The sequence below is a fragment of the Phaethon lepturus genome, unplaced genomic scaffold (assembly GCF_000687285.1).
Source record: "Phaethon lepturus isolate BGI_N335 unplaced genomic scaffold, ASM68728v1 scaffold10278, whole genome shotgun sequence".
Classification (NCBI taxonomy): domain Eukaryota; kingdom Metazoa; phylum Chordata; class Aves; order Phaethontiformes; family Phaethontidae; genus Phaethon; species Phaethon lepturus.
The window spans coordinates 3838-75926 of NW_010556902.1; the positions used below are offsets into that span (position 1 = coordinate 3838).

General features: G+C 39.4%; 2 protein-coding genes across 2 annotated transcripts; one reads left to right on the forward strand and one right to left on the reverse strand.

Moving 5' to 3' along the window:
* Positions 1–16576: 16576 nt before the first annotated feature.
* Positions 16577–43883, forward strand: LOC104625060 (chromosome unknown open reading frame, human C14orf159). Its single transcript, XM_010292593.1, has 12 exons — positions 16577–16681; positions 19580–19733; positions 20432–20630; positions 22801–22951; positions 24498–24620; positions 26873–27070; positions 29138–29398; positions 29866–29965; positions 32134–32282; positions 37158–37268; positions 38918–39069; positions 43645–43883. The coding sequence occupies exons 1-12, from the start codon at positions 16579–16581 to the stop codon at positions 43786–43788; spliced, it is 1845 nt and encodes a 614-aa protein (XP_010290895.1). The 5' UTR covers positions 16577–16578; the 3' UTR covers positions 43789–43883.
* Positions 43884–48292: 4409 nt separating this feature from the next.
* Positions 48293–49357, reverse strand: GPR68 (G protein-coupled receptor 68). The gene has a single exon (XM_010292594.1). The coding sequence runs from the start codon at positions 49355–49357 to the stop codon at positions 48293–48295; it is 1065 nt and encodes a 354-aa protein (XP_010290896.1).
* Between the last annotated feature and the right edge of the window lie 22732 nt (positions 49358–72089).

The window sequence follows — 72089 nt, forward strand, 5'->3', positions numbered from 1 at the left end:
TTGATAACTGTCAGAAAAGTAGACTGGGTAGGTAAATTTGCTGTTTAAAGCATTTTTGTATGAAACTGCTCTGGCCAATAGTTTTATCTCTCTAAAACCACTTAAGGTCTTACCATGAAAGGAGAAGTTATGCTAAGCATCCAAGCCTAATAATTCTCTTAACGGAAGTGGTACAACTCTGTCAGGAAATGGATCGTTTCTTGAAAGAGTGCCTGTAAGTAAAGATGTGTTACTGATTCTAGGGTTACATCTTAGACTAAACTTAAGTCCTGTTTCAGTTAGTGTTCATTTCTTCACTGAAAATTCATTTGTTTATTTTTTCTTCCATTGTAGTACAGTTACAACTACTATTCCAGGCAACACTTTCAAAAGTTTAATTGTTAAAAATCTCGATGGCTGTATTTGTTACATAACTCTGTTTCTGATGAGGAAAAGGAAAATGAATGAACACTGTCCAGAGGGGAAAGGAAGCAGCACTATCTATTAAAACAGAAATAGGCATTTAGTTTAGTTTCTGATCTGCTTAAATGCTTAAGCTAGGCAGAGATGGAATTTCTAGTTAATACAAAGAGATTCTACTCCTCACTCACTCACAATGATTTGAAATTATTTTCAAATTTGTTGAAAGAAACACAGAGGATTGTTCTACATAATGGTATCATTAAACCTCTGAGTAATACTGAGTGCAGTTGCGTGATTAAACTCAAAATCCTTTTGAAAAGATTCACATGTGAATTCTCACTATTCTGAAAATTGACTGTAAACTTTGGAGAAGTGGACTTTTTTAGAAAGGAGAAGCTAATCAAGATGATCTGAAAGCTAGAGATGAGGAAATTAAAACTTTTAACTCAGCATGGAGACCATGAGTACGTCTTGACAGTTGCAGAAGCCATGCATCTGCTTTCCACCCCCAAAGTGGGAAGCCAAAACATGAGAAAAAAACTGATTAAATGGCAGAGCTTAAAGGTAGGCACTGTAGTTCTTAAAGAGAGTCTACCAAAAAGGAGGTAAGTAAAAAGAAGTGCCACAAAAATGAAGGGGGAAAGGCAGTTTTTAAAAAGCATATATGAAAATTAATAAGTTCATTTCCACAACTTTTTTTGCTACTGACATATTTAAAGATACTGCATCTGTTAAATTACCATCGAGCAAAAAAGACATTTAATGAAATGAACAATATTGCAGAGATTCCTTTTTTCCTTTTCCCTTTACCTTGGCAAAAGTTGATTTTGAACCTACTCGTTTAGATTTAAAAACATAAGATACTCCCTTGAATTGAAATAATAGAAGAGGAAATCCTGAAACAGATGGATAAATTAAGAGAAATATATTCCAGACTCAGGTGGTGTATCTTCTGGAGTTTGGAAGGAACTTGAAGCTCCTCAGAAAAAATACGAAAACTCCCATTAGATTCAAGTACTATATCAGGTGACTGGAAGTCACCTCTTAACATAGTATAATAGAATATTATCTTAATTATATATTAATATATATTAATACAATATTATTTAATGTAAGCAGCATTAAAACGTAATACTTCTTTAAAAAGACCAGGAAAATGTTCTGATGAAAGATTTCAAAGATTACCCTTAGTTTTAAAGAAATTAAAAAAGATCAAAATGGATTATAAAAACAGTACATAAACATGATTCCATGAACACACACCAGATATAAAATACTGCTGTGAAAAATGAGGTAGCAAAACCAGTAACTATAATGATAAATTACAAATTTTCAATCTGTCTAAAAAAATGGGGATTTTTAACTGAAGTTACATAATTGACACTGGCACTGTAAACTCTATGACTTGGGACTAGAACTAACCAGTAACTGGTACTCAGCAATTCTATCGTTTCATTACTGGTTTTCTTTAAATTTTCATCCCATACTGATTTATTGAGATATAGGGTAGAAACTAGGGTATGTCTAGCTCAGCATCCCGTCCCCAGCACCGGCCAACAGCAGCTGCGTAGTATCACGACAAACTGTGGCAAGAAACTTCCAAGGTTTAGTCTTCCGGGCTATGAATAAAGGCCTCCATTTGTTTGCTCTGACTTTGCCATTTGCTAGTTTCATCTGCTGACCCATAATAATTTAGTTAAAAAAGAGAGTGAAGGCTTGATTATCTCCTCCATGCTTTTGTAGGATCTGCCCCTATTTCTTGGGCAAACCCAGAACATGAAGCACTGTCCCCCTGCCTCAAAGTGTCCAGTAAAGTATTTGCTGGAGGTACTGGGTATGCACCAGGCACTAGCAGTTCTTTGAGCTTGCAGTAACCCATGTACAGCCTCATTTCTTTCATTTTTCTTAGATAAAGGGCTTATAGGGGAAACCTAGGTTACTTAGATGTCAGAACCCTCAGTTTCAATACACCTCTCTTCTGCTGTAAAGCATTTGCTGTGACAGTCTTTCAAGAAGATATCAAACCCCCAGTCGGTCAGAAGGCATTTTACCCTGCTTTTGTAAATTCCTCAGGATTTGCATTTTCTCTGAAGTGTTAGACTCTTATGCAAAGAAACATCCCATTAAGCAATTTTCCTTTGGCTGTCATTTATTAAGTCTGGCCAAGAGTGAAGTTTGGCATTCTCCTCCTTACAACGTGTCGCATTCAAAGTTACTTTTCTGTTGTGACTGCTTGTTAGCATTTTGATGGGGAATGTTACAGCAGTGCAGGTTATTGGCATTGTCAATAACTCCATTAACACTGAGCTACTTCAGCCCCCACACCTCCCAGCGTTTTCTGGGATTTAATGAAGATTTAAACAATACCCCATCTCTCTCCAGCTTCAAAAGAGCACATTCCTATTCAACCAGATTTTATTACACCAAATCCACCATATCGTTACAGAAACTCTGTAGTAGGTGATTTCCTTCCTATTGGACTCAGTGTTGCCTTCCTATGACTCGTGAGATGCATCTTCAAGATGGGAAGTCAAATGAGGCAAACCCCACAGATTCTTAGAATTACTTGCAATATGCAGAGAAGTTAGGGTATGACTTCAACTTATTCACTCATTCTCTGTGACCTTACAATGTCTTCCCACCAAAACATTTGTTTTTGGGTGGTAGTGAGTTGTTGTGGGGTGCTTTCCATTATTTTCCTAAGTGTTTAGGTAATAAATTGGTTAAACTGTTCCACTGTGTGACAATTTTTTTTTATTGAGAAAGCGATGTGATTGAAGACAGTGGACAAGCGTGAGGTACTGGTTTGGTTTATACATAAGACAAAATAATTGCTTTTGGATAGCAAGTACCAAAGCAACAGAATTCGAAATCTTTTGGGCTTGGACATGAACCCACTGCAGCCCAAGTGATATCCTTTGATGGATATATAGGAAGGAGATGAAAGGGATTTCTGCAAAAATCATGAGTCTCCCTGCTTTTGACAAACAGAGAGTGAGTGTTAATCCCTTATTTAATCCTGTGTTTCAAGCCAAACCAGGGCCATGCTTTCTGTATCCTTTTATTACCCTTTCTGACTTCAGATACCCCATGAAAAAGTACTCATTCCTCCTCTAACGCAACAGTTGCCTAATATTCCCAGTACCTCTCTTTCTCTGCAGAAGTAAATGCCTTCCCCCCACTCCCTGCCTCTGCTACAGTAGCAACAGCATTCGTTTGTCTTCAATTACAGAGTCAAGGATGTTGCTGTCATAGTTGCAGGTGATGCTGCGCATCTGCACATCATCACTCGTCTCTTCCTTTTAATGCTTTTAGCTCTCTGGATTGAAGCTTCACAGTGCATCCTCTTACCCTATTGATATCAGTCCCTATTGATTTGGCTGTTCTGTTTGGTTTTGGAAACTTTATTCCTGTTGAGATTCTTAAAAGTGACAAATACAGAAATGATACAGTCTTGTTAAAACAGAGCATTGTCTAGAATAACAGTAAAACCAAAACATTTAACGAAAGCCTGCCTATCCATCTTATTAATAATCTCACTGTCTCCTGTTCATAGAATGTTCATTGCTACCCTTTAGCTGTTTACTTTGGAGAGGTTTATCTCTTCTCTTTCCTGGTTGTTTGCCTGTCTTGCATCTACCTATTAAGTCCACATTAAGTCCACAGCAAATATCCCAGCAGTCAAGTTATCTGCAATATTCATAAGCTGTTTGACTGAAAGAAGCCACAAATGCATTCTGATTTATTATGAAAAGATGTAATGAATTAGTTGTAAATGTTATTTTATAAGTGGTATTGAGGTTATTTTCAGCAGAAGTTTAAATCTATAGTTGAACACATATGCTTATGGTTTTAGTCCCAGGACAAGTGTTCGGTGCAGGTCGGGGTTTACATCACACCGCAGTAATGCTGAAGAGCCCTTGCTACAGATTTGCACTCCTTTGTCCTGGGCAATATGCAGGCCCAGAACAAAAAGGTGCCCCCCCAATTTCTCATTAATGTGCTATGACAACAGCCCTTAGAGCACAACTGAAAACTGGGAAAAATTTGACTTTTTCACTGAAGCCGATAATTACTATATAAAGGTCAGAAATTAGTTGTCCATCAAAAGTAGGTGTCTACTGGGAATAAAATGGGCCATCTATAAGCATGGTATGCTCTCTATCCTTGTTTGTTTTTAATACAGATATTTGAGTTGTGTGACTTCTGCAGGGCTCATGAACCCAAGGTCACTGAAGTTAGATGCACTTCTGTTAATATCCTTAGCTATTTTTAATGTACATAGATTATATCCTAAACAATGCCTGCTTAATACATTTTGTTTTGCATATTTTCTTTTGTATACTTAGTAACCATGGAAAAGTCACATACAGATCATTCTATTCTTTGAACTATGAGATATTAGTTTTGGACCGTCTTTTATTCTGTTAAATTTATGCAGTCTTGAAATAACTTACTTTAATTGAGAATGGTTTGCTTTATGTGATCAACCATGGAATGAATACATATATATTATACATATATGCACACACTTTTTTTTGCCTAGAGTTTGAAACAAAGTACTGATCGCAGTTTCCTTCTTCAAAAGGAGTGGAAAATATTGTGTAATATTTTCCAAACCGAATCTGGATCTACTCTGAATGCTTAGTTTTTAAACTTTCCAGTAAACGGGGGAAAAAAAGCATGTTTATTGTTTGATCAGGAGGACACAGATTTGCTAATTTTTATGTATGGTTTCATATATTTTTATATGCCTTCCGGTAAACTATATTTTCAATGTCAAGCAAGAAAGTCTCACTTCTTTCCAGTATTGCATTTTCATGCTCCAGTGAACTTGCATTATTTCTGACAATTTTCCCATGGACACAATGATTGTGTATGTCATATATCTGCAGTCTGAAGTGCTTAACAGATTCAAAATTAGCCTTGTATACCAAACTTTGTATGTCAAAGTCAGTTAATTTACAAAGACAAGTATTATGAGCATAGAGAAGATATTTCCATTAGGGAAATCTCTAATCTCTCTCAGTAGAGAATGGAGTTTGAAAGTCATTAGCTACCATCATCTCTTCAAATAGTAGAAACTATTTTTTTTAATAGCAGTCTTCTACTGCTCCAGAAGTCTGACTGGAAATCATAGCAGGTTCTAGTAACTGATGCCTGTTCATCTTCCTTTTAGCTGATTAAAATCCTCTCTCTTCTTTCTGTAGCGAGAAATACCTTCAGCCTACGTTCAAATAATAATGTTCTTCCATCTCTGTATATTATTAAAAATACTCCCTGATAGGTACGATATAGCAATATATCATATAATGTACCCTTCTCTATATGATTTTTGTTTACTTGTTTTTATTTCCAAGTAGCTGAGCAATTATCCGTTTTGTAGATTTATCTTTTTCTGTCCAGAAATGCTGATCCCAAATAGTCACTCCATTTTCAAAATTCTAGGTGGGCCAAAAATGTGTCTTTGTACTAATTATACTAAAAGAGAGGTTATCTCAATAGGCCTGGGTCTGAACCGAACTCACTGCTCCCTTTCCCCCGCAGTCAAAACCCCACATATTTGACCAATCTTTTGGAGAGAAAACCCATTGATTTGCACAGCTCAGTTTTTGCAAATGTGAACACTGTATTTTAATTGTGCATTTAGACTTGGAGCCCATTAATGCAAGGTGTTGAGCGCGCTTAATTTCTCTTGTCTTCTTTTCACTGCATACATTGTGTGGTCTGACCCTTTTTTGGGGAGAAGATACTGCCAGTAATAGATAATTAATTGTATTTGGAACACTCTTCTAAGATGTTTGTCTCAAGAGGACATATATTTATGGAATTAGGATTAAAGGAATGTCTGTGTTTGTAGATTGCATTCTAATATGAAGATAGTTTAGTTACTTTTAAATATATTAACTTTGGAACTGGAGTCCTAATAAAACAATCCATACAAAATTCTTGGCTTGTTGACAGTTGCCCAAGTAAATTAATTTAGGACGTAGCTACTGGAATCCATATGACATGCTGCAAACTGCAGTTATATGGGATAAAGTCCACTTGACTATCAGTTTTTACGTTAACCTCTACAAACAAAGAAATCACCCTTAGCTCCAGAGTTCCTGAACCACAGGTCATGGAATGCTGGAAGGATATATCAGCTAAGTTTTGTCAGTCTTTGCTCTGATTTTAAACTCTTCCTTAGGTATGCGTTATTGACCTCTATCAAAGTCAGGATACTGGGCTTGATGTAACTTTAATCCTATCTTCTGAAGAATACTGTTGTAATAACATTTTGAATTATTTGGACTTTCTTCATGCATTAATCCACACCATGAAACTCTTAAGGCGCTATGATGTAATGGAAAATGAAAATCCATTTCACAGGAGAAGGAGAATTCAGCCAGATCAAAACCTAATGCTCAAACAAGCCTTTTCCTATTTGAAAACAAAATAAAACAAAACTTAGCGCACTCTCCGTACCTAGGATATATAATAAGTTATGTGAAAAAAATCCAAGAACAAAAAATGATTGTTCAAAACTTAATATCTTAAAGCACCTCCTAAATAGAAGCTATGGAATTTTAAGGTACGTTATTGCAATTGCCTACCTGGCATGTATACAGAAAACAGAAAAAAGGATCAATAGTTGCTAAGCAGACAAAAAAAGAGCTCAACCTTATTTCTGAACTGTATAGTTCCTCAATACTAATTATAACTTACTTTATATCAAGGGTGTTATTTTGTTCCATACACATGTGTTTTTGAAAAGCATGTGCATTGTTTATGTGAATTGCTTATATCTTTATCTGTCTTTACTTTAAACTACCATTTCTCTTCTGTCACATCTTTCTTTACTCAGATCTGTGCATAGTATATGGCTTGTATGCAAACACTTACACAGATGAAGTACAATACAACAAACATTTGAGCCCTTCATCTGTCCTTGAACTCAGTAGGACTACTTAACTACTTATCTCTGTTACTTATATTCAGCGAAGTACTACAGGTTTGAGTCCTTAGCTCTAAGATGAGGTTTTATGCATATTACCTCAACCATATCTGGGAATAAAGCCATAAATAAATAAATAAGCAAAAAATACGAATAGCTTAAATTTTGTTCTGTGTTGCTTCTATACAAAATACGGGCTAAAATCTGCATTAAAATGGAATTTTGGAAGTAGAGAACACTGAGATACACCAACCTCTGTAGCTTATTTTTATTTTTAAAATATAAAATGAGGTGATAGATGTGTAAGACATTTTCAGCCCTTACCTTCTTATTGTTTGGTAATGAAAATCAAACTGATGACATTAACATCTCTTTCAAGTCAGATAACTGATGCTGCAGCATTATGAGTCATCTCTTTAATACTGAGCTGCTTTTAAAAAGATATATTTTAATGGTGATAAAAGGAGTGAGGGTGATAGGCCTACAGGTCTTACTCTATTTACCCACGGAACATAGGGAAAAGCAGTAAAAGTTCAGGAGTAATTCTGTGAGCTGGAAAGGTGAGCCGTGTATTTTAGTCTATAACTCACTAATTCTGCAAGTTCTTGTTCACAAGTTCAAGGATGGTGAACATTGTCATTGGTGATTTATGGGTTCTGTGATGCAGGCTGCCAAATTAGTTTGTAACATCTGCGGTTCCTAGAGCTTGGGCATCTTCACCAGGGACAAAGCAGCATTCTCTTCTCCACAGGGACTGTGACCATTGGCAGCCTCGGAGCCTATGTCTGGTTATTGGCGTTTCTGCTCGTCCCTATTCCTTTTCATCATGCTGCTCTACTCGGTGTTGGTCGGTCAGGCCCTGAGCTCTTGCAGGCAGAGGGCCAGTGTGTCTGCAGGTGCCTGGCTGCACCAAACAGGCCATCGAGGGCAGTTCCCAGATCATCATGGCAGCTATGGTTGCCACATAGAACCATAGTTGTCAGGTATGCAGTAATGAAAACATAGTAATGCAGCCCTAACTCGCCTGAAACTTCATGGAGCCTTTCCAGCTGGAACGGGTGCTGCAGAACAAAGCTGTCCAGGAATCCTTGATGCAGTGGGACAGTGAAGGTTAGCGTCTCTCCATCAAAGGTATCTGGGGAGGCAAAGATGTTTGTTCTTGGTGTTGTTTGGAGAGGTACAATTCGCTGGAGGTTCCCCAGACACAGCCTGCTGAGACATTTTCAAGGGCATTACCTTTGTGTAAATACACAGGCTGCAATCATTCCTTTAGTGACCATATCTGAGGAGAATTGCTTGGTGAGGAGCAATGGATGCAGTGTCTTAGCACCTGCTGGCAGACATGTGAACCCCAAAGAAATGGCATAATCCTGGGGGTAGCCTGAATGATCTGATGGCAGGAGCATAGCACGTGTTTTTGGGAGCACGCTACTGTTTTTATGGTGTGTAGGGAGCAGAACATCACTCACCAGCTTACCGCCAGATTGAACTCCATGGGAGGAACGGGCACCCCATCAGCCCTGTGACCATGCGTGACGTGACTGGGTGTGACCTAGGCGGTGACACACTTTCTTATCAAAATAAGCCCCTGTGGCTGCTGCCTTGCAGTACAAGTCACTGTACTTTGTCCTATGGACTTCCACTTTAATTCTGCATGAATAAGACTGGAAAGAAAAAATTTTTCTCACTTTAGGAATTTTTATCCAGCCAATACTCATTGCCTTGGCTCCAGTGCGCAGTACTCGGCTAGCTGGCCAGTGCTGCCTCGGGGAGCCTGGCATTGGTGGTCTGCAGGCAAGGTCCTCCCGCATCCTTGGGCTGTCTCAGTGCCAGAAGAGGCCAAGACAGAGAACTGGTGGCTGGATCCAGCCCAGAGAATTGTGGAGCAATTCTAAAGATCTTCTGTAGCTCAGTGTAGATTGGGAAACTATATTTAAATACCACTCTCATGGTTTTTTTGGGTTTTTTTCCGATTTCTTGCAGTTGAATAAGCACTATCTTGTCATCACAACCTCTGGTAGATCATTTGCTGTGTCTTCTTACTGCAGCTGGTGAGTATTCCTGTTAGCAAAGTCAAAGGCATGAAAGTGGCATTTTTAAATCTCCATAAAAGTCCTCGTCTCTTATGTGTGTACTCTATCTTGCCAAAGGTGCACATAAATGAGGTGGCTGTCCTAAAGCTTGTTGGTCATGTGTTTTTGTAAGGTGATGGGGCAGGGTATGCAGGTATTAGGACATAGGTCATAACCCAAGGAGTTGGAAAGGTGCGTGAAGTAATGAGGCCTCATCCTTTGCAGGATAAAAAAGCCTAAACGACCGAGGTCTTGCATAGACTGTGCCCATGTGAGGGCAGGGCCCCCGTGTGAACTATTCTCTAGTCTCTGCCCATATTTCTCCACCTGAGAAACTCTTTATTTTTTGTCCCAGAGCAGAAGCTGAGTGTAAAATAACACAAATGCAGTGGTGGAAATTCAGGGAGCCCGTGCAAGACACGTCATACTAAGACGCAGCGCTGTCTGAAATGGCTGCTTTGGAACTGGTAATTGCTTTCTGTTATTTGTTCTTAATGTACTGGGAGAAACTAAATGTTGTGTGTCTTTTTTGCAAGTAAACAAGATTGCATCAAAGATACATGGATTCTATCATCAGTTTCTCATCCTTACACAATCTGCAGGATCTCGAGTATAGGCTAGATGCTTTAAGCAGCAGAGAGAACACTGATGGAAACTAATTTAAATTTCTTTTTGCAGCCCTCATCTAAAGGTGCATAAACTTCAAAGGCAAATACCCTGTATTTCAAATGTAAAGTTAAATCTTAATTTGCTGGATGAGCCGCTGTCTGAAAATACACAAAGCACTTCCTCTTTGGAATGATACACAAAGCACTTCTGTGCTTTGAAGTGATTCATAGCAGATGGGGAGAAAAAGGATCATTAATTGATTCTTCAAATAAAACATCACAAGTATGACTGAGAGACCCGGTTGGAAAATCAAATGGAGTAAGTTTTCAGAGAAGTTTGTGCTTTTCACAGAAGTCTCTTGGCAGAACTTCAAATCAGCCTGATGATTAAGCAGCAGGGCATTTTAAACCATGTTTACATTAACAAACCTCTGTAACCATATTCATACTAGGGCAAGGCATAGTACACAAAGGGTTTGTTAGATTATAATGAGTCTAGATTACTTTCCATTATGTATCAGTAAAGGCAGCCCATGGGCTGGCTCATATTTCAAGTTACCCTGCTGTTCCTGCTAGGGCAGCAGTAGCTTTGGGTAAGCTATCTGTGTGGCAATATCTAAAAAAACCTGCCCAGCAGTATTAAGTAGTGACCCCTGCACGTTTTTGGCCAAGGAACCTGTACATGCCACCACCCATTCTTTTTGTCAAACTTCAAACTGAAAATAGGACAAAAGTTATATAAACAATGCAAGACTGTATTTCGTAAGAGTCTCTGGGCTCCTGACAAGCAAGTCTCTAGATTACACTTTGAAAAGTCACTGCATTAAACCATGTTCTTATTAGCGTATCAATACCACCAGAGAAACAGACCTGTAATCTGTGGCATCAGCAACCGGTGTTCACTGCTTTGCAGTCTTCAAACCGGCTTGTTTGTGACTCTTATCAGCAGTACTTTTTACAGGCTGTTTATTCTCAGGTCATCCATTTTTAAAACCACAGAAATACTACATGGTTTTAGTTTTATTTCATGAATTTGCTTGACACGTGTAAAGGCAAAGCAGTCACACTGCCGCTTCTGAAGGATGTTTTAATCCTTTTGTATTATTATATAATTTTTTGATTCATTTTTATGTGGTGTGGTTTAGCACAGTGGTATGGACACACCCACTGCATCTCAAAGTGTAATCTTTCTGACACTTAAATGACATTTTTCCATTTTCTTGGGTAATGAATAATTTACAGTGTGGGCCTGGAAAGAATCTATGCTCATATTTAAATACCTGCAAAATTTCCAGATTCACTTTTTCATTTTGAAAGCTCTAAGGTAATACAAAATGTTTCACTTACTGCACTTTTGTCTTTTTCTCTGAAGAGACTATGCTCTGCAGATTGTAAAAATGCTTTATAAACTATAGCTCAATCAACAATTTAATGTAAAGATACGTAACTTTGCAAGGCTAGTTGGTGGTTCCACTATCAAAAATTAAGGAGGAAGTAATTAGAAAAACTATGCTTAATCCAAGCCTATCTGTAACATTAAAAGGAGATATATATATCTATATATCTCTCTATATAGGTACATGTAGGTATAGATACCGAGGTTCAGAGGAGTCTGCATCTTGCAAGTCTAGGAAACCATTTGTGCATTTATTGTGTTTTATGATTTCTGAAGTTAGATTATTTTGTCTCAGACTGAGAATGGGAAAAGCTCATTTATTGTTGAAAATTGAGAGAGAGTTTAAGGTACAATTGAGAGATACAGCAAGTACCTAAACTAAGAAGAGTTGGTGAGAGGAGAGAAGGTATCTGAAGTCCCATATTGCCAGAGGATGCAGTCAGACAAACCAAGGAAGCAAGGCCTATGAAGGTCAGTCCAAGGAAGCAAGCCCTACAAAGGTCAGTCGAGCTTGGAGTTACGGAGGTCTGAGCTCAGGGAGGAAGGCGGCAGAGACAGAGACATGCTGCAGACAAGAGAAAGAGGGAGGAAACAAGAAACAGCTGAGGACATGCAAATAATAGGGTGGTGCAAAGAGGCTACTCTGTCCATCATACAAGTCATCTGAAAGACAAGGCAACCTCTTTATTAAATCTTGGTTGGACCTGCATTTTCCTCGCTTCATGTTGGGTTGCAGTTTATTTGGCAAAGGTGGATGGTATTGGTCACTTTTTCCAAGCATTACTGTTGAATATTTAACTCTTACCTTGATATACAGTAACTAACTTTGTTACCAGGCAAGGCTTAAAGACAGAAACGAGTGAAGCTCTAAGCGATATGACAGGCAACCATACACCTCTTGAGAGTGGCAGAGTTTTTTTAACGGGATAACGTAACATTCCTCTCAACATGCCTTTTTCCTAGCATGAGTTGTGGGATTCAGGGGAAATAGAGCGTATTCTTTACAATCAGTTATGAAGACGAGGCTTAAAACCAGTCCCGTTCCAATCACCTCAGCAAAGGTCAACACTTCACCGCACACAGTCACCCACACTCAACTAGTGCACCGAGAGCCGCGAGTAGAAATGGTTAATGACTTAGAGCTTTGCATGGCAACAATTGATCACAAGTTCTGAATACAAAGATATTCACTTTACAAATCTGGCCTTCCTGAAAATTGTTGTTGGCTAGGTAATGAGATATTTTGCAAATCATCTGGGCCAAATTAAGCAGGTAGTATATATCTGCTTAACTCTACTGGCGTGGTGCTACACAGATATATACTAAATGAAGATGTCACCTAACAATTTTATGCTACTTATTAAAACCTGACCTAAGATCCATTTAGAACTTTTACCAAAGCTGGTACATATCTGTACTTCCTGACTACCACTTTGATGCAAAGAAAAGTTTTCTCCTGAAAACATACATATATATATATATATATCTTTTTAATATAATGTCATTTCAATGCAATATTGTTTCTGAAAGGTTGATTCATTATTCTGAACTACTGCTATGGCATATGCTATACCACCATCGTTGTCTGATCACACAGCTCCTTACATCATTCTTACACATCATTCTTGTACATTGTCATCTCTTTCCAGCTTTGAAGTTCCATTATCCTTGTCAAGATCTGGAAGTGCTGCTTAGGAAATGGTAGTGCCCACAAATAAATAGTGGGTAAGTGCCATTTTAATGTGTCAGACAGCAATATATGTTAATATTTATTCATTTAAGTTCAGCATGTAAAACTCAAAATACACATGAAATATGTTGAATCTTCATGTAAACCTCTAAAAAGAAAAGTGTTTGTTTGTGCTTCTAATGTGGAACCAAATGTTTAAGAAAAGGTTCTTCAGGAGTGATCTTGACACCTCAGTGCTACAAAGCTTTAAAACAGAGGTCACTGGTATTGTAAATCAGGGAGTCTGGTGTGAGCAACAGGACTTAGAACAATTTCCTTTTTTCAGACTGAGTGCTTTAAGTATGAAGTTTACTATTACGCAGCCAGTAAATAACCTGATTTTCAAATGCTGGTTACCCAGGACTATATCTAGTGTGCTTTAGAGGTTCATTCCATTAAAGGCAATCCAGACTGAAAAGCCAGATCTTAGGGTCCCTTAGCAGGGGGACTAGATATAGGATGCCCTCACGCACAACAGCCACCTCACAAGCCCTGTCAGCATCTTCTCTTAAGGGCTTTTAAACACTTATCCTGCGCCCTTATCTGTGTATCGTGATCCAACACACCCCCATGACATAACCGATACTTACCGTTACCTGAAACTATCTCAGAACAAAATGAGAGGAGTTGAAGAACCTGCACCAGGGGACAGATCCTGATACCTGATGAAGAGCTGTACCCAGCGGTTTAGGTAGAGTGCTGCTTGAGGGCCCCATGAAGCTAGTCTGTACACTTCATTAGCTATCCTGATGGGACAAAGTGGAGAAGACCTGAGCTATCTTGGTGCTTATCCCCTGCTATTCCAAACAGGCCACGGTCATGATGGCTCCAATGATTTTCCAGGAGGTCCAAAGATGTTTGGGGAATCTAAACCTGATGATGCTCCCTAGCATAGGGAAATAACATACTGCATAGAAACTAGCCATTCCCGAGGAAGTCAAATAGCAAAAGCTAAGTTTTACTATGAGCCCCTAAGAGTTTTTATCATCTATCCAAATTTCACAACTAATAAAGAAAAATAGCAGCATAATCAGTTACTGATATTGTACAGCAAGTACGGTGGTCTAAAGTTAAAACTCAGAACGTTAATCCCATTGGATTGTCCCTATAGTTTTATAAAATCACCACAGGAACTTCAGCGATAGCAAATGGTCATGAGGTGAGTTTTATCTCCCGTTTGAAAGAGATGAATCAGTCTTGTTTTACACAAAATTAATGTTTAAATTATTCACTTCCTAACCAGTCATCAACAACATACGTTGCTTTGCAGCTAGGGGCTAGGTTCACAATTAGGAACTACAAGCCCAAGTGTTTCTGTAAGGTGCTTGCAGCCAACGTTTCAGCACTACTGATATTCACGGTCCCGTAGCTTGTTAGCCACTTGCTGTCATATGAACCTACAAGTTTAGGGCCCTACATGTTTGCTGATAAAATCCCATAGGTACTTCCATTTGTGATACCGGGCACACAATTTATGAGGGGAGAATCAGGCTTGCCCAACATCAAACCAGGGCATTTGTAATAAAATACCTAGCTGAAGACAGCTTTTGTCCCAAACTAGTTTCCTGAACTTCAGACTGTCTTTCAAATCCAAGTAAGCTAGTAGTTCTTATGGCCATCAATCCTATAGATGATTTAGATGGTTTCAGAGATGCTCAGAAATAAAGAAAAACAATCTGAAAGAATCTAATGACACACCTGGAATTTTTTATTAGAATGACTGTATTTAATTTGAAACCTCTTGAATGAATAATTCTAGATGGTGTTAGAAATTCTCTTTGCAGTAAGAATAATGTCTCTTTAAATTGACACTTATAGGCCTGGATTAGTGCTCAGCTACATTTCTAAATCAAATTTCTTGTTATCTTTAAAGTGCATGTTTGTAATTGTTCATGACTTTGTAATCAAGACTATTTTTTGTGCAGCATACGGAGTGATAACATAAAAGCAGAAAATATGAGAAGAGTTAGAAAGTAGTAAGTTTGAGTTCACAAAAAAAAATGCAGACTGATTTCTTTTGGCTGACAATGTTAAATGAGGATTTCAGAATTAAGAATAGATGCAAAACTACAAACAGATACAAAGCTCTGTATTTCAGTGCACCCAACATAAGCTCTCAGAATTCTGCAAGCTTTGGGAAACGTTTTGGACAGACAGACAACCTATGCTGAGAGTCTGTCTATAATTTCAGTCAAAACATATCACTGCGCTTACTTCAAGTTAATTAAGGAATGAGTTGCTCAGATCTATAGATTTTCACAATAAAGTGTTTTCATTTATATACCACGCCACTGTGAGAGTGAAACTTTGTACTGTCATAGTTGTAGTACAAAAACTGTGGACGTTTAACAGAAAAGTTAACTTTTGCTAGAAGGTTGTAACACCTCATTGTACTTTAATTTACTGGCATCTTTTAAGAAAAGCAGCACAGCTTCTATCATATTTACCACTTCTTATGAATGACATGAAAGAATGGCTTCTTCTGAATTAGAGAAAAACTTGGAGGTTGGTAATTTGATTACTTGGAGGGTAGTTTAGTTTCTTTACTTTCTTTAAAAGTGACCAAGGTTAAAATCATAAGCAGCCAAGTTATTATTTTACCCTGAGCTACCTTTTACATTTTCCTGATACTGATGTAATAAACCCTTTTTAGTTATTAGGTAGGGGTTGAGTTATTAGGTATAGGGTTGAGGGAAAAAACTTGGTGTGAACTTTGACTAGATTGCAGAAAAAAAGATACCTTAAATCTCCAAAAGATGTAAAAAGAGTCAGATATTGATTGTAATTAGGGTACTTATCTCTGTTCCTAGTCCATATTGTATAAATGATTTAAACATCTATATGTCTGCTCTCCCAGTAGAAGAGCAGCCACGGGAGTATTTACATCTACATAATTAATATTTGAAGCGTATAGTATGCGTGGAATGTATTAAAATGACATTTTCTGAATGTAGCTCCCTCTCTATTGCCAGGTTGCATTGCTAATTGTCTAAAAGCATTTTGTATTTATATTTGTAGAAGTAGAAGTAGTATTACAGATTATAGCTTGGTAGGTTAATCCATTTGTGCTTTTACAATTTTGAAGTTACTATGAGTTTTGGAAAAGTGAATACTCTAGGAAATTAATATTTACCAGGGAGGAAATAAATCTGTTTCTTCCATTACAAGCCAGCAATGTTAAAGTGCCGGTCTCTGGCTAATTTATTGAAAGATTCAGTTTGCATTTAGTCATAAAATACCAGTGAAATAACCTTTTGACTTTGATCTGCCTTTTGGGTTATAACTTAGAATTTCCCAGTGATAACAACTTTTGTAGATCACGAGGAGGAAACTTAAGCTAAATTCTCCAGCAAATCAGAATTTAAAATGTCAAAAAAATAAATGTGCTTTGTGATTAAATTTATAATTATCTTTCTGTTAAGGCTGAAGAGATGGTTTTGACAGGAGGCTTGAAATCTCTCCTTCCCCATGTGCTAAGAAGGATAATTCGATACAACAGACTCAGTATTAGTAATACTTCTGGAATGGCGGAGGGTAAGTAATCCTAACAGCTCTAAGTGCAAAAGTGACTCCATTTTAGATTCATAGCTATGTGTTTTCTTTTTTTGTCTGTGAAGAAATGTAGGAATATCAAAAGCACTGAAGAAAATGTTAAGTTGATTTAGTTCTTAGGTCACTTAGGTTGTTTTTTTTAAAATCACATGGTAAGCACCTGACACTGTTCTTAAATCATAAAGCTACATAATAAAAAAAAATATATCGCCCTCCCTGTGTAAAGTACATGGACTTTGTTTTCAAAGTTTGCAGTACCTCCCTCAGGGCCCAGTTACGTCATTGAGAAATTATGGATGCAGAAAATATTTGAAAAATCTTTAACCAAACCTGGCTTTTCTTGTGTCCCTTATCATCACATTTGTAGGATGGCATGCTGTGTTCCTCACAGAGACCTTGCTTTACTTAGTGCGTCGGGCACGCTTCAGGGAAGGATTAGAGACTCATAGTTACAGAAGTGGTTCTCTGCTTCGTTTGTTGAAGAAGTTATTTTACTTTTAAATTTACAGAAATTACTGACTCCGCAAGACTGGGAATTATAAGGGGGAGAGGAAAAAATAGTTTTATACTCTGATAACTGAGTGCATTTTGGAAAATTGACTTCAGTCTTGCCTCTCATAGCTGAGCTTTTACAGAAGCAGAGAGTTCTATGTAATTGTTCTGATCAACTTTAAAATGTAACTTAATTAAAAATACTGCGACAAGTAGCTGGTTAACAAAGCTGTGTGTAGTAGCATTACTATAAAATAAGAACATTAAGGATCATTTTATAGAAGCATAGTGAATCTTGAAATTGTGCTGTTGTTCTCCACCAATACATAAGTTGAAAAATGCTAATGGAAAACATGTTATAATGCTAATAATCTGCAGTTTGCCCCAACCGTAGTTTTAAGTGCATGTGTTGCTGCAGTAGTTTTAAATGTGTTGGTTTTAACATTCGAAAAAAGTATTGTTTACATACAAAACAAGTTTGTACTTCCAGCCATGAGCATACAGCTCCATCACACAAAGACTAAAAAAACTAGGATAAGTGGAATTTCTCAGAATCCTTAGAATTGTCGTAGATTGTTGGGTGATATACTACTCAAATAGTTATTTCTTACTGCCCTCATTGTCATTCACCAAAGAAATTAAAAACTCTTTCTAAACTTCTCTAAACTGGGACATGAGTGTATTGAATTAATGCATGGGTTGATCAGCACGTCCAGCTTCACTAACATTGCTTGTGAATATATTCATAACGATGGATACATAATGCTGCAAGTATATACGTAAGCTGATATGGAAAGGGAAAAATATCTTTCAATCTATAAAGAAAGTAAGGATCGTTATCAGGAGGAGCAATAAAGTTGTCAAAGAGTTATAACGAAGCTTCCCGAGTTTACAGAATGCCTGAAAGTTGCCTGCGGGTTTGGTCTGTCAGCTGTGACCAATACTTTAAATTAGTGTTGTCCAAGTTGAATGCACTGACTAAACCTGTAATTTTAAGAATTCTTGAATATCACCAGCAAAGTAGAAAGTGTCTGTGGATTTCACGTGGATGGCAGGGAATGAAATTGAGGGGTAACTGAATGTAGTATTTTGTTCAGTGGTAAAATTAGTATGTTTATTTAACAAAAATATATTACTGTATTTAGCAAGAAACTGCTTCTGTATTTAGTAACTTCTGCTGTAATAAAATGAATTTTTGTGCCGAGTACTCTCAAGAGAGCAGTTTGTGGGCACATTGAGTATGCAAATACATGCTTACCTCAGCCTGTGCTTTGCATTTTTCCATCAGGAATATAATTTTGTCTTTTGGCTTCTTTGTTGGCTTTGGTCAAGAGTAAGATCTGTCCGATTACTTACAGCCTTTTAAGGCAGATCATTGATTTCAACTAGATGATTGCCTCTTAGATGACAGACTACCACAGTATTTATGGAAGTGAAAACTTCTATGCAGCCTCTTACTCACCTGTCTGATACCGGACACGGTAATAACTTCTCAAAACAGTATCAATGCGGGGGTTCGGGACTACTAATTAGCGGTTTTATACACCACAGACTAGCTGTACTCCAAATTTCCTCTCTGTATTTGAAAAGCTGGTATTTACATGCAGGAAAATCAAAGTGGGATTGATATTAACTACTACTGTTTAGAAAATAATTTTTTGCTAAATAAATGAATGTGAGCTTTCTTCATTGATACTCACTGCAAAAATGTTAGTGTTGTTAGAAGCTATTGCATGATGGTAGTCAACAACCTTGTAAATTAAAGTTGATTGCAAGTGAAGAAAATGTAGTAGTTCTGTTCATTTTAGTTTTTAAAATTAGAAATAGTAGAAACGACTGAGATTCAGTGTGACAGACAAAAGTTTACTCCTGAGCTGTAATTAGGTCTGTTATGAATGGGCTACGTAATGTCAAGATACTGGAAGTTTACTGTTGGACTGGACATGATTTATAGCTTGGTATTAAATGGGAAAAAAAAAAAGATAAAAGGGTGGTACACAATAGCTTTTCTTTGGCTCTGTGCTAACATTTGTGAAGTAAAGCATTTTCCTACAGAATACTAATTTCTCAGGTTAGGTAATAAATTATGTTTATATATAAATTCATAGAAGTGTTTATTAAAGTAATTATGCCGCCTTCATATTCTAGTACCACACGTGTCTGCCAATTATTGTAGCTGTGAACAACTTCACACACAGAGTACATCTAGCTCTGATTTTAAAAACATTCCCAAAAAGTTGTTTAATTTAACTATGGAGTTCAGAATTCAAAAGTTTCCATCAGGTAACTTTTTATAGACCGTCTAAAGAAATCTATCCAGAAAAGTTACTGTTGCACAAACAAAAAGATGAATTAATAACAAGTCATTCCTACCTTCCACAATTTCAGGCTATAAACAGGCCAATGTCGTGATTTTGCACAAGTCCCTGGCTGATGACTTTGAGAAGTTTTGCCATGCAAATGAGGGACCCCTGCCGCTGCTGTACAGAAGTAAACCAGGTGATTGGAAATGTCCTTCTCTGAGTATTGATGCTGATATCAGGTAACTATGGACCAGCTCTGCTTCCCAAAGTTCTGCAGTGAATGCTGGTGGTGATTAGGAGGGTTTCCGGGAACAGCCTGCTCACAACTGTTGTACATTTTGAATAAGTTTCTTTTCTTGGAGTTGTATCTTTGAGTGAAAGCTATGCATGAGTACGATAGCCTAATGCCTTGTTCTTCAGAAACTTGTTATGATAATTGTAAGTATTACAAGTATTTCTCTAATGCAAAAGTGAAATTGTGTAATTTCTAAATATTTCACAGTCTGAGCCAGCAGAATTAAATAACAGTGTTTTACCTGTGTTTAATTTAGTAGTAACGCAGGCATGGTGACTGCATGATATTTGTAGGGTCTCTGAAATTTAAAAAACTGTACTGCTGCAGTAAACGCTAAAAGCAAGACTTAAAACAACTCCCTAATTTTCAAAGCCCTGAGACAAGAAACAATAAGGTTGCATCTACCTACAAAATCTAAAAAGTACCGAACTGTAACATGTTCTGTTTCCTGGCTTGTTTTTGTGCAGAATAAGGTGTCTGAGGGTTTTTGCATGTGATTGTTTCATTGTTACTCAGGAAGAAAAGAAATGGATGAAGTAGTCTGTATCTTGTGGTTTGATACTGAGTTCATGTCAGTTCAAACAATTCACATTGTTTTCAAAAAAAATATGATAAAGCTGTGATAACTTCTTATTTCGCTAGAACTGACTGCCTACAGTACAGAATATATGAGCATGGAGTTTGTACCGGATCACTGAAAAGCCTAAAGGAGTATTCTGAACAACTTCAGGACATGGTGACTTTTTATTTAGGCTGCAGCTTCTCTTTTGAAAAAGCAGTCCAAAATGCTGGCATTCCCATAAGAAACGTTGAGCAAAAGTGTAATGTAAGCATGTATAAGGTAAGTGTACACAGTCTTTGTCGTAACTTTGCCTTTGAGTATTTGTCCATATTCATGTTATGTGCATATACCTTGCTCAAAATCAGAACTTTTTTTTTCTTACCTGCATAGTAACTTTAGGCACGTCCTAGTGCTGAGTGCATAAAGACACAGGGTAAAATATGCTCAGCCTCAGTTCAGTGCTTTTCTCAACTTCCTGCAAGGCCAATCTGCTTTTTTTTTTCATGTATGGTAACAAAGTTTTTCCTTGTTTGCCATGGCAGCCATTTCATTTGGATTCTGTTCTGGCTTACCTTCTCCATTTCAACTGATGACCCATGCACTGCTCTGACCATGCCTTTATACATGCCCCGCTCTCCTTGCCAGCTCTGGCTTGCAGTAGGAATATTCCTTTTATGAGCCATGACAGTGGCAGTTTCTTCTGCACAAATGACAGCCACATTTTGTTTTTTTTCCTGTGACAGCAAATAGGCAGCTTAGAGGCTCTACTATGAACCCAGACCTGTGGGACAGGTGTTCCCAAAAACTTGAGGTATCTACCATAGCACTGAAAATTGTAACTGTGCTCAGAAAGTTTCTAGTGCAGATTTTAATGTTGGCAGAAGTCGTAGAATAATTATGGCTCCACTATTAGAATGGGTTGGAAGGGACATTAAAGTTCATCTCGTTCCAACCCCTCTGCCACGGGCAGGGACACCTTCCACTAGACCAGGTTGCTCAAAGCTCTGTCCAGCCTGGCCTTGAACACTTCTAAGGATGGGGCATGCACAGCTTCCCTGGGCAACCTGTTCCAGTGTCTCACCACCCTCATAGAAGAGAATTTCTTCCTTGTATCTCATCTAAATCTACCTTCTTTCAGTTTAAAGCCATTACCCCTTGTCCTGTCACTACAGGCCTTTCTAAAAAGTCCCTCTCCAGCTTTCTTGTAGGCCCCCTCCAGGTACTGGCAGGCTGCAGTAAGGTCTCCCTGGAGCCTTCTCTTCTCCAGGCTGAACAACCCCAACTGTCCCAGCCTGTCCTCACAGGAGAGGTGTTCCATCCCTCTGATCATTTTTGTGGCCTCCTCTGGACCCTCTCCAACAGGTCCATGCCCTTCTGATGTTGGGGGCCCCAGCGCTGGATGCAGTACTGCAGGTGGGGTCTCGCCAGAGTGGAGAAGAGAGGAGAAAAACAAACAAACAAACAAACAAACCGCGTCTTTGACCTGCTGGTCGTGCTGCTTTTGATGCAGCCCAGGATACAGGGCATTTGCTATACTCCTGGTCAAAATGAAGGCACAAATACATCTCATACATGAGTCCTTCTACCAAGCTTAAAGAAATAAAAATACAACTATGTATCTGCTTATAACATTTCAGAATTAGGAAAATTTCATAGTTTATAGCACGAATACTGTGAAAAACTGTACAGTGTGTTTCTTCAGTGACAGGTATAATGATTTTTATTATAAAGATTGTTAATGAACGTTTTCTATTCAGCTCCAGCTGTCTACAGATCTTGTTTATGTTCCAATGCAACCTAGATATCAGACATTTTGTTCCAAAAAGCTGAGCTGCTTTATTTCTGAACAGAAAAGGTGCTTCAGCAACCCAGTAAGTGAGGATGATGAATTCCGTAGAACCTTTCTAGAGGTACAAAAGGCTTTGTATGTGTGGAACCAGCATGCTGCTTCTGTAGAAGCCGGCACTGCCAGCAGCAGGAGTTGCTGCCCCTTGCATGTTACAGAGCACTGCAGCTCCCCGAATTCAAATACAGAGCCTAAATTCAGACCAAATAGATCTGTCACCGTATGATACTTTTTATTAGCTTTTCCCCTTTCTGTACAGGGAGCATGTCGTTGATTTCTGAGAATATTCAGAATATACTGTGCTCACCACACTGTATGCTGCATGTACCAAAACAAGAAATGCATAATATTGAAAATTTTAATGATCTATATGAAGATGCTCAAGGATGGAATTTTTCATTCATGCACTGCTGGATCTTACAAAAAAAGTAATTATGGGATGCTAGGAAAAAAAAATTTCTTTTAAAAGGATTTAAAATGAATGTTAGTATGTGGCCTTTCTAAACTCAAGTACAGCACAAAGTTTTCGACTTATTTCTTCTAACACTTTAAAAGTATTATTCAATATTCCTGCTAACACCTTGGATTCTTTTAAACTCCCAGACAGCCGTGCCTTGCTACAGCATTTCCACTTTTTGCTGCAACTTAGTAGTCACAATGAGACCTATCCCCGAAAGCAAGCTGGAAGCAGCTGTGCGAGCAACATCTGAATTAAAAGCAGCCCATGGGGCACCGATTCACCTGGGTGGCCCTGGTCAGTGCTCTTCACGTTTCACTCTGCATGCACTTTCCTGTGTATAAAAATGAAGGCGGGGGGAACCATGGGAAGTGGTAGGGCTAAAATACCTACACAAGTAAATTTATGATGTTTTGATCCTTTCTAATGATCACAAACCTGATTTGGGGGAAAAAAAAAAAAAGAAAAAAGTAGGTTTTGAATGAGCTGAATATTTTATCCAAGACATTTCTTGGAGAAAAGATAGATGTCTGATGTTGATAAATTAAGTTATATAGAAGTGGTGGTTTTGTAAAAGTGTAATCACATTTTTCTAAAATACATGCAGTTTCATTTATATATGAATACTTTCTTGCTGTCAGAGATTCCAGTGACAGGGTATCAACGTTTGACAGCACGGGGGGAAGTATGTGTGGATGGATTTTGTGTCTTAGTGGATGACTGTGAAAGTAAATACTGCGTTATTTTTAGAAATACTGAAATAGGATACATTGAGCACAATGCTTAAGACAGAATAAATAGAAATATGACAAGAATATATTTATTTTTTTAAATCCTTAGACAAGTATAGGCCTATTCTCTGCAAGGGAAAACTGAAAAAAAAAATTATAAAGCAGGAGGCTGTTGGGAAAAAAACAAAACCAAACCCATTGATGAAGATAGATCACAATAAAAAAAAATTCCCCTCTGCTGAAAGAAATTTGTCAGTCAGTAGACTTATGGGCTGCATACAGAGAAGGATCACATTGCAGAGTGTGGAAGGAGATGTCATTGGTAACCGTACACCCCAGTAATATATTTGGTCCGAGTGCTTAAATCTGAGGAACTAGTAATAAGCCATTACTTTAAGTCGAGCAACAAGATGATTAGGCAAGTGAGAGACTCCACTATTTGTTTAACAATTATTTATTAATTTAATAATTACTATTTAATATTAATTAAATATTAATTTAATAATATATTAATTCCATAAAAGACAGTGGTATACTAAAATGTCTGAAGAATTTAAAATGAAGGGAAGAGAGCAAGTGCTTAGAATGACCCAGAACATTACAAGTAGGTGTTAGAATAAAGCAATTTAGTGAAAACTGGGTAAGAGTGAGATGTAGTTATCTAACCCAGAGGGGTAAAAGTGGTTGCTTGTTTCTCTAGCTAAAGATCGTAGGAAGCTAAAGCAGGAGAAAACATGTTCTAGGAAGAACCCATTTTGCATTGCAGTCATTTATTCTTGTTTGCCAGTGTTATGAATATAGTTCTTCTGTTGATAGAGAAGATTTATAATATCTTGGAAACCCAGCGTACACATCTAGCTTGTGTTTTGCTGCAGAAATAAAGTGAATATATTTTTACTGAGGTCACTGAGTACAAAAAGGGAAAACAAGTCAGCTCAGGTTCTGGGGACATGCACTCAAAGGCAAACTAAATATGCCACTTCGGTGGCACTTGCCACTGTTGCAGTTCTAGCTTAGCATCACTGATGTTTGGGGCCCACCTCCCGCCCCGGCTTTGCAGTATTTCTGCCTAATTGGAAGTCTCCCATAATTGCGTTTTTCATCAATTCCAGGTCTGCTGGGAATACAAGATCTTTCCAAACCAGATTATGGAGATCCAGTTCACCTTCACCCTGGTGACATTCCGGTGTTTTGGGCCTGTGGAGTAACAGGAGTAGAAGCAGTCATCAACTGCAGTATGTACTATACTTGGAGACCCTCTTTAAATCAGCCTTCAATCTCTTTTTCTCTCTCTCACTTTTTCAACCAAAAAAAAAAAAAATTGTGGACTGAGTTGGCTGATTAGCCGGCTTGATTTGAGAGGGAGCTAAAACACACCCCAACCAAACAGCAGAAAAAGCCTTTGGCGGGACTATTTTCTATTGTGAAATATAGGTCTGCCTTCAAGGAAGTTCTTACTGAAATTCCATCACTTTTGTTTGAGTATTTTAAAGGCAGAAATCTAATGTTCTGGCAGCATCAAAACGTCTTTTTTAGGCATTATTAAAAACTAGAAATTTAAGGGCATTCTTTTCTAAGCTTCCCCCTTTTAAAATATTATTTTGTATTACCCTGCAGTAAAACAGTAATAAAGGGAAAAAAGAAATAGACAAAACAGCCAGTTGTCAAGAGCTAGCAGATTGATTGACCTGGAGAAGAATTTTGAGCTTTTAGCTTTTGTTTTAAAATGAAGAAAATGTGACAGACTTTACATAAATGAAGCTTTGTCCTCCACACAGAGCTGTCCTGCACTTTATCCAGTCATTTATAACAGGTATGAGCACACAGGGCAAGAACATGCAACTAAACCGTAGTGATAGTATTATGTACTGCTCTAAATCAGCAGCATGGAATGAAATCTCATATTTTAGATCTTACTGAAAAAGAAGCTTAATAATCATAGGCAGTATAACTGGGAGAGCCTTGGGAAGTCATCTGCTTTGTCCTCCTCGCAAAATCTGCTATGTCCTTGTGGTTCCTTAACGATGTTAATCTAACCTGCTCTCAACACCTGCTGTAAATATGCTCAGCACTAGGAGCAGAGTCGTCTTTTTCCTTCTTACATACAACCCCTTTTCTCCAGTCCCAAATCCAAAACGAAAATCCTGCTCTTTCCCATGTTCTCCAGCATTTTTATTCACCTTCCTCATGCGTTCTTGTTGCACAGAAAGGAGAGAGAAAGTTTGCCAACCTCTCTACAATCTGTTGCTGAAAGCAGCTGTCTATCCCAACTTTGCCTGGAGCTGGCTTTTACTTTGACTTATTCCTCCATTTTCTGTATTAAAACCAGTTGTCATGAATTCATTTCAGGAATTTTTTGGCAGTTCATATCTTTCTGTGCTCCTTTCTCATCTAGGTAGTTAAAATTCAGCCATACCACCAGTACCCATACTTTAGATGGATCTCCTAGTTTCTCACAAAAAATATTGTCTATTCACGTGGTTTGGTGAGGTATATTAAACTTCAACAACCATGTTCCCCAGCTGCTTTTAAATTAACTAGCTGTAGACTCCCAACAGATCTAGCACAGACCAAGCACATATGTACTTGTTAAAGAAATATCTCCTTCCTTTTCACCATGCTAACAAAGTAAGATTTTGCTTGTACCAGTTGTGATTTATCCAACTACATACTGATGTTGCCAAATCAAGTATAACCTAGATCAAGACTTCTTGAATTAGTATAAGGACGGCAAATATTTTCAGCTTTAGGGAGCTACTATGCTGTCAAGTCTAAACAAGATTATTGTTCACCAGGGTTTTACTCAGATTCCCTTAGCTAAGGTTTACTGGTTGCCTTTTGTCATTACTCCTTGCTAGTTTAGAGGTCTCCTAGCTAGATCAGCAAGGCACTGCACAGAGATGCTATTTCCCATTTTCTTAATCCAATAAAGGACTACTCCTAACCAGCAGGTGGTAGTTGACATAGTCGTACCACTATTACAAGGATATTCGAAGGTACAAGAGAGACACTATAGCTTCCAGCAGCACTCTAGAACCTAGAAAATTAATTTATTCTTATGGAAACAATATCACCAATATGCTGTGCAAACTTAAGCATTAACTTGTTCTTATGTCAATGCACTAGTTTCTTCTTGCATGTCAAACACAATATTCAGACTTGCAAATTCCTGACAGACTTCTGTGGAGGGTACCAGTGTTCAGATCCTAAGTTACCTCAAGTTGCTACTAAGGAGGATATTGTAGAAAAACCTGATCTCAACTACCTTTTTAAAAGTGAAAAAGTGTCCAGATGTATAATGCATACATTTCTTTGACAAAGTGTATTACTTTAAGTTACATTACAGCAAGTATCATGTTTTTATAAGTGTCATCAGGCAGGGACTCTGTGTTGTTAAATTAAATAGATTTTTGCGATTTTATGACTCTGATATTTGAAGATATTGCAATAACAGCATGTTCAACTGAATTTTTTTCATCCACTTTAGGAGCTCCATTAGCCTTTACTCATTCTCCGGGCTGTATGTTCATTACCGACCTAAAGAATGACAACATCACAGTCAGATCCTCAAGAGAAGTCCCACAAGTCCACTGCGTTTCTCGAGATCCTCTGCATTATAGTATTGTGTCAACAGAAGCAGCCCAGAAGATAAAGACTTTAGAGACCCTAATTGGAATAGACCCAGGTAAAACCAAAAACTCTCTTCCTTTAGTGGATTTGTTACAAGGTAGGTATGCCCTATCCTGCTTTTTTAGATATTCGTAAAGTTCAAGAGCACAGCAAGAATCTAAAGGCAATTTTGAGATTTTAAAAATTCTTTGTGGAATACAGTGAGTTAATATAACTAGGCCCTACAATTTCTGTTACCGTACTTAATATCAGAGTCTGGCCAAAACCATTCAACCTTATGGGTAATGGAATATCTGATCTTGATGACTGTATACTCCCAAAGTACACAGAAGCATCGATGTTTACAGCAGGCTGGAGAGTCCACAGAGAATAACTGTTACTAAGACTAAAACTGGTATTAATTTACTTCAGCATGCTAGTAACAGCTACATGGGTATTCATGTTGAGCAAATAGCACATTTCTTTACATATACTCATGACTACTGTGTTCCTACAAGAAAATTCTAGTAGTTGCATGCGCTTTTCATACATCACTCTCTGATGGGTGGAATTACGTCAAGCTCTGCCGACACATTCATCACTGCGGTGGTGTGTGATGGACCAAAGCGACCTGATCGCCACAGAAGGTTGAGAGGTAGGGCTGCATGTGTGCGCAAGGAAGATGAGAGGGAAATAAAGGCAAACCGAATAGCGCAACCCTTCCCAAAATACACACTGAATTAGTCCCCTCTCCTGTAAATTCTGATCGCGGTTTCCCATAATTTTTCTGAAATCCTCTGTAGGCAGTAGTGGAAAGCAGCTTACGCCCAGCTCTCCCAAGCTCCGGGTTTGGGCTGCGTGCATATGTTTGGGGCTGTTTATTTTTACTCACAAGGCCTCTCCTTTTCCCACTCTCTGGAGTTCAGCTTGGCACAGTGCCATCCTCTGCAGAAATGCAGGACCTAACTTAAGAGTTAGCTCATTTTATTGCTAAAGGAGAGTACAGTATTTTATCTCCGTTAATATACCCCACTTCTCAGAGACCAACATTCCCTGCTTCTGTTACTTAAGCTTTGTTCAGAACTTTCTTCTGTGTCCCTTATCTGTACATTGTCTGTATATTATTTAGGAGGAACAGAGGGAGAAATGGCAAAGGGGAAATTTAGGACAAAGAGGAAAGTGTGGGGGAGGAGAGGAAGGTGAGAAAGATGAAGATCGAATAGGCTAGAAAGCAATAGCAGGGACTTACCCCTCCCTGTCAGCCCACGAATATCGGCACGTGCCTTCAGGAGTGCCAGCAGACCGAAAGGGCTGCGCTGTGAACTTGTGTTTCCGAGTGCCAGGGAAGGGAGAGGGGATGGGAGGTGTTTGAACGGTGAAAGGCATACACAGATGACACCGTGTTGCCTCTTTAGGACTGACCCATGAGAAGAGATATCTGTTACTACTCACCTGCTTCTCAAAGTCAGGTAACACGGTTCTCTACTACAGGAAGAGTTACAAGATCTTTTAGCGGTCACCCAGATACCACTGTAGTAACTGAATTTATAAAGTCCCCTGGTAACGTACAGCATCTCTGAAACCTCATTTCTGTGGATGAACATTTAATTAAGGGGCATTTGTTTGGGAATTAACTCTATCCGCTTAGGGAAGAGCTAAAAAGAGACAAAGGACCAGCTTACTCATCTGAAGTCAGTGTCAAAACTTCTGTAAGATCTGAGATGCTCGAGTTGTGATCTAGCTTCAGTAGCTAGACACGATCTAGCGTGGCTGTCACCAGAGAGCAAAGGAAAGCAGAGGGCCAAAGGAAAGGAAACAATATGCAAAAAGCTCTCAGAAAAAGAAACACCTATTTACACAAATACCTCGAACTGCTAGGGATAGTAATTTTCAAGTTCCAGTTAACTGAAATTCTTAACCTGGAAGCACAGCCCATTATCTTCATTACTCATATCCTATCCTTTCCTAGGTTTCCGGAGGAAATTACCCCAATTCCTGCCTTAACCAGAGGTTTTTCTTTCTTTTTTTTTTTTTTTTTAACCCCATTTTATGTCATTAAAGCATGCAGGTTCACCCACACAGAAACTTCAAAAGGAGAATGATATATTGAAGTGTACCGCTCTCTTTAAAAACACTTTTATAGGAGACCGGGGTATAATTCATCTACGCCGCCAGGACGAGCTGCTGAAGGCTTGCCTGTCCATCTCCCATGCCCGGTCGGTGCTGATAACAACTGGATTTCCTACCCACTTCACTCACGAGCCGCCAGAGGAGAACGACGGGCCCCCGGGAGCCCTCGCTATTGCGGCTCTATTGCAGGCCTTGGAGAAAGAGGTTGCCATAGTAACAGATCAGAGAGCCGTGAATCTGAATAAAAAGATTATTGAAGAGGCTGTTCAACTAGGTAAGACACATGTTTTTTCAGCCTTCATCTTGCCCATTTGAGCCAAGGCTTGCTTCAGTTAATCTCGCTATCGCTTAGTACAGCTTCCCCCCCGCCCCAAGAATGAACCAGAGTTCATCCTCGTAAGCTCTGATCAGCATCGCTACAACAGCATTTTGTTAAATCTAGCTGGCATCAAAGTAATGCTTACGTGTCTGGGTACCGATTCTGGATTAGCTGTTTGTGACAAATTCTGGATGTCTGTTCTTACTCTTGTAGACCTGTTTTCTATCTCAAGGTCCTATTTACTAGCACTAGCATCCAAACAAGTTTAATTTAAAGTAAGGATGTAGGGATTTTATCAGCAGCTGTGTAAAGACATTGAGTCTTTACCATTCTAACTGTTCAGCTTTTTTTTAAGTTACTCAAACACATGTCAAAAAAAAAAAAATTACATAGTATCTGAATTGTATTTTGTTTTCCTGTAGGAATCCTGAAGAGACCTGTTCCTCTACTGAGTTATCAAAGGGAAAGTGCTGATTCAGCTTTAATGTTTTTGTGTGAGAATGGGAATCCTGGAAGACCTAGGTATGTGTATACAGTTTTTGAGAATGGGTCACACCTCTACTGTGTAAAGTTATAAAAAAAATAATGACCATGATCTAAGAAGGTATAATGGTTACAAGTAAATCTTAAGATCTGGAATGAACAGAACAAACTTTGAAGCTAAACATTGCTATTGGAGCACACACAGAGTACAGAATTCCACGTTATTCTGCAGTTATGCATTTATGAAGTACAAAAAAACGGAAACAATACTTCATATATTAATAGTTCTTTTCTTCGAAGAATTTCTAAAAGCTTTTCAGTTACTGTATATTCCATAGATATGTACACACACACACGATATTATTTTACCAGCTTTTAAATCAGTGAGAAAATCAGAAAGGGCAAGTTCCATGTCAGAGTCAGTGAAAGAGGTGGGAAAAGAGTTGCGGAGTGTGTTCACCTTCTAGAGCTTTTTCTCAAGTCTGACAACTGGGGAATCCAATCTAATAAAATGTCATGTATTTTTTGTAGCACGAAAGTGATTGTCCTGTTGTCTTTAGGCAGCCAAAGCCAAATTTATAGATGTATGCAAGCACTTCTCAATATTGGTTGGAACTGTTTGCATACGCATTGCTGAATATGCAATGTTGGGCAAAAATTCAGCTTTGTATAAAGTGCATGATTAGGGTTCATACACTGGAGAACTGCTAGGTAGCTGTACACACATTTCATTACTTAGCAGGCAACTTATATTGCTTTTTAGTAGGCATACATTGCTCATTTTTATTGATCTTTGCTTGTAAAGCATTTTCACAGAATCATTAAGGTTGGAAAAGACCTGTAAGATCATCAAGTCCAACCACCAACCCACCACCCCCATGCCCACTAAACCGTGTCCTGAAGTGCCACCTCTACATGTTTTTTAAACACTTCCAGGGATGGTGACTCCACCACCTCCCTGGGCAGCCTGTTCCAATGCTTGACCACTTTTTCCGTAAAGAAATTTTTCCTAATGTCCAATCTAAACCTCCCCTGGTGCAACTTCAGGCCATTTCCTCTCATTCTGTCACTAGTTAGTTGGGAGAAGAGACCAACACCCACCTCACCACAACCCCCTTTCAGGTAGTTGTAGAGAGCGATGAGGTCTCCCCTCAGCCTCCTCTTCTCCAGACTGAACAACCCCAGTTCCCTCAGCCGCTCCCCATAAGACTTGTGCTCCCGACCCGTCACCAGCTTAAGCCTTCAGTTTGTTATCTTTAATAAAAAGATCTTTCACACTGATATTTTCTTCATCAACTTACTCAATTCCCATTTCTTTCCACAGGTTAGAGTATGTTATAATAGTATCATGATACGGTCTTCATTTTTTATGTGTTGTTTTAAAAATGCGTGTTATAGCTATGCAAAATATAATTACAGCCACTTTCTATTTCAATTGATCCCACTGTCCCAAGAAGCTAAAGTATTTCTTTAAAGGAGGCAGCTAACCTACTTAACAGTCTCTGGAGTCACTGTAGATACCCACTCACCAAAACATTACGTAATTCAGCAGAATTAGTAACCTCTCATCAGTAAAATGTAGTTCTAACATACAGTGCCAGAACTGAGTACTAAAGTTCTGCTTACATATGACATCTGCAGGACATCTGTCTACTTTCATAACTAGCAAACCAGCCATAGACTTAAAGAAAAATCCCCCAAATCTAAAGACCCAAACCAAAAAACTCCCTAACTAGAAACAAATGTTCATTTGCCAAGCAATGTACTTTAAGCAGAGACTATATGTACACCAACAAGGATTTAGAGGATCAATGGTTTGCCACTTGTTAGTCTTCTTTGAAAACACTTATAGAGACTAATGTCGTACAAGATATTATGTATTTTAACATGAAACAGAGCAAGACCAGATGCCTGACCCAAATGATTGCTAGTTAGAAGGATTTTAGGGAACTTCTCCATTTCTTAGTGGCAAATGTGATTTGAGGAAGTTGCACTAAAGCTATAAAGAAACTAGACTAACTTTTGAAAATAAACTGTAGAGAACTAAATTCAGAAATAACAAAACAGTATCAAAGTTTTACCTTGAACCCCAAACGGTCAAGAAGTAGAACCAAGCACAACAGGAGAAGCAGCCAACAGAAGTGCTTTTTACGTGACCATCACAGCTTTGACCCCTCACCTCTGTTTTTTCCCTCACCTCTAACCAGATTTGATCACCTGATAGCAATAGAGCGTGCTGGGATGGCTGCTGATGGCAATTATTACAATGCCAGGAAAGTTAACATTAAACATCTAGTGGATCCCATAGATGAACTATTTTTAGCTGCACAAACCATTCCAGGAGTCACAACAACAGGTATGTGTGAGTTTGTGTTACATTCTCAGAAGGAAGAGAAGCGCAAAACAGGAACTCTTACTGGAAGTGAAGGGGAGCAGGAGGCAGGTGCTGAATAACTGCCTGTGGGCTACAGCTGTTTGGCATGGTTGAATTTAGAGACCGTTGCTGGAGAAAAATTAGAGGTCTCTATTGAAGGGTTCTCACAACCAAAAAAAAGTGGAGTTGATTTCAAAGTTATTTAAGGACAAAAAAGCAAGCTCAGATGTGTGTGTTATCTATACATCAGTGTGCATACATACGCTTCTCTAAGTGTAGTTTTTGACACTGCTTTTATTCTGCATTTTATGTGTGAATGGCAGCATAAAAAGAAAGCGACTACTGCATGGAATCATTACATATTAAAATATTATAGTTATTTTTATGATTGTTACACCTGTGTTAAGACAGCAGTCTGGATAGAATTTAGTTTATATTGCCTTTTAGCAGTACATTCTCTTGAGCAGGAATTGCATATTTGCATCTGTTGTAATAGCGCCTTCTCTAACAAAATATACGTATACGACAATAATCTTTAAAGGAGTACGTTGGCCTTCCTGACAAAACTGTGTTAACATGGACCAATATATCTAATGAGTGCTGTTGCACTCTCTTTTCATCCTCTCTCTTTTGTCCTCTCTTTTGTCAATAGTCCTTTTTTTCCTGAAAATTGACTTATGTCTGGTTTTGAAAGAAAGAATATGCCATACATCAAGGATTCCCAGATATACATACAAAGCGTTGTACAACGTCCTTGTACAATCAAATGCTTCGTGCTACACTGTATGACCCGAAACAGAGCAGGAGATACATAGTCTATATAAATATCAGAAACAAAAGTAGAAGTAAGTGTCCATGCCAGGCTGATTTCAGTCACATCAGTACATGTCTGCTGATCTGGCTTTTTTTCTTCTTGTAGTGCTGTGGACTCACTCCTAAGCATAGCCAAAAGCACTGGAACTTTGACTTCTCAGTAGCGATGTTTTTCAAATGTTTCCACAGAATTTAGAGAGCTCCTGCACAGATCATGTGTAGTCTGATTTCACTGTATTGGAATCATTTAAAAGCTGCATAGCAGAAGCGTTCACTGGTATTTTTTGTATTATCTTAACACTTGTAATACATTTTCCTTAGATTTAATTCAAATGCTTGTCCTGTTCCTAAGGAGTCACTCTCAGCATTCAGAAAGCAGCACTCTAGATGGCACTCTGCTGGCAATCTCAGCAGAGAAGCGAGAGATTGATTGAATAAGGAGAGTAAAAGCTCTCTTTCATAAAGATGTTTAGCAAAATGCCTCAGAGCTTTATCTGCTGCAGTTAATTTTAATTATTTTGCCTCTGATTTTAGACTGTTGATACCAGGTCTTGGTCTCTCCAGCTACTTAATGTAACATCACTTTAATAAAAATACCCTAATCTCTTAAAATATCTCCCAGAGCAGCTCAAAGTGTATTACTGATTTGGTGGAGTTTGGAGTGTTCTGCACAGTGTGAATTTGAATCTGTTCAGTAGAATTTAGTTTGTTTTAAACATTCTCTGAGCAGTGAAATATACTATGAAATGTCATTAATTAAAAATACCACAAACTTGTGAATAAGAAGAAACGAAGCAGTTATCCAGATTCACTGCGTCCCATTGCCGTGAATTTTCTCTAGAAGATGTCTGCATAGAAAATGATTTAACAAGTCATAGGCTTCAAAAAACAATGAAGGTATCTGCTCTGATCTTCCATGGAATTTGAGTACATGGGTATAGAATGCCAGAGGACTACTTGAGTATTTGGAGAAAAACAATGTAAATTTTTCTTCCCTTGTCTGTTACTTTGTTAACATTTGTTATTCTGCTTATCACACTAACTTTCTGTGTTTTTTAATTTCATTACTGTTTCTTGGGATGACTGTTGGCTTTTTCAATGTATTTCTGCAAAGCCTAGCTTAACAAGGCACAAATCTGGGCTGTGGCCTTTGCATCTTGTCTCTCATTACTGAAGGCTACTGATTAGGACAAATTTTTCTGGTGGGGCTATCTTTGACTTTCTTCACGGTCAGTAGGAATTTGGAAGCATACGTCTAGTTTCAAAATAAAATGCAAATATTATACAGCACCCATCACGGTGGAGTACTCAGATAACATCATAGATAATGATGACACCATAGAAAAGGATACTGGAAAGATCAAGTTTTCAGCCTTACAGAAGTCTTTATACAGTGTGCTCAGTGGCAAGAAGTACTGTGTTAGTAGCTGGAGAGGGGAAATACTAGAACCTTTGTTACACGCTGATTAATTGCAGTCAAGTTTTGCATTTGAAACAAGATCTGTGTTTATAAAAAAAATCCGATCTAGGAGTCTGGCCACAGACAAATCATGAACAATGCCTACAATTTTATGGGTACCGATATCATAAAAAGTCAATGGAGTAAGCAGCAACCTTCAGGAATATATAAAATAAGAAGATGTGAAAGACTGAGGTTGGAAGGACTAATTTTCCACAAAAGATTGAAATAAAAGATTAAGAGATGTGACTGAAACCACATCCTTTTTTTTCCCAGCTGTCATACAATTGACATAGCTCTATGCTATTTATATAGGAGCTAATGAAAAGCATTCCAAAGTACTGCATGAAAAAATGTGGTCACACTTGTTTCCTTTCATACAAATGACTTTTAGCACGTAAGACTGACATTTCCTGCATTTTTCATGAATTCACAAACCAACGTAGTCAGTGAAAACTTGCATGGAGGGTCCAACAGAACTATTTTTCCTCTGCCTGGAAAGCACTCAGGCCTTTAGGAGAAGAAGATTCATCTTGCCTGTTTTCAGACATCTATATTTGAGATGTCTGCCTTGGGTTGAGATGAACTGAATGTTTGACGGGTCTCTTTCTCTCTGCTGAGTTTAAAAGAAGCCTGGCTGACTAGCTCATGTGTAGATGGCTGCGCTTTGTCAGGTGAATCTCACTCTGGAAATCCACAGTAAAATGCAATCCTCTGCCGATGTGTGGAGGACGAAGAAAACAGATGGTACAGGGAAAGTTTCGGTGTGGTGTTCTTTTCCTCCCCGTGTAATGCTAATGGGATCCCTCCACAGCAGTCATCTACTAACTGCATAACCATCCTGGTGACAGGACTTCCACAAAGACAAAAAAAGCACAGCAAGGCTGATAGAAACCCCCCTGAGCAACAGATGAGTATCTTTCTGTTGAAGAAACTGTTGATGAGCTTCAAAGGGTGAGAATTCATTTTAGCCTTTTTAAAGCATATTAAGAGCAAAATTTTGAATTTAGAATATAAGAAAAATGAAAACATTGTGTGGGTTCTTATGAAACAGTAGTAACTACCATATTTATATATGATGATAGAGGGTCCATCATAATGTCATTAACCTATTTGAAAAGTACTACCAAGAAACAGATTTTAGAAAGCACCATTAAATCCAACACCAAAATAAATGTGAACAGAACATTAAAACAGAGAAGAAAAAAAGAGTAGCTGCTCCATGGCAAATCCTTTTATGTAAGTTATCTGTCACTCAGTTACGCTCCCCTTGACTATATACACTTAAGGAGTTAAATTAAAAATTGCTGCTGAGAAATAACTTTCAATTTCACTTGAAAAAGAAATTTGCTACAGGCTTATGTGAGATATTTATGCAGTTACTAAAAGTGTTAAATTTGTCAATTTTCAGGGCTTGAGGTGTAAATTATAAATACTGTAATTTCTCTCCTGTAACACATGCTACGCATTAGAGCACAGTCACATTTCAAATTCAGATACGATACATTGCAGTGAGGACGTGGAGATCTTCACTGTTCCATTTCACAGACATTAACTAGGATTTTTCTATAAAATCTTCAACTTGAGAAATGCCATTTAGATTACCAGGTGAAAGAGAAATGTGAATTTCCATTTAAATAGATGGATTTTTTTTGCCTTTTTTAAATACATACTAGACACTAGAAGTACTATCCAGCTTTCCTGTAAGCTGCTAATTTATATGTTATCCTCATCACCAGATCTCTGAATGATATCTAACAATTTGATGTCCCAAACATAGGGTTGCCCAGAATTTTCCTGAAATGACATTGATTTTACTGAAATCACTGAGACAAATACATAGTGTTTCTCTTTGACCAACAAAAACCAAGGCCCCACACCCTAAATATAAGAAGACTGTAAAAAAAAAAAAAAAGCTAGCTATTTTTTTCATAAATTGAAAACCATAATAGTACACAGGGTTGGGCTCTTTGTACACTGTGGCACAATGACAGTGGTCTGTGTAAAACAGATTGCCAGTGCAGTAAATCCTACTTCTGCCAAAGTCTTTACCTGTATCTTTGCTTATCTTTCTGCAATAATTGCTTCTATTAATCTCTTTTTTTAATTAAAGCTTGTAACAAGCTGAAGTTTTTTATGCTTGCTTTATTATGGAATTGTAAGCTAATTTTTCTGGTTTATTTTTGATTCATTTTCTGTCTTCTTTCTCTAGCTGTACTAACGTACTTACGATAATGCATTATATAGAGCACTCGCTTAAGGCCTTCCGTAAGCAAAGTTTACTATATTAATTCTGTCTGCAGCTCATGAACACTTGATAATTTTGGTTTCTTTTGCGTGCACCAGTACAGCATACATCACCTGTCTACACCTACAGGTTAGCATGTGATAGGTGATGCTCTCAGCTATTATTTCATTCACAGTCTTCTGATTTTAGACACTTTTGATTAAAAGGGATTAATCATCTCATATGGAGCTATGAACTGTGACAGGGACTCTGGGGAAGACACTGGGTCCTTTCTTAAATGGATTGTTAGTTCTATGCTGGGTTCATACTCATCTGGTCTTTTTCTCTTTTCATAAAGGTGTTGGAGATGGAGGAAATGAATTAGGAATGGGCAAAGTAAAAGATGCTGTAAAGAAGCACATAAAAAATGGAGATGTGATAGCTTGTGAAGATTTTACTGTGGTAGCTGGTAAGGGATTGTTGTGGGAGTGGGAGAGTTGTTGATGTTTGAGAATAGACTGAGCAAGAAAACATCTGTCTTTCCAACTAATTTGTATTGGCCCTTTCGTTGTATGACCAAGTGAACAAATCTGTATTTGTATTATGTCTATTTTCTGAGTAGTTAAGCAACTACAGCTCCAGCAGAAATGTCTGAAAATTGGGGAGAAGAAAGTGGTTCTGCGAGGAGAAAGTGCATTTAATTGGAGTAATTGGGCAAGTCCTGAATATTCTTGAAAAATCACACCGTAAATAAAATAACAGAGACAACTGCGAAAGTGATATGTGTGAGAATTAAAATGTCTATGCACATACAAATTTTCAGTATAATTGATGAGCTTCTGTATGTGTGACCCTGTCAGGGTCATCAGTCATATTGCTTTTACATGAAGAGATGATAAGTCCTTTCAAGAGCCACTTGAGGACAGATGTACATTCTTAATGTACAACAAAAGTTGAATGCTATAGTTGAAATTCTCTTCTACTCTAACGTCTTAACCAGCACGAAACAGAATTTGCAGTGAGAGAGACAAGTTCAGCAAGGACCAATTTATGAACCGAATGGTCCATATTGTACTTAGGCTCAGGTTTCTAGCCTAGGTATCTAACATTCTTGATAGTAAACCAGCAATTTTGAGGGAGAAATGAGAGTGTGGTGATAATTACATCTACTTCTTATGGCTCTATGTGTGTAGAATCTATGGTCGCTGTTTTGGCAATTCTGATGATTTTTACTTCAAAAACAACTGTCACACCCAGACCCTGCAAAGGGAAGTGAGGCAGAGGTTTGGACATGTTTAAGTGTGCAAAACATGTGCTAAAACAACTTCCACGCTTCTTGAAAATTTTGCTATTCTGCATCTCTGGAAAAGGTATCAGGCATCAGAGACAACTTCTCACAGCAAGTTTCAAATCTAAAGATCTCAAATACAGTCTTGACAAAGCAGCTGTCACACAAGACTGTGTGGACTGATTTGATAACAGCATACAGAAAATCTATGGATATTAACTGTCTTAGACTGCCTTTTTGTATATGATGCTTGCATCAAGGACACATCATCAAGACACAAGGCAATTAGTTTCATCACAGCTTCATATATTACAAAATAGCTGAACTCTTTAATCAATCACCATCTGAGACCAAAAAGAGACTCTCTGCAATGGTACAGCATTCCGTTATAAAATCTGACACCTGGTTTAGGACACTTTATCAAAATCTCTTACCACTGTGTGGTTAAAAGCAAAAGGCACCAGACTGTAACACAGCTCCTCGCAGTTCATGGACGCCACATTAAGCCAAGTGGAATTGTGTTATAGACCGTGCCCATTCGAGTTTTTGCTCTGTTGGAAAGACAAACCACAAACTAAGCTAGATGGAAACTTGCAGAAATTTCAGTCTGAAATACTGAAAACATTTTGATATGTTAAGCAATTATGTGGTTCTGAAAGAGATGTTCCAAATTCATGTCAATATTTAATTCGTATCCATGTTCCATTTCACCATCACTACGTGAGACTCAGTTGTACGTGCCCAATGACTTATGCAGGTTAGGTACCATTGCAACAGCCGTTTTGGGGGGTTTTTTTACAGTTTGGTTTCACGGTGACATTCTTTTGCAGGGGTCTCTAACTGGGGAGGCTATGCCATTGCTTGCGCTCTGTATATTCTCAGCACTTGTGAAATACATGACCGTTATCTGAGGAAAGCTGTTGGGTTTCCACAGTTATCAAAGAAGATGGTCTGGCTGTCGGCACTTCCGTCAGTTACCAAGGTAATTTCTGCAGGGCCACAAGTTGTGACTTGCTTGTGACATGTAGATGGAATCGGCTACCAGCCACTAAATCCTGCCCAGTCCAGGTCAACAGCTTACTTTCAGATGGTCTTTTGGGAATCCCTGGTGAACAAGCAGCCACACTGTGCTTAGAATATTCCACAAAGAATTCAAGACAGATAGAACATAAAAATCCTCAAAAATGAATGTATCTGTGTGCTGCAACTTCAAGCACAAGACAGTGCTACAAGTTTATGGGCAGTACAAGAAATCCTTATATTGTGATATGGTGATTAAAATTCCCTGTTCACTTCTTTAGCATCGTTCATGATTTTACAAATCTCTGTTGTACCCTCCTTTAGATGTTTCCCTTCCAAAATCAAAAGTCACAGTACTAATACAAAAGCCACGCCATAGTTCTGATCTTTCTACCTTTTCTAGTTATGTTAGAACCTTTCTATAGTTAGTTTGAATGTTTCTAAATCAAAGTTGTAAAAGGACTTGCAGATGAATATTTTTAAATGTGTTTTGACTAATGCAGCTCTCAACAGTGTGATATTCTGGGAATGCAAAGGTTTCAGACTGAGAAAAAGTAAAATAACTGAGCGGGGTGAGAAATGACTGCTTATCCTGCTAGGCACATGGCTCTATTTTTAACCTGGCAGTGTTAAAAAAAAAAAACTCAAAACATACATACTCTCAACAATCAAGTAAGGTTTCTTCCACCATATTTGTAATAACTTAGGAACATCAATCTTCAGTTTTATTGGCAGATTACCTCTATGGAGACTTAGGCAAAACCAGTAAGTTTGTGACCTCCAGGAATGCTAAGCAAAATGTAATCCATTTACCATAGATGTTGCCCACGAGAGTGGAGTATTTCTCCCGAGGTGACAGTACGTTCTGCATGAAATTGCAGCAAAGCACCTCTTAAGTATTTTAGTGTATGTTTTACTTTTTTTTAATTCTTGCTATTTTGATTTTTCATCTAAAGGTCTAAACTGAAACTGATCCCAACATTTTGCATAGCTGCTCACCCTTTGACTTAACAAAGCATATGGCACCTTTCAGTGCAATCTTTTCCAAAAATAGATTAATTCTTTTTCACTTTTCAGTGTTTTTTTTTTCCAGTTACATCTACTGTTTTTCCCCTTCGAATTAACATATCCTAAAAGCTACTATGATCAAAATTCCTGGTAATGAGATACTGTAATTAAATGTGATGTTGTATACAGGAAATCTTTCTTGTTTTTGTTTTACTAAGCTATACAGCTGGGAATATTGATAATGATCCAATAATGGGCTATTGAAAGTGCAATACTAAAATCTATTGAGAAAAAATTAATGGAAACAGTTTTGTGGAGGAGAGAAAATGACAAAGTGTCTGACAAAAGAATATGATATCTTTAATTATAAATCATGCAACAGTAAACAGCACAGAAGATTGAACACATTAATGTTCACGTACTCCATTAGTATATAAAAAAAAAGAGACCATTTATGTTTATATGAGCACTTTCTGCCCAATCTAGCTTCTTTTAATGCTATAATAATTACTCTAGTAAGATAAAGAGCATCACCACACATACCCGCCTCGGTGTTTATATTTGTCTGTTTGTAATTGGAAAGACGACATTTGAAGCTGGGCCTAAGCACCAAACAGCTTTCTTAATGAGTTTTACTTTTCTGCCAAAAATGTCATTCCTTCCATGAAAACTATAGATCATAACTAGTGAATGAAGACTTGCCCTGAAACGCAAGGGTTATTTCATTATTTATTATTAGCGTTCAACAAATCTGCAACAACCCACAGAACTGTGGAGCTCTCTGTGCCCACTGAACAGAGCACCAGGATTGTTCTAAGTGCATGGATTAGTCTTTACATATATTTTCACATGAGATACTGCAAAGCATTTGTTCTCTGTCAAGAACTTCATGAGCAAGAAACCATTTGATCTAAATGAACTTTACTTACCTTTCAGTCATGGAGTTGAATCATAATTATGCTGGTTAACACAATACTGGTTTGATTTTTCAGATGTTTGTGGTACTTTCATACCAAAGTGACTGTAGGGAAATATATTAATTCATACATATCTGAACACATCTAGTGCTGAACATCCTACAGTCAACTCTGGGTTTCTTTGCATCTCACAACCAGGTTAATAGTCAGGTTGTTGTTCTTTTACTGAACTCTGGTAAGAAATTAACTATATAGTGTTTATTTTGAAATTATTACCTCTAAGAATATTAATTACTTTATAAATGAGCAATATATAAAGATGTAACATTTGTTTTAGTATTCTTTATTAGCTTTGTCATTCACAAGGGAGGTTTTTTTCCCTGAATAAAGGGCAAATTAACAAGTTATTTTTCTATTAATTTGGTTATTTTTCTGGTTACCCCACTCCTAACATAATTATTTACCAAAGAGAGAACCGTGAGCAAATTGCAGCACTTCACAGTTACGGAAGCACGCTGTACATTGTGCATGTTCCTTACAAATGGAACCAACAACATTTGATCATAAAGTACAGTTTATCAGGCATAGTTATATAGTATTAAGCAAGGAAGCCTTTTTTCCCCGGGTAAGCGGATCAGAGTGCTCTGACAGGTAATACCTAGGTGATACAATTCACATAAGCAATGACGTTTTGCATATCTAATTTGTGTGTCTCTTCTGTGCCACGAGAAATCTAATTTGCCACTTTGCATATACTCAATGCTAAGAAAAACCTCTCACATGCAGAAAGAAAGGTGCTTATATTTGTTTTCTTATGTACGATCATTCATATGATGTATAATTTTATAAATTACAACGTAGCACTTTTTATGCTACTGATGTATCCAGATAATTTCCTTAATTAGCTGTATCCGCTGCTGTTTGTTAAGATGTCAAGACTGACACCATGTAACTATGCATATTTTTTCTTTAAAAAAATCGGTGCCTCATTTAACTTTGTTGCAGCTAAGAACTAGGATGCATTACCAGAAAATTGTACAAGACAAATCTTTATAAAGTGCATTCAGAAAGCAGGTTACCAAACTGCACTAAAATCTCTAATTGACCATGCAAGGTATGCTTTAATTCTTTCAGAAATGTTTATATTTTGGCCATATACTGTATTATGTAAAACACAACCATATTGTGTCTAAATTCAGATCTAAAGCGATTGTATTCTTTACAGTTTCGTTTTCTTCCTAGAAAAAACCCTAACATTTAATAAAAGAATATTAGACATTTTAATTGTATCATTTTTTCATAATTAATTTGTGTCCAGGAGATAAAGGACTTTGCGAGAGGTTTTTGTGTAGGAATATCAAACAAGAAGTATTTCAACTTATAGAACTGCTTTTCAAGGATAGTGGTAGGGCTGTTTCAGCAACAATTTCCGTCAAAGCAAGGTCTCACACAAATGGAAACAGAACAGTAGACCGAAGACCAGAAAAGGCATTCCCACCAAAAAAAGGGAATAAAAGGTAGGTCTATGACTGTTTCAAGGTTGTATGTGAATTACCACAGAGTTAGGGCCAGGGGAAGCTAAGGTGTGACTAGGCTTTTTATTTTGCTTAGATTTTTATTAACACAATTAGAGAAATGAATCCTTTTCATAGTAATACTAAAACAGCACGAAGAGTTTTGCCGTGTATGGTTCATATCAAATGAAGAGCAAAGCAGTTTATGCTAGACGTATGTCCATTTGTAACCGGGTTTTCTAATTTCACCATTCATAGAACTAGGGGTTTCTCAAAGTTGATTTTATCCCATCTTTTCATCTCGCAACGCTAACTGGCCCATGGCTCACAACCGAGGACTTTGTTCCCCCCGTGTACTTTAACAGCTCAACTTGCAAGATGCCTTGTTATCTGCTTAGGTTACTGTTAAGCAAGAAAATAACGGTTATAAACATGAAATTGAGTTTCTGTTCTAAACAAAGGAAAGTATATGCTATTTCAGAGAATCCCAAGGAAGCACAACTTCAGAGTTTTCCTTTTTCCTCATCTTTTCTCTAAGCAACCAGAATTCTCATAAAAATCTATAGGAAAAGAGGATAGAGAGTAAAAGGCAAGCAGAGACCACAGAAGATGCAGGAAGGTGATTGTGCAGCCCATTCAGGTGCTTTGTAACCTTTTTCCCCCAATGTATCTTCTTTCCCTTCTGTTCTTCTTTAAAAATGCATCTGCAGCCAGCTGCTATGCTGGGGAAACGACAGGTCATTTTTTGAGATACTTCGGGTGGAGGTTCCTCTGATTTTGATTTGTGCAATATAGGAACTTGAAACCAGGCAGAAAGGATGCGTGCTTCTGAACGGTCACCCACATCTTTTTTCAGAGAGCGTGGAGAACAAGAATATCATTCAATAATTAAATAGTAGTCAAGAACACAAGCCTTTTGTCAGCCACTGAGTTCCAGGTATTCTTGGGGTAATTTAAAAATGGCGTTAGCAAGTTACTACCCAAAGTTAATACGGAGGATGTGGTCAAAGTCTCCTCTAGGCTTAAAATAAAGGTCTTGATGAATGCTCTTGACTGATTCAGGATTTTAATTATATTCTATTTCTTTTCTTTTTTAAGGAAGAAAAGCTTCTGAAAATACTTGTGCAGCACGGGGTCCGCAGTGGAAAAACTGCCAGTCTAGAAATGGAAGTGGACGGGCTGCCCTTCTACAACACCCACTCACTTATGATTGAAAAGCTGCTGCAAGAAGTGCAGCAGTGACTGCCCCTAATGATTTCTATATCAAGAGTTGCTCCTGTGTCACTTCCTTATTCCCTACCCTCTCACAAGGTATAAAAGATCGGAAAAAGATGACTTTTCATCTCTAGTGTCTTGGCCATGCACAACCCTTACAACACCTCTGTGAAGAGAAGGGGATATCATGATGATGATTTGGTCTGCCTTCCTTCTCTGTAATTTTATGATGGATATTAAATGATGCTGTATAGTAAGAGGTGATCCGGCTTGTACAAAGAAAGCTCGTCATTAAAATGAAATACTACTGCACTGCTGTTCCTGTTTTACTAACCTCATAACTGCAACAGGAAGTAACTCTTGTAGCAACTTGGATTTAAAAATACCCTGTGGTGGGGGAAAAAAGCTGCAGTGGAGAGGGGAGGTTCAAAACAAAAAACCCCAGTAAGTGTTACAGTAGTGAAAGTTGTTTAATATAGCTCCCTCGCACGCTTCCTGCAGTGCCTCTAACACTGTCTTCTTATGGTGGTGGATAGTTTGTGGAAGTGTGAGGTGATAAGGAGAGAGCTGTAACCGAGCTAAGGAAAACAAGGGCAACGTTGCCCACCATCTGTGTAAAGGGTAGGCTACACCATTTGCCGCCTCTGTATTAGTAGTTTACCATTTATATATTTTGTCCCTTTCTGGGTGATACAGAAAGGTTGTAGACTTTTCAGGGTATGCTGTTGTTAAGAATAAATGAATTAAATAGAGATTAAAAAGTAATGCTTAGAAAGCAAAGCACGATTGGAAATTAAAAACCATTTGCATTCAGCATGAAATAAAATTATGTAAATGAACATTTAGATGAATTCCAGTTACAGAAAGAAGTGAAGCTCCTGACGAGACGAAGTGAAACAAAATTAAATTATATCTCAAAAGTCTCCTAACGCCAAACCAGTAGATGACAAATGTACTGAGACAAGTACCGGTACTGAGACGCCGAACCAGTACATGACAAATGTACTGACAAGTGCCTGACTTTCGTCATCTAAAGCTGTGATTTTACTTTAACTCCAGCTGAGTGTCACTGCTGAAGTTCTGCTAGTTGTCCACCCTCGCATCAGAGAGAACAGGGGATATTTGACAGGGCACCTCTCGGGCACTGATATTTTAGCTGTCATAAAATGATTACAATGGTACAAAAGGCGAGTATCAAACCATTGCGCTTTAACAGGATGAGAATGGCAGTTCTGTTTAACCACTGCTTTTTCCAAATGACAGTGGACTTCTAGCAGCCAGCAACACCTTGCTTCTACTTTTCTTTCTGGCAGGTGAGTTTTATTTTCATTCTCTTATGTAAGAAAGACAAACACATAACTTTTAGAGAATGAGAAAAATCAGTTCATACCACAAACACCAGCATACTTAGAACATTAGTCTTCTGAAGTCCTTGAGGATACACAGCCTTTAAAGATTGAAAAGAATTGAACACCTCATGTAAGAGAAAGAAATCTTAATGCCAGACTTGGTGATAGATTCACCAAAGCTTCCAATGTTTATTTTATGGATCAGTCATTTTTAAAGATTCATTTTATTTGAAGCCTTCATGAAGGATATTGCAGTGAAACTGTCTTTGAAGTTTCACAATTAGAAAATAACTCCTTTAGAAGTCTCCAAATTATCCAAACTGTAACTGAAGTAAAATATTTGATACGAATGCTTGAGCTTTTTGCCAAAGCCAGTAACCCCGCAGGATGGCATATGTTCACTGCTGCACAGAACCCACAAAACAAAATTGGCATAATTTTAAAATGTCTGTTTGAGAAAGGAGGCAGCTGATTTCCTTCTCTGTGTGCTACGTGCTCAGTAGCTTACTGACATATTACACTAATGGGTGCAATATATATTATTCTTTCCAAACACTAACTTTTCTCAAAAAACCTTCACTTTGTAAGCTTTTGGTCTTTTTTCCCCACAATACAAGTTTTAGCAGTCAGATTTCATTAAGAAGTCTAAAATGTAATAATTTGTCTTTTTCTCTAATGTATGTTTTTAAAATCCCTTCTCCTGTGCAGTCCCAAGTGCTGCATTTAATCCAGTAGCAATGTGTAGCATATCTCCAGCAACCATAGTAGGACCCTTGACTGACTATGTTCTGGCTGAGATGGAGAGAAAAGCTGAGAGTTACCTTCCTCCCATATTGGTTACAGTTCTGCAGCCTGAGCCTAACAGCTACAATATAGAAAGAATTGATAAAATATTGACTTCAGGGGGAAAAAAAAAAAAAGGACACCCCTCTTCTCTTATGGGTTAGCAGGTTAAATGTCGAGAACTGTAGCAGAATGCTGGACTCTGTTACATAAGCTTCCATCTGATTTTAAACTGCAGCAGCTGACCAAAAGCCGACCACATCAAAGTACCAACTCAAACAAGCTTTAATCCCTCAGATGACGATCCGATGTAATATGGCATGCTCTACCTTCCAGCTGTCTACTTTAAACAACATGGGTAACTGTAGAGAAGTAAAGCATAAACAGGACAACAAATACTTCATCCTAGAACACGCCACATGTGTGTCTTGCACCCTTGCCACGTCGTGGGAGTCCAAGTAGTTGGCTCAGTGCTTAACAACACACAAGCTTGACATTATGGCAGTGAGGAGTCCCCATTTTATGACCCCATTGATAACAGACAGGAGATTAGAGGAAAGATTAGGAGAAAGCAAAATTAAATAGCACTAATAGTCAGAAGAAAAAAATTCATGTATAAGGCAATTAATCCAGTTTGGTGAGTGGTCTAAGTATAAAGAAATGTGAAATAATTAAACAAACCAAATGTTAACCTAAGCAAGCCTAATCCCCTCCTGGGAGCGGGGACATGAATCCTTTCTGCAGGAAGAGGGAGGAGAGGATCTGTCGTCTCACAGATAGAATCTGTGGGCCAAAGCCATAAGATAGGCATTTTGAACACAGAGTGAACAAATATAGGAAGAAAATAATAAAAACATTCTTTATTAAACACATCCCCTAATTATTTCTAATATTGCACTCTCACGGTGGTTTCCAGAACACTGTTAGAGTATATTGCCTTTTAAAAACTGCTGACAAGCAAGGCTGTGTTAATGACATACTTCAGATACCAGGAGTAGACCGTCTGTCTAGAGAATCTTCTGACATTTAAAGAAATCAAAACTGATTATACTACTGCAAGTTATCAGCTCCATGTTGCAGAGAGAGAGGTGTTTCAAGAAAGGATTGAAACCATAGAAGTGAAAGGACAAGGCAATATTCATGGTGTAACTGTTACAGATACAAGAAGGTATGATGAGCAGATCACAAAGAAAAATTATACAGGGTTCAGTAGTACAATAAAGAAGAAGAAAAAATAGAGAGGAAATAGTGGTAGAAACAACAGTATAAAGCACGACTCCCATGTCTTTAACTGCCATTATCTCCACTTATTCCTGTATTTTGTTTCGAAACCAGGAAACACAGAGCATTCATACATAATATTTCTGATATTGTATATACTGAACAAGGACCAAACCCTAAGCCACAGTGGGAGAGAGAATCTGTGGGAGAAAATAGAGTTTAAACAGAATCCATTTAACAGTTTCCCTGACAAATGCATTGTTATTTAATTGCCTGCATGGTCTATGCTGCACAAGACACACAAATTTCAAAGGACGCAATCCAAACCTTGGCAAAGTTTAGTAGAATTCAGATGTAACTAAATTTGTCTTTGAACACAGTGACTCAGAGAAGCGCATGGGTTCAAAGCACCTCACGTACTACCAACCTCCTGTTCTTTTCCAAGTCAACAGACCAAATTATTTATCCACATCGGAGCCAAGAGATCTCATACCTCTGAAGTCAATAGGAGCCTTATGATGAGGTTCAACAGTCTGAGCTTCAACAGTCAATCAACAGACTGAAGGTCTCAGCAGATGCTGAGTTCCTTGTGCATGTTTTCCCAGAACATCTCACATTATTGGATGGGTGGTTTTAGGAGGTTGGTTCTGGCACGGTCTCTGCAGGCCTTGAAACTGGCTGAAGGGAAGTTTTTTCAGAGAGTTACAGGAATGTTACAAAAATGCAATTTTTTTTTCTTTTAAAAAGTACATACGGTGACATTTAATTTACTCTGTCTCCAACCTTTTCAACAGATGATGACAGCTTGTAGAGAATTATTTTCTCTAGATGCTACAGGAGCAAACAGAAAGCCATTAAAGATGAATTCAACTGAACCACACACCATGCATACTAGCTTATTTCAGTCAATGCAGTCATCAACCTGACAACAGGTTTTCAGTGGTACAACAGTGACAACAGACGTCATTGTAACTGAATTGATTTAGCATGTGCTTTCCTCACTATTGCCAAGGTCCAAGCACCTCCAGAAACAACTTCACTGTACTGCAATACTAATAAGCCTTGGGGTGGTAACACTGTTTTAATACGTGGATAAATTGGATGGATACACAAACTGCATATTTTATATATATCTCTCTCTCTGCAGATTTTAGATTAATGTCCTTTACTGATGAATGCTATAGGCTGCCCATGTTAGTTGTGGAGCAGTCCTTCATTCCAGTGCCATCATGGGATGTTTGTAATAACCCTGGCTGTTGCCTGTTGGGAGTTTCTGGGGGGTTCAGTGGATAAGATTCCTTCATTTCAGTCCTCAGACACCCTAAACACATTAAACAAGAGTCTCGCATCTTGGCAAAGTTCTGGTAAGTGCTTTCACTGGAAAAACAATACAATACTGGATCAGCAACACAGTTAAAAGTAGTCAACAGGAGAGAAACGTGGTAAATATTAAATATTTTCTCAGCAAATGAGCAGTTGTTCTCCAACAAGCTGCGAACTACAAGTAGGATGTGGTATGGTCCAAAGCAAACTAAAAAAATGACAACAGTGCTTGAAACCAGTCGTTTAATTTGGATTTTCTTCTTCTTTTGAGTGCCGTGACTCTTGTGGACAACTCGTAAAATCCCACAGTAGGAGAAGGCCAGCAGAAAGAAGGGGAAAAGGAAGCCAGCAAAGAAGCGGTAGTAATTGACATTGTGTTCCCATTCTTTGATGGGGTAATGCTCGAAGCACACCACATGGCTCTCGGCATCCATACTGATCTCCCCGTGTGTAAAGACAAAGCAGCATGTCATTATTTCTTTGGTCCAGATAACGATGCTCACAATCGCAGCTGCCTTCATTGTCCGAAACTGTTGAAACCGAAAAGGGTGCACTACTGCGAGATAGCGGTCGATGGAGATGCAGCAGAGGAAGCCCACACTGATATAGATATTCTCATACAAGAGGATGCCACAAATTTTGCACAGCAGCTCATCGTAGGTCCAATTGTCATGCTGTAAAACATACTGAAGCCAAAAAGGCAAAGAAAATATGTAGAGCAGGTCTGCTACAGTCAAATTGCAAAGGTAGATACCCAATTCATTTTTAGCCTTGATCTGTAAATACCCATAGTACAGTGACAGGCAGTTAGCTGGCAAGCCTAATATAAATACAAATATGTATACTACGGGGGATAATGTCTGGTGTATATCATGATTAATAGTGCACTTTTCAGTTGCATTCTCTGTGAAATTCACCATCTTCTACCTCTCCCCGTATATCAGTCATCAGGGTCCCAGACAAATAGATGTAAAATTTAATTTCATCCAGTTTCATGTATTGCTTATTTCTTCCGCAAACCTTTAGGCTGAAGTGATGACTTGCGGCAGGATGTTAGTAACCTGAAGGTAAAACACATGAAAATCTTCAGAATGGATACGACTGTCAAATATATAATACATTTTTCAGTAAGCTGCCTTTTCCTAGCCCTAAATTTTCTTATAGTCTTTGATAGATGATAAAGCCTGCCTGGGAAATCATAATTCATATGAGTAAGTCCTAGTACTTACCAGAAAAGTACCAGAAAATTTTATGTCCAGGAATCCCAAAGCAAATTACAAACATTTGTTGCTTTAACTTTGCAAGTATCTAAAAGGTGAAGAAATATCATCTCTGTTTTGCAGATGAGGCACAAAAACAGTAATCCGGTTTGTCCACAATGGAAAAAATGTCTCTGGCAAACCAGCAGTCCACTCAGACTTTCTCAGAGGACGCAGAGTGCACAAAACAGTTGATTTTTAATTTCCATTTAGACACAAGATACCATGGAATATACAGTTTGACCCATCAGTATGAAAAAAAATCGAATTTTAGCAGTCTCTCTTACAGTTACTTGTAAACACAGTCCTGAAAGCAAGCTGTCTTTCTCTGTCAGAAAGACACTGTAAAAATCTCATACAATGTGTCCCCATGGTCTCAGTCCTACAGGATACGCTACTACAGATTCCTTACTTGCCATCAACTCTCAAAAAAACACCCATTTACTCTTACTGTCTGTGCATTTGTATCTTTCCTTTTTGTCTTCATTGAATATGAATGTAATTATTTTCACCTGAAGAATCTTCTATAATCCAAGCACATACCCATACAAACCATTTCTATACTATACTATTACTATTTAAACCACTCGTAAAAATAACTTCTGACAACGGGTTAGCACTTAGTTCAACTAGGACAAGCATTCAGCCTTGAGCCAACTCACAATGATTAAAACCTAGACTAAAAGAATTATCACATTCAGCATTGTATCACCTCATATGATATATTCACATTAGCACAGGTGCTCAGGACTGCAAAACCATGGGGCAAACTGTGCCCAGACTGAAGGGGATATGTGTTTTACCTGATGATGCAGAACAGCGAGACTGTATTTCTTTCAATCTCTTCCCAGAAAATGCACAGTTGTAGTGTATACTTTTGTGTATTCTTCCTACAGCTTCAGTTAATATGGATTCAAAAGGAGACAGTACTATCCAGGCAGAAAGATAAGGCCTTGTTGCTTTTTCCTGTTTACTATCCTAATTTGTATTTTTGTCATCATCTTCTGTTCTGTCTAGGAACATACAATTTTTCCCAGGGCAACCCTTATGAAAGCATGACCACGCTACAGTAAAATTACTGTCAGCTGCAGCATTTGAGGATGTTACTGTCAAACATTTCTTTTTAAATAAATGGGTTGTTTTTAAAGAGTGATGAGCTTTACTCCTGTAGAAATTTAAAAGAAAATAACTTCTTTTGCAACAGAAAGGAATTCCCTGGCTGAAATAAGTGACCAAATCTGCAAAGACTTTCAGTGTTTAGCTTCAACCAGTGTAGCACAGTCCCACAAAAATCACAGCAAATGGAAGGACACATGTAAATATTTAAGAATTAGAATGTGGTTTTCATTCCTTTGTTCTTCCTCTTCTTCTTACCAACAGACAGAACATCAGTCCCAGTTTTGGTGGAAGTATTCTTGGGGATCTCAGATACCTTCAGTCATGATACAACAGGCCAACATAAGCTCATCTCTCTCAAAACTTCTAACGTCATTTTCCAATGCAACTTGTGTGAAAGACTGGTCAAGTCTAGCACAGCGCAAGCTCTGCTTTCCTTCTCTCACGCAGCTCCTTTGGGGGTTAAGCGACTCACCCCCTCCGCTGTGGGTGGCACAATAAAGGATAAATCAAGCACAGCAGGAGAAATGCTGCTTATGGGACCCAGTCACAGATACCTATAGTTCAGTTTGAAGTTTGCTCCAAGAGATTGCCATAACCTTCCCACGGAATAATGATGATAATGGTAGCAGCACAGATGTGTACAACAGGAATTAATCACTAAAGGGCTGTTACTTCAGGGCCATTCTCCCTCCTGTAACACTATCCAGTTTCTCAATGGCTTCATAACCATTGCTGCAGCTCTTCTGTCTGCAGGAGACCTGGCTGCGCTCCGACAAGGACAGTGCACAGAACCTTTGCCAAGGCAGGTTTGATAACCTATTTAACCCACCCCACCTTTTCCAATCCAGAGGTCCAGGCCAAGTACAATTGTATTTGAGTTTGTATTTGATACCATTTCCTTTCTGTATAATAATTTGTTGACGTCTACATGTAAGAGTTTGCCTGCACAGGATGATTGGTACACCTAGTTAAAGTCTAAAGTGCCTAAAAATCTGGGATCTATCATCTAAATCTACCAACTAAAAGTGTCCAGTCAGTGTCCAGCTCCTGTTGATGAGTCCAAATAGTAATTCAAAAGTTGTTGGCAGCTTTGAAGAGTCAAAACTTCAAAGTCTTTATATGTCTGCATAGTTCACCAGTGCTGAGTTTTGTTCAGTGTTACCTGGTGAGTCAATATGGATCATAGTATGAGAAAAAGCAGATGTACTCTACAATTGCACTGTTTTTTGAAAATGTTTCTTTCCTCTAAAAACTCAAAATGTTTTTATTAAATTATGTTTATGTCACAGAGAAGATGATTGTGAAAATAATCTCTGCTTAGCTTAAAAATCTTGCCAGACTGCAGAACGTGAAGGAGACAGCAAAAGTGTTATTGATATGACATTATGCTAATATAATCTACACTTAGGATTACAGCAACGTTCCCTGCTCCTGGAGGAAGTGCTGGAGTGGGCTGTTTCAGGGGGCAGGAAGAGAAGGCTGGCTGTTATGAATCTCTTTGCCTTGTGCTGACAAACCCTCCCCAGTTTCAAAGATGGGGGTGGAAAACAAAGCTCCGGATTCTTGCTTGTGCAAAAGCTGTCTCATACTGCTCTTCTGGTCAGCGGCAGCAGTGAGCCAGGAAATCCTTTCCCTCATTTCAGCCTCCTCAGCGCATGGGCTCTGGGACACCTTTGCACCCTCTGAGCCTTCGAGCCTGGCTAGTGACAGGCTCCGGAGGCAAATTGGGAAAATCAAGGGTAGGTACGGGTCTGGTTAGCCAAATTGGAAATATCAAGGTAGTTCACTGTTCCAGCAGCACCAAGTATACTAAACATAGCTCTGCACCGGCCAGGGGATGAAACGGTGTGATTTTTCAACAAACCTGGTATCAAAGTACTGCAATAGTGGTGTTAAACAAATGGGTGCGGAAGAGCTCACCCTGCTATTAAGAACATAATACACAATACCTTACAAGCTCTCTGGAAAAGTGGAAACCGAAGGAAAGACGATGCACAGTATGGGAGAGAAAAGACAAATAGCTCCCCCATTGCTTACTGACCTTGTCGGGATAAGGGCAGGAGAAAAATGAAAAAAATTGCTGTACGAAAAACATCTGGGGTGCAGATAATCATAAAGCTGAAAGCAGTTATGAACGGGAACACGCAGGCATTCCTTTTTGACAGCTTTAAGATGGAAATAGTGCAGCTGTGTGATTTTTTAGAGCATAGTTTATGTAACACCTTCAGTATCATGGGTCTGCAGACATGACCGGGCAATATTTCTCTCTCATGTATGCCCACAACTTTAGATGATACCCATCTAAGCCCAAGTCTTAGAAACAAATCAGAAGACTCTTGCTACATGAGTGCCAAACAATTCTCTTGTTCCTGGATTTAAAATCAAGCCAAGGATCCCTGGGCTTAAGAGAGCCTCACTTTTTCTTGGTTTAAACAAGCCAACTTTCATTACTCACTGAACAGTTCAGCAACAGGTTCTTTTCTTTCCCAACTCCTTTGTGCCTTAACTGTTGACAAAAACATGACTCTTCCCTGTGCCGTGAACCATGGAGCAGCTCATGTGCTATGCGCTGTCTGCTGGCGACGGTACAGGGAATAGCTCAGAACCACTTACAGAAAGAGGCTCTTCAGCTCAGACCAAGTACTAGCATGGATTTTGGGTGGGTTTTTTCAGTTTCAGTGAACATTGCTACAATTTTCCTTGTAAGCAAATCTGCCTGCAATTAGACCCACATATTTTTAGCAGAGACAAATGGGACTACGCCAAAGGACTTCCTTGTAGGAATTTGCAAAAGTTGTGCACACAGCTTGTCTCATCTGCATAGCATTCGTTTCCATGAACAGGGAGCGTAATGTGGCCGTGTGCCTTTATGTGACAGTAGCGCTCTCGCTGTTTAATCTGTCCCTGCACCTGTCACACACTGCAGACAGGCCTGAGTCACTTGGCTGTCACAGCAGGACTTGAACGGCGCTGTGTTGGAACCAGAAACCTGAGGTTGTTTCAGTTTAGGATTTGGTTCAGATCATTACCTACACAAACACCAGCCCTTAAATTCACGTACTAAGCATTCCTCAACACTTGGGGGTTTGTCAGCTTCGTTTGATCTTGGTTCACAAATACTGGAAGAATAAGGTCAGGTAAAGAAAGAGGCTGGGAAGCAATGACCAGCAGAAGAGACTAGGGACAGGTTGAACAATATAAAATGGGCAGAAACTGGCTAATATACTTAGAGCAAGTTTGGAAGGAAAAAAAAAAAAGTAGAAGAAAGTGGAAATCAGGGTGTGTGACTGAGTATGAGGAAATGGAACAATGATGTTTAGATTCAACTGGAAGAATTATGATGTAAAAGACAGACCTGTTGGAGTGAGTCCAGAGGAGGACCACGAAAACGCTCAGAGGGATGGAACACCTTTCCTATGAGGACAGGCTGAGAGAGTTGGGGTTGTTCAGCCTGGAGAAGAGAAGGCTCCAGGGAGACCTTATTGCAGCCTTCCAGTCCTTAAAGGGGGCTTCTAAGAAAGATGGGGACAGACTTTTTAGCAGGGTCTGTTGCAATAGGACAGGGGGTAATGGTTTTAAACTAAAAGAGGGCAGATTTCAAATAGACCTAAGGAAGAAATTTTTCAGAATGAGGGTGGTGAAACACTGGCACAGGTTGTCCAGAGAGGTGGTAGATGCACGATCCCTAGAAGCATTCAAGGTCAGGTTGGATGGGGCTCTAAGCAACCTGCTCTAGTTGAAGATGTCCCTGCTCACTGCAAGGGGGTTGGACTAGATGACCTTTGAAGGTCCCTTCCAACCCAAACCATTCTATGATTCTAAAAGGGTCACAAGTAGAAAGAGCCATAAAAGGCATTGAAGGACGTTTCTATTAACACAAAAGAAAAATAAAGGAAAAGGTATGAAGCACAAGCACAAATTATAGATCTAAATATAGCTGAATCATTTGCTGTTGTTTTTTATTCCAAACTTTAGAACCAAAATTATGACCAGCATCTAACAAAATTGTTTTTAACAGTAGGATGGGACATAGAAGAAATAGATAAGCAAAGACTAACAGATATTTTGAAAGTGTATGTGCACTCTGAGGGAATTAGCTAAAACAGTTTGTGAACTATTGCTTATGATGTTTCAGAAATTATGGTGGATTAGGGTAAACCAGACATAACACCTGCCTTGTGAAAAAGAGTAGTTGGAGAATTATACACTGGTCAGCCTAGCTTCAACCAGAACAAGTCATCAGACAATCAATATACATATCCATGCATTTACAGAAGTGACTCACAGCTGTGGAGGCTCACCCCAAGTGAGTCCTGCCATACTTCAGGAGAAGATGAAGTTGGGCAGGGGTTGGCAATTGCACTTACTTCACACCCTACCTCAGAAAGATGGGAGAAGCTCCAGCCTCAGTCTTCCCTGCTTTCTGCAGGAGAACCAGTGCAGGTATGGATGGGCCTTGTTTTCCCTGCAAGGTGCACACTTGTCAGGCTGCAGATCGTGTTGCTGCTTCAGTGAGCAGAAAGCAAAGGAGAGTTGGAAATTATAAACGACAGTAGCAGTAGCTGGTCTGGACGGTAGTGTTAGCTGGTTTAACCTGCCCTGATTAATCCATGAACCTATTGCCTCCCCTCCCCTGCCAATGGACAGTCCTATCCTGCACAGCATCACACCCAGGTATCATCCAAGTCATGTCAGCCCCCCAGCTCCCAGAAAGTACCTGCCACTCAGTGCCATCCGTGTCCTCGTAGCCTCTTCAGTCTGATTTCAGACATGACAGCCTCCTCCTCAGCAGCTTGCAGCTCCCATGATACCCTAACAATCCCTTTCTCACACAGAGCCCCCCCACGCCAGGGCTATTGATGCACAGGGGGAAGGGCAGAGTTTGAGGGGGAATAGCACCAGCAGCTGCATTTCAGGGCTGGTGAAAGCCGGGGAGGACGGGGTGAGGGAAGACACAGGCAGCAAGGGCAGCAGCACCGCAGTCAAACAGCTTGGAAGGCTGCCTTAGAGATGCTGCTGCGGTAGGAGACACACGATTCAACAGGAAACAGTACTGTCAGGCGCATCTCACTTCCTTGTTTGACAGGGCATGCAGCTGAACAGGAAGCAACAAGTGTAATACATCTTGATTTTATGAAGACCTTTTATACATCCCGATGTACATGCTCATTAATACCTGGGAAACTGTAAAGGTATTATGTACTGCCAGATACGTTACACAATCACACTCGGAAAGCAGCCACCTGTACTTCACTATCGATCTGGAATGATGGACTGAGTTGAGTATGCAATAATCTGCCCTGTTCAGGGTGCTAATCAGTATTTTCATCTATTCGTAATTTCTGTCCCATTCAGAATGGGATAGAAAATGCACTTACTAAATCAGCAAATGATACTAACTTGGGAAGGAGTATATAACACAAACAGGATTTAAGATGAACTTGGTCTGAAAACAAAACAAAATCCATTGAGGGCAAATGCAAAATTACTGTGCTTGGAAAGAAAAAAATAATCAGATTGTCAGTATGCAATGGGGAATATCTGGCTATGCAGCAGGATGGATAACAACACACTGAGGTTCACCCCATGACTGCTGAGAAGAAAAGAATTGCAGTGGGATGCAGTACTTAAAGACCACAAAGTCAAGTGGCCTCTCTACTTGCCACTGGTGAAGCCCCTGGAACATTTTGTGCTCTAAGAGATACATAAGTAAATTAGAAAAAGTCCAAATATTTTGGGCAAGCAAACTATATAATGTCCATTTCTTTGTCTTCGCAAATTCAAAATTATATTCCCTTACAGACAGGAGTTTCCTGAAGGTAAGTTGACAGTGCTTGTGAAGCACTCAAATGTCCTACCAATGACTGCTGCAGATAAAACAAACAAATGGACAATAGACACATTTATTAGAGGTGGAAACAATTCTAGTGAATAAGATACTTTATCCTTGTTCATCACTTGGGATAAGGCAACATATTACACAGCTACTCTTAGGGGCACAATGCAAAGCCATGGAGATATACTCAAGATAGCACTGACTGCTACTTCAGGGACCAGAAACAGCAAAGCTGCAGCAGCGTGATACTTGTCCCGGTAGATCAAAGCAAAAGGGTGCAGGAAGAAAACCAAGGTAATTCCAGTCTAGTGCATTATGTTTCTACAGGAACCGTGCTCAGATTTGTCTCAAGCATCTCAGCAGGACACTGGGTTTTTTGAGCTCAGAGTTGGCATGGCTCATACTGAGACAAAAGTCCAGTAGAAATAACAATTCTACTCATTAAAGATCATAGCCTGGTTTAAATATGCAAGTGGGCTAAAAATACGGTTGCACTAAAAACCTTAAGATTTCTAATTCCTGACTCTAGTGTACTTGACCTTGATGCTCACCTTCTTTTAGTGCAACTCATTTTATGTGCACCATCAATGTATCTTTTAAGGGCATGGGACTAATTTCTCTACTAACCATGCCATGTATTTTTACCTGTATCAATTTCTAAACCATTCTCAGTGAATCTGGAATTAAACATATACCACTTTAAAGACAGATACATGATCCCTAAGAGTATAAATAAGTCACTACAACAGAAAGCGCACAGAAATTTTGTTTTTGTCAAACCTCTGTGTGAAGAGCAGTTGGCTGCAAGGAGTTTTGTTTCTGTTTTCTGCTGATTTTGTTGTTTGTAAAGCAGAAAGGCTACCTCTCCACTATACTTACTTTCCTTTTTTTTTTTTTTCTGTCTGGTTTTTCGCATTAGAAGAATAAACTGTGCATATGCTCTTCTGTTTGCAAGAGAGTCTTACCAGAGGCATACAGTAAAAAAGAGATTGTATCTTTTTAAACCTCTGAAACCATCCTACATAAATTGGAAAAAGGCAAAAACTCAATTCCTCCTTAAACTAAATTCCTTTCTAAAGTTAATTTAGGTCTATACATGATCCATTCAGTGTTCGTTAACTTGTAAGTGGACCCTTCTAACATGAACCTCTATGTACAATAATTATTACTCTGTGTATCTGTTTCAGTGGGAGGAAACCATAAAAGTATTCTGTAACTTTACTTTTGTCATTACTGTATGACTCCATTTATAAACCTATTGTCAAAGAAGGAAGCCAGCAACATTTTTTTCAGAATCCACATAAACAAAAGGCTGATTAGTCACCGATGTCCAATTTTCCCTAACACAGACACGCAATTATTCACAGCATTGGGTAAATCAGTCCATTTGCTTAAACTTTGATATCCTGGGAATTTGTCCCAATTTCTTTTTTTCTGCTTACCAAATTTCTCCGAAGTCTGAAGCAAGCTAGTTACATTAAATATTTCATTGCTAAAACTTCAGATGCCATCTGGCCCACAGTGGTGGGGTAGTTGAGGATTTCATGCTGTCAACTTGTAAATTTGTCATCAGGAACCGATCATGTGGATTTGAGTAGCAGGTTCACGTTAACATATTTGAACCATGAATCTTTATTTTTCCTCATAGTGAATTCGATGCTTGTTGAAAGCACTAGATTGGACATTTGACCTGTGCAGCCTAACATAAGCAGTGTGGGCTGATGAATGCAATGCAGCTAGAAGCTAATGAAGATAGCCCACATATATTAGCCACATAATTAATTAAAATAATTTCATGGCCTCTAAATCTAGTTCCAATGCTCATTTCCCACTAGTAATGACATGATAACGTAGTTTAATCTTACAAGTGCCCTCGCCCACAGATCATGAAGCTCTGTAAGGAATAGTTAAATCAGTATGGATCACAAACTTAAATGTTCTATATTCAATCCACTTCATAAGTCAAACAAAAAAATCAAACAAACAAATTCTCAATTAAGCAGGAAGCCACCTAGAAAGCAAGCAGCTGAGCACTTCTGAATGGCCATAAGAGAGCTATGGTACCCCACACCAGTAACTTGTAATAACACAGCACCCTGTAGGCTACGCTGGGAGAGATCACTGGGAGGACTTGTTGAAACACAAAATTTACATTCCTGGAAAATATCTATATTTCAGAAAAAAATGCCCTGAATAACCAGGAGATTATCATCCTAGGTTCACATTTGTCATTTTAATTAGAGCGCTGAGTATCCAGCTTCTTTCTTACTTGATACGCAAACTGCTGTATATGACATAGTATGTATTCCATATGATTCAAGAAGTCGGTAATAAAACATATCCTATTTTACAGTAGAACATCGGGAAGGATGTGGGGATTTCAGGGGTCACATACTGAACTTCTATTGAACACCCCCGCACACACACGTATCATACTGGGAAGTCTCAGCAGGCTGTAGGTACTACCCGTCCATCCTCTGAGATCCGCTGACTGCAGAGAAGGGTAGGGGAAAGGTCAGAGGTCTAGCAAAGCCAAAGACTGAGTCAGGCTTGTTTAGTCTAAAGATGACCAGATTGAGGGCAAACACAGCAACAACCTTCAAACATGTTAAAGATTGTTGCAAAGATGACAGAGGCTGGGTTAAACACCATGAAAAACTTTCCACTAACAAAGGCAAGTGGAGCACTGGGATAGATGGTGCATGGGATGTAGGGTTGTCATCACAGAAGGCCTTAAAGTTTGGCAAACAACTTGAGAATGGTTCAGCTGATGCCCCTTGAAGGCAAAGAAATGTTTGGGGAGCTCTCAGGACCTTCCCATTCTGTTCTCCACTATTATTTGCCAGGTGATGTGGCACAACTCATTCCTCTAAGTGATATGCAATAACATGGAAACAAATTGTATAAATCTGACATGAAGTAAAATAATTTCCACAAAGGAATTTTTTTTTAAACAAATAATAATTTTCCAATTATCTTTATGAAATCTTTTTCTTTTTGAAAGCTTTTTTCCTAGAAATTAAAGCTATATCGAAGTAAAATCTATATGACTTCACATGCACAAAAACTAATGCAAAAAATCCATGTTCTGCTGCTGTACCATTTCATTTCAGGTTTTTATTACTTTGGACATCTTAGATGGGGCCTGTACACAGGAAAGACAACTTGACATGAATGGTACGGAAGGCAGATAGGGTAATAGGCACAGTTAGCCCAATATCTCAGACTACTTCTTATTCTTTAGCTAGTATCAGGATCTTTTAATCAAATGCAAGGTCTGAACAACTGGCTGAGCACAAGGAAGTGCTGAAAAGAAACTACACTTTGGAAAATCCCTATTTATGGCAATAAGAAGTTCATACAATGTGTAATTTCAGTCCAAGTGGTATCCAGGAGGTGAATCACATAACGGGAATTAGTCATGACATAGTTGCCTCAAAGCTCTTAAAAATGACCCTCATCTGCCCCTTCTTTCCTGCTGCTAAAGATCAGCCAGGTGGATGACATGATCCCTCCACGTACTTCTCCACTGAGCTATTGTGACGAGTTCCTACCCACAGGGGACGCCTCCCTGAGGCTTCGTGGATGACTTGCTTGATTACAGGATGGTGGGTGGAGGAAAACACATCACACCACTTTCTACAGAAATCTCTGTTTTCCTCAGAGAACAACACCAAATCTTCCTTTCCCCTCAACCAAAACTTCAGCCAACACAACTTTCCTATCCTCCACAGCCCTCCTTGATGCAAAAGCCAAAGCAGTGTCCTGGCTCTATTACACAAGAAGCAGGCAAGTAAGTAACAATCACTCATAGAAAATAGAACTACTTCTAATCCTCAATCTGATCCTCATTTAAAACAACAATGCAAGAAAAGCCAAGATTACTCAGATCTTACTAATTAGAAGCCACACAAGCCATGATCAACATGCGATATTATCAGGAAGGAACAAGGACTGGAACAACTGTGTTGTAGCCTGGGATTGAGAAATAGGATCTTCACCCTTCTGAACTAAATGAGTTCTGATTCATTTTACCATCTACAGACTTGGGGAAAATCACTCTTCTGATTCATTCTCCCAAACTCTGTATTTCTGCCACTTTTGATGCTGCAGCCTGCTCTGACACCAGCACTGTGCTTCATCAGGCAATGCCAGACGTCTTGCATAGAAATCAGTGACTTAAGGTTTAGTTCATATCTGTATTGCATTTCAATGATTTTTGCCTGCCTTGGTTTGCCAGCATGCCCTTCTACCCCTGGCACTGCCATACAGCCCCTGCTTCACAGAACGACTGCCCAAAGGGAGCTGTGGCCCCGTGGGAGTCACCCCACAGATTTCTCAGCAGCCTGAGCATGGGCCACCCATCTCCAGCACGTGGGCCATAGCACACCGCCGGCATCCCGTACCGGTCAGCATGCACGCACCAAGGCCGGGCAGGCTGTGTCTTTGCCCCAGTGCTTACGGCACTGTACAGACATAGCCCGTGAGCGCATTGAGAACCACTTGCTCTCTATACCCATATGCTCTCACAGAAAGGAGAAGGGGTGCCAACAACATGCAAGGCAGTCCCTTCTGTCGAGCCTCCCCAGCATCACTTACTGGTTCCAAGGGAAAACTTTTGTTTGAAAACTATCAAGTTGGAGACCGAAGCAGGGACCAAATTCTCTTTCTACTTGCATCTTTTACTGCCTCCAGACAGAACAAGGTATATTTAAACCTGAATATCAGCACATCACACACTTGAAACAGAACTATCTCATTAACCAAAAGTAGTTTGGAAAGCAACCAAACATCCACCTGCACAATTTTTTCTCTTCCTTTACTGATAGTTCAGTGGATATAACTGATTTTGTGGTGCTGCTGACAAGCAGTAGCTTGGGACATCAATAATCTGCTTGCTGGGTCTAACTGAAATGTAGCTGAAACTCTGCCGTGTCTGAAGAGATTGAGCACATCTGTTCAAGGAGAATGTTAACATTTTCATTATTCCATGCATCAGCAGATAATGATACGTTCGATAAAGTCATCTTTCTTTTAAATGTGATTTTCTGCATATATGATTCAGTATATGATTCATTTTGTACACCAAAAGTTTTAAGACATGGTAAAGTGAAAAGCTGTTTACAGCATTTGAGAGTTTCCCCTTCCCTTATTTTTCTTCGACTTCATTCTTTTTCTTCGGTTTGGATTTATTTTAATCAAAGAGACGAAATTCGTCATAGGATAGGAGCCTGTTCAGCTGAAGCATCTAACGTTGCATGCACTGTCACCATTTAAAACCGGAATAATGCTTTTGTGCCGTTGTACTATGTTTGTGTTTCTGGTTTACACTGATCCCCATTGTGTGTTTCAAATACGTTTCTGTTCTAGATCCAATTCTTTCTAGTCTAGCACACCATTTGCCCTTCCACGCACTGCTGTTTAGCTGTGCTTGTTTCCTTTTAGGCTACGTTGAGTCTTTTTTGTCCCCGTTCTGCATTTCTTCCTTGGATCCAGCATTGGAGGCAGGGTGTGTGCACATGTGTTCATGCATGTCTTCAAATAGTCCCCATCTAGCCTGTAGAGACATAACTCTTCTAAGCTATCCCTTTTTGCTGCCTTTAATTAAGCTTCCTCCTTTTTTGCAGTTTCCCTTTTGGAGATTAACCAAGTTTCCTGTAGATCTAAGTGAATATTCGCATGTAAGGTTTGTTCTCCAATGTTATTTCTCAGATTTCTCACAATTGTGTAGAAGCAGCGTGCCTTGCAGAAGGTTTTCCACTGTGCTCTTTCCCTCGTTGTTGCTCTTGCTCCCTAGATGACTATTGAAAACTTTGGTCCTTCCTTTTTTTTTTTTTCCTTGAGGATACAGGACTCCAACAACCTAGTCCCCAGTGGATAAATCATTCTAAACAAAGTGCTGGCATCTGTATCTGCAGGCTTGCTTACATTTTCATTTCCTGAATTTTCATTTCCTCAATTCCCTTAATTGTAATTAAAAAAATTATTTTAGTACTCACATGATTTTAAGTGCTAGTGTCTTGCTTTCATTAAGATTTAAACAAAGTCTGGCCTTCCCTTACGCCAGAGTGCCCTCATTTCCCAATGTATAGAAGCCCATCTTCCCTCCTCCATTTTCTTCGTCATACCTTGAAACAGCCTCTCTCTGTCTGGTCTTGCATTTGCTGTGCATATGCCTTCCTCAGCACAGTGCTGCTGAATTCCTATACTTCAGTGTCCTGACTGAGGGCCTAAATATTCTTTCTAGCACCTCTCCATCCCGCCTTGGGATGACACCAGTATCTGCATGAGCAGTGACTGCCCGCTTCCCCTGTGTCAGAGCCCCGTCAGGTTTGCCACCTCTCTCCTGGGTGACAAATCCCAGGATCCTGCCTGGAGGCACAACTCAGCCACCCTCATGCTTGAAAAACAACTGACCCTTCTCCAGTCTTCTTTTAAATAAAATTGGGGGAAACAACCTGCCCACAATAATGGTATTAAGCTGGATAAAAGAGGTTCAACACAAAAATTGAAAAAAATGGTTGAAGAACCATGACCTTACAGAAATGAAAAAAAACTTCTTCTGTATTATCAGAGAAGCAACTCAGAGCAAAAGCAACAACTTCACTGTAACCCGTTCATGCTTCCCAATGTTCATCTGACTAGAGAAAAGGGAGAGAATCAAAGACTCATTATTGGGAAGTTCTGATGATCTCTTGAGCAGGAGATGGAAACGCTGTCACAGTACACGTGGGATTGCAAACTTGAGAGCTATTCAGAAATTCAGGTCCTGCTCTGGGGTGGAGGTGTAAGACCATGTCTGAAATTTGGACACAAGTTCAAATTCCAGATAATAATGTCCTGACAGGATAAGTCAAGGGATCTTAGTTTAAGCCTCTTCCTACATTAAAAGGCAATTCTTATTTTGAAAGCTATGTCTGATCACTTTTTAAACACAAAGCATAAAACAGATACATCCTCTAATTAGATATGTACGTAGAGACTAAAACATTATCCATCACAGAGTAAAAATTATCTTTCTTCCTTTGGCAGATGGAAGACAAAATGTTTCCAGTTATAAAATGATCAAATTCTAATTGTTACTAAAATATTGAGTTACAAGAAAGCCAAGCCAAGAGATCTCTGTAATAATATTTCCATTCTTCCTTAGTGGTGGTGTTCCTTTTAGCATTTTATTCAGGTATCATTAAAGTGACTTAAGTTTGATACTTTGATTGCATTTGCTTTTGTAATGCATTCATTTTTTTTCTCCCCTTCCTCTGTTTAGCTATCTAACCTCTCTTTAAAGCTCATGCGTCTTTACTGTGGACCCATAGCAAATGGCGTGAGAGAAAGGAAGCTTGAAAGCTTGAGGAATAAAGCAACGATGTTCAGAAATGAGAGACTCAGCTCATCCTAGCAGCAATAGTAGTCCATAGCAATTTTTGAGTGGAGAATGTCAGGAGAACAACAGTAACAGCAGCAGAATGCCTCCTCCATTACCTGTAGACCAGATTCGTTTTGCATTTCTATTCGCCTCTGGCCTGGTGACAGATCTGAGCCTAAGCAACCCCAGATCAAACTCCAAGACAACCCAGCTGGAAACAAATTTGTTGCCACAGAAACAGTATCTGGCAAGAGGGCTCCATAGAGAGGAACCGAATATACTTTCAGGCGAGCCTGTTTCTCAACCTCCTTCTAACAGAGTGTTTTAAACCTATTGTTTAGTCTTTTTTCTTTTTTCAGACAGATTAGCTACAGCTTCCAGATGAAGCACCTAAAAAGTTTTCCTTTTACTACCTGGTAGATTAACAGAGTTCAGAGAGTGGTTTCTAGTGGAGAAAAAGGAATTGTGGATGCATCCCTCAGAGAATAAACTAAAATGTCATTCTTAGCTGCTGCTGATTACTAATACCTTTAACTTAAAATTATTGGCTAGTTTCTTCTAAACATTAAAGCTATTCTGTGTCTTTTCAAAACCAGTTGCCATCAGCTGTCAGGGACAGCAGCTCTGCAAATGCTTCAGCTGGCAGAAAAATTCATAACAAGCATTAAAAGCCACTCAGAATAAGCTTTATAGGAAAAACAAACCTCTCAGAGAAGGCATTCAGCTAATTATATTGCAATGAGCCTCACAAGGCCACCGTGTCTGGAGTTCTCTTTCCACAGTTCTTCACTTAAAAATAGTTAGCAAATTGTGTAAATGTCCTCATGAGTCTGAAATAACTTTTTCTCTGGTTATCATCACTCTGACGCAAGAACAGTCAGCAGGAGTGAAACCCCAGGGCAACACGAATGCACCTCCAGGTCAGGTCTAGAAAAACTAGCTGGGAAAAATTTTTCTTCTCTGTGCACTGTTCAGTGGGATGCCAAGAAAACTTGCAGTTACAGCATCAGCTGGTTAATCTGAGTGACAACATGCACCGGCCTAGTTAGGGGAGGAAAACTTACATTAACGCCCACACCTTTGTACCCCCGGCCCCGTGCAGCTGTGCTCAGCCACATGGAAGAAGATTCCAGTCCGTCTGACCTCGGGAACCAGCCATCCTCTAGGCTAGCTCTATCTGATCGCATCTAGTATGATGACACCTATGTACACTTACTCTGGCCGGGACTCATTTTTCTCTCTTCTCTGCCCTTTCCCCACATTTCCCTTCTCTCTTTTCCCACTGTCTGGATTGTTTACACTCCTCAGGTCCCAGAACAAAGGGAATCAATTTTTGTCTGCCAGCCACAAAGTGAAATAAATACATCTCACTGCAGATGTGAAGTGAAATGAGTTTTTTTTAGTGAGATGAGATATTGGAACTGCCACATCTTTATTAATTTAAAACTGTGATATTCAAATTACAATGCTGTGATGTAGATATGTCATGCCGCACAGCTGTGCCCCGCTATCACAGAACAACATATTGGTCTGATCCTATAAACCTAACTTTTTTTCATGGTGTACTCCCCAGATCCTAAAACTTTGTGAATGTACCTTCTAGACTAGATATAAGGAAGAAATATTTCGCAATGAGGGAACAGTGGAGAGTGGAGAACGGAACAGAGACAGTGGAACAGGTTGCCCAGAGAGGCGGTAGATGCTTCATCCCTGGAAACATTCAAGGTCAGGTTGGACGGGGCTCTGAGCAACCTGCTCTAGTTGAAGATGTCCCTGCTCACTGCAGGGGGGTTTGTCTGTATGACCTTTGAAGGTCCCTTCCAACCCAAACTATTCTATGTTATCATCCAAATTACAGCTATATAGCACTGAGCATAAAATGAGCTGGAAACAGCTACCTTCTGCATCTTCCCTCATATAACAGAAACACCTTACAAGTGCATGTGTAGAAGTGGCATGATATGGGGGCACAACAACATACTAGCAATAAGAGGGGAGGCAGGAAAAATAGTGGTGAGGACAGTAAAAAATTTTGTTTCCTCAGAACAGGAATGGTGGAGTGGGTGTTAAATACACAGGATTGACTCCCTTCTTACTGGCTCCTTGATTAAAGCAAACTTGAAAGAAGAAGTGGTCAGACACTGTACTCTTCTGGAGCCAGTGTGAACACAGGGTGCTAATGTGGAAAAAGTCACGGAGGGAGCTGATTAACAGACTGCTCAGAAAGTCCCCTAATGCTCACAATGACAGTGTCACATCTTATGAGCCTACGTGTAGCTATTTTTCCTTGCCTCACTGTTAAGTTTCCTTAAATTTTTACTAATATCTGCATGTGTTCTGAACAGAAAAAGACAGGACAAGGCTATTATATCCTTCTAAATTCTCTATTTCTCATGCACACATGAAGCTGATGATAGCTCAGTGATTTAATTTTCTTGTTGCTTTACAAAGACTGTCAAGAACAAGAAAAATGGACTTGTAACACAGGCAACCTATAATAATGAACAAAGGTTTTTAATCCTACTAAAAAAAAAAAAAAAGATTCATTTCTGACTGAATAGATTTAATCTCACTACAACTTTCACATTTCAAGTTTCCCAAGTCAGGCTCTGAATAGCAGCAAGAAAGCTGGCTTACTGTTTGGAAAACACAGTAATGACATACTTGTGAGATACAAAGACAAATCTATATAGGTGTACACAGAGCACCCACACACCAAGGTATGTGGTTTAGCAGTTTCCTGTTAGGCGTAATTTTGGCTCATGTTCTCAGGGGTAATGTAGTGTTTAAATCTCTTATTAGTCATTCAAAATAACTTATATCTAGTCAACTTATACAGTCCTGAGAAGTTCTCTGAAAATGACTACTGGAATTTATCTACTGGCTATTGCTCTGGTTCCCCTCTGCAAACATGAAAAAATTTCTTGGTTTATCTTAACAATTCCCTTTCATCAGTACAATTTCAACATTCAGCTCTCCTTGCACCTAAGTGGAACTCCAGAAAGTTTTTTTGGAAGAACTTTTATTCAAAGTTCCCATTAATGGGAACTTGCCAAGGAAATTAATTTTGAAGTTGTGAATTTTTTTTGGACATGTTGCTTTGGTTGAGCCCTTGGACTGCCTCATTGTTTCGTTTTAACCACCTAGCCAAAAAACTGTATTGCCACCTTCCCAGGGGTCATAACCTTGTATAACCTGGCTCAACAATGGAAAATTAGCTTGCTTTTAAGAATGAACAGATAAAAAAAAGAAACTCACCTGTGAGCAGAGCTTATGCAAAGAGCACAAAACTTCCCTTCTCCCAGCTCCTGCTTAGGCTGCTGGCAAGGCTGTCCTCCTCCCAGCTGTGAGTGAGGCTGTCGGTGAAACAGCGTAAGGAAGGAGGAGGAGGAGATTGTGTTTCAGCTCCTGTGATCTTTATGCTTCAACTGCGAAGGAGTCAGCCCAGCCCAGCCCTCTCCTTCCTCAGCCATTCATTCATAAATGAAAGAGATGAGAGTGCCAAAAGCAGACACTAAATACGGAGATGGCAACACACACAGAGTGATGTTCACACCCATATCTACCGTCACAGGCACAAACCAGCAGATAACCGTACTATGATCACAGCAGCTGGTGCAAGGTCCCAATACTGCTGCTTACAGCTTATCTAAACAGACATAGATGTTGCCTCATGCAGGCGTATTACAAAGTATACAGAGCGTTAGTGTTGTTATCAGTGTTATTTACAGTAAGTTGTTCCTAGAGCTTGCTGAGATCAAACCTTCATTATGTCCAACGCAGCAGAAGCTGATCTCTGCACAAGGGAGCGTCTTCTCTGACTCTGCAAGAGCAAGGGCTGTGGGAGGGGGTTTCCTTTTCTTTCCTCTCTCGTCTACACAGCAAGACATACAGAGGCATAAACGGACCAAAGGGCTTGTCCAAGGTCTTTCAGGAAGACTGTAGCAGATGTAAAAGTTGATCTCCTGCTAATTCACACCACTACTGTGCCCACAGGAGTGAAAGCTGCACCATGGGGTATGTATTAAAGTGTCTGTCATTCAAACTGAAATGCACTACACTTAAAAAAATAGATAGATCTGAATTACACCACTAAAGCTGCAAACAAAAGCTGTTACCAGTTCAGGCTCTGAGCTGGTACATAACTCACCTGATGTAGTGCTCTGCCATGCTGCTGTAGGGACACCGGTGGCCCTGCGTGCTCAGTACAGCTCCTAATGAGAGTTTCCGTCTGCTCACTGTAATGGGGCAACAGTGCTCCAAGGGCAGCCAGAGACAGCAAGTCTGGAAATAATAGGAGTCTTGAGCAGTGTACTCCGGGACATGTTCTCCATTTCCGACCTAGTGGAAAGCAGAATGACATAAACACAGAAACAAAACGGGAAAAAAAACCACCAAAAACCAGGGAGAGGATACAGTGACATTTACAGAACTTGGAAATACTCCAGGAGTACCCATGGCTAACGTCAGAACCAGCATCAAAAATAACTCCTTATTCCAAACACAGGCAAAGGGCTCTTCAGGTATGACAGGCTACCAGATGGCAGAGCCCTTCTTCTGCCAGAGCCTCTGGCAGATCAGGGATCTAAAATTTTCTGCCAGGTTAAGGGACCTCTCTGAGTTTCTGAGGAGGAATGCAGCAGAAAATAAAGAGGAAATTCTTGAACATGTCCAGAAAAGGCTGCAAAAAGCACAGAACAATCCTTTTGCAGGCTCATCATGCTGCTCAGAGGACAACAGAGATGCAGACAGCCTGGCTGAACAGGCAAGGCACAGGCTCCCGGGAGCACAGCCAGAGGCTGAACACCCTATGCGATATTAAAGAATATGAAGGGTTGGTATCAAATTTATCAGAGCTACTTGGAATGCTCCCTCCTCTGTTTTGTTTTGTTTACTTAGTACTCATTCAGCACTTATATCTATTTTTTTATATATATATAAGAATACATATATCAAGAAAATTGCACAGACAGGAAGCAAAATAAAACATTTGTTCCAGTGCCTTTTAATCCACAGTTAATGCATATTGCAGCTCCTTTATCAAAGTTGAAGAATTTATAAAAGATGACATTAAGAAAAAGAAGTGCGGTTACTTCCTCAGTAATACGTGCGCTACTCTTCAATAAGAAGCAACACGGCATTGTACTGGACTGCTTGCCTTCCCTGAGAGCCTGCCAGGGGCAGAGATCACTTTGGTATCCAGGTCTCCTTGGCAGTTGCAGGGGAAGCATTCCCACCTCCTGCAGGGCCCAGGCTGCAGATGAGGAACAAACCTTGAGAAGACCCGCAGGCAGCGATTACCCCTTTGGGTGCCAGGGAAAGCAGAGACGCCAGTGGAAGTAACATCCTGGGCAGTGTCTCCTTCCTAGTTCCCACCTTGGCTGCAATTCTCTGTCAGGAGAATTGTGAACATGCTCAGAGTTGTGTTAGACATGTTAGATACAGGTGACCAGAATACCCAGAAAGCAGAGCCAGAGCCTTGGTCATCAGACATAATTATGTCTGTCAGAGTGTGCTAAAAAGGCAGCACTTGACCAGTGCAGCTGGTAAATCAGTCCTTGCAAGTGGAGCAGAAACAGTCACTTCCACAAACCTCCTTTTAAAAAAAACACAGAGCAAAATAAACTCCAGAAAGATCCTGGTTTGCTTTTCTTTCATCCAGCCATTCTATTTTGCTTGTCTCGGTATGCAGATGCTGCAGAGCAGGTTGCTAAAATAAAGAGATTTAGTGGCTTGGGTCACCCCCACTTTGTCACTTCCAAGGGGACAGAACAGTATCTGTTGTCGACCACAGCCTCCATCACAGCCTCCATCACACATGCTCAGCAACTGCACGCTGGGATGTATTTAAAAATCTAAAAATGAAATGACAGCTTTTGTAGCCTTTTATCTCCATGAATTATACAGCAGCTATTAAAGCTGAAAAACAGCTATTATTTGGTGCAAGTGGCAGTTCTTGCTTTTTGCTCACTTTGGTCAAACCATTTTAATGTATGTGATGATTAAGTAACTCCACTGAATTGAATAGCTCCTGGCTTGCATGTGTCATGACTAGAAGCAGCAAGCTTCAAAAAGAATGGAGCTAAACTGGTGCTGTAAATGTCACAGATGCCACAGAAAGGAAGGAGGTCATCTAGACCGTCTCCTTGCTCTGAGGCCCAATAAGGAAAGCTAGACTACCTCCTCCAGACCTTTAGCTTCTCTTACATGTCCACTGAGGAAGATTCTGCCTCTTCTTTGGCAATGTCTCCGGCTCCTGGCTAGGTTTGTTCTTAAAAAGCTTGCACTAATATCAAAATCTTAATCTTTTATGTTTCTAATTAATTTAATTTCTTCTTGTCTTTCTGTGAATGGACATGAAAAACAGTCTATTGCTACCTTTCTCCATGTTAATCGTTTAAATGTCTGAGGACTAATCATGCTGTCTCTTTTAGACTTTTCTTTTGTAGACTAAACCACCCCATTTTTTTCACCTTCTTCACAGACCATGCTTTCCAGACCCCTGCTCTCACATTGGTCTCATTTCCAGCCATCAGCATCCCTCTCTAAGCATATTCCAGCAGAGGTCATTTCTGGCAGTGTTTGCTCCATTTACTTCCATTTACCTGATCTATGCTTTACCTTTAAGAGTCAAATTTCCTATGGAAGTTTGATTTAAAGCCTTTCATGTGAGGATAGGGTGGAAATAAATAACTTCTCTCTCTCTCTTTTGCAGTGATAATCCACATGCACATTCCCATTTTGTGTGGCTGAGAAACAAGGACTTGCTATTGCTCCTCCTTCTGTCCTGGTACCATCGCTAGAGCCCTTGCAGGTCCAGATCCCACACCGCACTGAGGGGTGGCTATGCAACGCGAGGCTTCACTCGTTTCAGCTGCCAGTGCAAGAGGGAACCCCCCTGCAGACTTCACTGGAGCCCAGGCATCTTTATCTATCTGTCCTCCTCCTATTTTCTCGTTTCTGTCCTTGTTCCAGTCTGCGCTGCATCGTGTGCTATTTTATTTTTAACCTCTTCCACAGGTCTCAGTTTTCACTCTGTGGGGCAGATGCGCAGAGTCCTCAGATCCGCAATCCAGGTACTTTGGGAAGGTGTATGGACCAATGTCCTAGAATTTATGCCCAGAATGTGCCCCGAATGGTGAGCTTGGCTTCAAGGGTTCCCAGTGGAAAATGCCATTGCCTAACACACACCTCACAAATAAGCTCCATCACCCACACCACTCCTCTACCTCCAGAAGAAACTTCAGGTCTCTCCCCTTGCTGCTGTGCTGGCAGCTGTCAGGTAAGACCCTCTCCTCCCCGCTCTCCGCGCCTGACCTCATGGCGTTTCCCAGCTTCCCTTCGGAGCCTGCAGGGCTCCCATTCCCCCAGACTCAGGACAAGACCTACAGCTCAGCTCCGTCTTCCAAGCCAACAGAAAAGCACAAAGCTCTTACCCCCAAGAAACAAAAGGAAGGAGAAGAGACAAAGTGCTGGCTAGGCAGAGCACCATGTGCGACAGTGCTCTGCTGGCAGCATGACGGGGCTTTGACAAAGCCAGCACCAATGGAAAGCACCGTCCCGCAGAAACGCCGCTGCAATACGCGAGGCCTGTGGCTGGGGGTCACCTGCAAGCAGCACCCTGATTAATCCTCCTGAGGCCTCCCACCTGCGATGCTGGCTCTTTGGGAGCTTCCATTCTTCGGATGGCGAATAACAGAAGATGTACCCAATCCTTAACTATTTTAAAGACTTCCGTTTCTGCTAGTAACCTCTGTTGACCAGACTTTTATCCCATTCACCGTCATGCCTCACAGAGGAAGAGAGGGAGTCAGGACATGCACAGGACCCTCTTCGCAGCCTCCGCCGCCAGCGAGCAGCACCTTCCAGCTGACTGGGTGGGCGAGCACCTCAGCAATAGCTCGCGCTGGCTAGCACAGCTCTGGCCAGGTGTCAGCCGGGCTCTGCAGGGCTGGAAACACAATCTAGCTTGTGGTACCGATGCCTTCATAATTCAACTTACTTTATCCCTACCAATAACGTCTTGTTATTATCTGTTTTTGTTCCTTTGCCCGATCACATAAGAAGAAAAC

Excerpts from the sequence above, each read along its gene's own strand:
- GPR68 (XM_010292594.1), bottom strand. The coding sequence starts at position 49,357 with ATGGTGAATTTCACAGAGAATGCAACTGAAAAGTGCACTATTAATCAT.
- LOC104625060 (XM_010292593.1), top strand. The coding sequence starts at position 16,579 with ATGGTTTTGACAGGAGGCTTGAAATCTCTCCTTCCCCATGTGCTAAGA. Across the intron at positions 27,071-29,137 it reads CCTAATTGGAATAGACCCAG|GAGACCGGGGTATAATTCAT; the intron begins GTAAAACCAAAA and ends ACACTTTTATAG. Across the intron at positions 29,966-32,133 it reads GGGAATCCTGGAAGACCTAG|ATTTGATCACCTGATAGCAA; the intron begins GTATGTGTATAC and ends ACCTCTAACCAG.